Below are 72089 nucleotides of genomic sequence, written 5' to 3'. Positions count from 1 at the left end.
ATAAAAAATAAATAAATAAAAAACACATACAAATATAAAAATGTAATGTTCAACTAGTATTAAAAGCCAGTGCAAAGAGGTGAGTTTTTAGTTGAGATTTAAAAAGTTCAATAGACGCAGCAGTCCGGATATGTGCTGGAGGCTGTTCCACAGTCTGGGAGCTGCAACACTGAAAGCCCTGTCACCTCTGTTTTTTTTCCTGCACCGAGGAACCACCAACATATTCTGCTGAGCTGAGCGCAATGCTCTAGCTGGAGCATGGCGGTGCAACAACTCAGACAGGTAATGTGGTGCCAGTCCATGCAATGATTTAAAAACAACAAGTAAGTACTTGAACTGGATCCTGTAACTGACAGGAAGCCAATGAAGGTCTGCCAAAATGGGTGTGATGTGGTCATAACGTCTCTTCCCAGTAAGAAGGCGTGCAGCCGCATTTTGGACCAGCTGCAGGCGACGGATCAAACAGTTGTCAACACCAATATAGAGGGAGTTACAATAGTCTAAACGACATGTTATAAATAAGTGGATTAGCTGTTCACATTCCTTACTAGGAAGATAGGCTTTTACCTTCCCCAGAAGCCGCAGCTGGAAGAAGCTTGTCTTGACAACTGAGCTTATCTGTTTGTCAAATTTAAAGCAGTTGTCAAAGATGACTCCAAGATTTCTGACAGAGGGACGGCTGTAGGAGGCTAAGGGGCCGAGTACACTATTAAAGCCATCCAGGAGTTCAGACTGTCCAAATATTATAATCTCTGTCTTGTTTTAGTTGAGAGTCAAGAAGTTGATTTCCATCCATGATTTTATGTCTTTCAGACAGCTAAGCAAGGCAATCCTAGATTCCTTATTTGCTTTTATAGGCAGGTATACCTGCAGATCATCTGCAAAGCAATGGTAAGAAATGTTATGCTTTTTAAAAATTGACCCCAGAGGTAGTAAATACAGACTGAACAAAATGGGGCCTAGGATAGAGCCTTGTGGGACCCTATATGCTAGTGGGGCTGCAGCTGAAAAATACTGGCCAAGATGCACAGAAAATGTCCTTTCTGACAGATAGGATTGAAACCATGTTAGAACGTTACCTTTAATACCAACACACAGTTCAAGGCGTGATAAAATAATTTGGTGGTCAATGGTGTCAAAAGCAGCAGACAAATCAAAAAGCACAAGCACAGCAGAATTCCCAGAATCAGCAGTTAAAAGAAGATCATTCAAAACTCTTAGAAGAGCAGTTTCCGTGCTGTGGCGTGATTTAAAACCAGACTGAAACTTCTCTGATATGCAGTTTAAAACAAGGTGTGACTGCAGTTGCGCTAAAACCACTTTCTCTAGGACTTTAGACAGGAAGGGAAGCTTAGAAATAGGTCTAAAGTTGGAGAGAACAGAATGATCAAGGTTCTGTTTTTTGATAAGAGGCTGCACTACAGCGTGTTTAAAAAAGGTTGGAACATAGCCTGAGGTGAGAGAGATATTTATCAAAGTTAAAATATATGACCCAATAGTATTAAAAACGTCTTTCAGTAGTCTGGGAGGAATACTGTCAAAGGGGTATTGTGAAGGTTTCAATTTTTTAACCACATCAGATAACTCGGACAGTGAAACCAGGTCAAACTGCTCGAAGACAGCTGAGCACACAGGAGACACTGCTGGGTCTAAGGTGAGAGGAGGAGGTGAAGATCTGATGGCCCAGACTTTATCATTAAAAAATGAAAGGAACTTTTCACATAGAGTAGGTGATGGCACAACACAGGGAGAGTTACAGGGATTTAAAAGACAATTAAGAGTGGTAAAAAGGAACATGGGCCTATTTCTGTTTGTGGACACAAGATTTGAAATAAAATGAGTTTTTGCACATTTAACAGCCCTCTGATATTCGCTTAAACCGTCTCTTAGAATCCCCAAGGAGACGTGAAGTTTATCCTTCTTCCATCTCCTCTCTGCGCGTCTCAGGGCGCGGGTAGAGTCAGTTAACCACGGTTCAGTCACAGGTTTAGGGTGTCTGGCCGTGAATGGAGCGATCAGGTCCAGAATATCCGTGCAAGTAGAATTAAAAAGGCTGAGAATCTCCTCAGCACTGGCATCACAAGAGTCATTTAACGTGGATAGCACAGAGTCATTAAAGGCAACGGAAAACAGTGACGCTGTCAGAGGATTCAGCGCACGTAGGCGTCGCTCCGGAACGCACGAGTCAACTTGAGAGAGAGCAAGGCAGCATCGTAGTAAATAACACAGGCAAATGGTCCAAAATACCAGTGTCACAAATGTCCCTGTTACATTAAACATGCCAAAATGTGTCGTAAAACTGTGAAGTAACACATTTGTTTGTGTGAAACGCTGAATGAACTACATCTCCGGTCTAGCAGAACAACACACGTCACCAAGATGGCCGTCACTACTGTCTTGTCAACAAAAGGATTGACTACCCTCACTATCACCACAATGAAACACGTCCAGAAGAATGTCATGCAAAGCCAGCCAGCCAGCCAGCACACACACATACATTCTCCTTTTACATTCATACATTTTCATTCTCATATACATATATATTGACATTCATACATTTTGCTGTAATATTATCATATTTCAATGCATACATTTTTCACTCACACATTTATACATTTTGCTCTCGTGCACATTAATTCAATGTTTACATTTAATATTATAAATAATATATGCATGTCTGAAGACAATATATGTATGCAAGAGAATAATGTATGTATGTGGGCAGGGGCGGATCTAGACAAATATTCATGAGGTGGCAAGAGGGTGGCAGGAGAATTTCAGGGGTGGCATCCCCTGGCAGAAGTATATGCTGATTTAATCGCAGTCATATCAATTAATGTTAACTTGGAAAGCCACAATATTGATATTTTAAATGTTCAATAACATTAGGTGACATTATTGTGGCACACCAGTAAAGCCTTACATATAAATATATAAGGTGGCAGACATAATTGAATGCATTTTAACTGAACAATAACTGAATGAGTTTGACTCTTAGACCAGCAGGTGTACCCAGTGGCGACTGGTCATTAGGGGCAGCCCCACCTAGTGTCAGCAGATTACAAATAATGATTACAAAGAAAATAAATTCTTCTAATTAGTGTCTATAGTGTGTGCCTATTGAGCCGTTTTGAGCCATGTGGGTCAAAACCTGATCATGCCCCTCCCTCTCACTGTCTAAGTGAACGGTGACTGTAAAAACTACACTGCGCATGCTCAGAGTATTTTCCTATTTAATGTGTGTGGCAAAAAAATAATGACCATAGGGGCACTGAGCTGCCATCCCCACCATACGTCATCTCACATAATTCAGAGCTGATTGGCTGTAAGTACGTGTGCCGCAAAAAGTGTGTGAAGAGGAGACGAGAGAGGTGCAGTGACGCATCCTAAAACCCGGAAGTAAGCTGCGCATGGGTTGCTTCCACAAAAAAGCAATGAGATTTCTCCATAGGATTTTAGAAAATAGCTCAAAATAAGATCTGTGGGAAACAAACCTGTTAGATAAATGCACGTTTTGTTCAGCCGGATAATATCTACATGTCTACCCTACTTTTAGAATTTTGAATCATAAATCTATCGATTAGATTTATGATAGACTTTTGAAACTACAAGAAGATAAGGAGGACTTTTACAAAAAAGTAATAGAGATTTTTGTCCAGAATGATAGGCAAATGGACTTCATCTTCAAGTCAAGGTAAGACCACCATTTTATTGAAAATGGGATCTTACTAAGAGAGAATAATCCAATATTTAAATGATACAATTACATTTTTTGGGTATCCTTTTGTTGAACTGTCTGTTTAAAAGTAATCGAAGCATCAGACTAAAAAAGCTTTTGAACATTTTGATTTAGGTCAAAATATAATATTTGTAAACCTGAAGAGTCAGTGCCAGTGCCTCATCAGCCATGAACCTCACTGCAGAAGCTTATATATAAACATCTAAGTTTTTTGTGCCCCACCACTTTTGTACATATAAAAACGCCACTGGGGGTACCAAACCTATGCAGACTGCTGCAATAAGTACATTAATTAACTGTCTCGTCTATGTTTGTCTAAATTAATATGATACTATTAACAATCATATTATTCCTATCAGCTGTCAATCACTGTTATGATTCACATATTCAGTGTTATTATTAAATAAACTATATTTTTTGGAGGAGTTAATGATGAATGTTCCTCAAGATGCTTGCTCACCCTCCTTCAAATTTAAAAGACAATTAATTACTATCATAAATCAAAATAATTAGGGATGCTCCGATCGATCGGTCACCGATCGAGATCGGCCGATACTCACTCTCTACCGATCGATCGGTGCTCTCTAAACATGCAGACGCATGACGTAAAATACATGACACTTTTCTCTGTGTGCGGCAAAACAAGCTCGCCAAAATGGCTTCACCGGTCTGGCATTATTTTAAGGTGTCCGAAAAAGACAGTAAAATAACGGAATGCAACGTGTGTGTGAAGCAGAAATCCTGCAGCTCCGCCCGCCGGACCGGTGAGCGGAGCAAAACACACAAGAGTTAGACCTAACACACTTAGCTATTTTATCTACCTCTGGAACAAGCTAAACTAGTTATTATAAATATATTTATTCTTCACTGTCGGGTCACTCATTACTGGATCAGTGAGCTGCATGAGATACTGACAGGCTGTCAGGAGAGGGAGAGGGGGGGAGAGAGAGGGAGAGAGGAAAAGAGAGCGCTTCCGCTCATTTCTCCCGTGTTATTATCCAAAGTGAATGTAAACTTGAATAGTGTACATCATTTGAATGTAATAATTAAGTTGATTGTTGTTTGTGGAAGCTCCAGTGAATGAGCCCCATTAACTGAGTTTTAAACATCACTTTAAAATGGAAGATTTAAAGTTTAAATCTTCCATTTAGGCCCCGCCCACTCGATCGGATCACGATCGGTATGGCTGGGCAGTGTAGTTTTACACACCTCTTATTTTACTTTCTCAGGACTTGAAACAGTTTTTTGGGGGCAGACCCCATCAAAGTTCCACAAAACGCCTCACAAACTTATTAAGATTTAAAGTTTTAGTGCGTTTTGATTCAATGCTGAGTACAGCCAAACTTGACAGTCTCTTCTCTGTCATTGTCGACCGCAAATACCTCATTCCTTCCGTCTGCTTGGATCCGAAATGCTTCTCGTTTGGCGCCGTCCTCCCATTCAAATGACATCGCCGCTGTCAGTACCAGATATGTTCGGGCTACCAGATATGTTCGGGTGTATTTCCGTCGCATCCGTCTTCCGTCATATCCGTCATATACTCACCTCCCTCTGCTCCCAGCGCTCTGCTGCCACACACCGGCCGTCTGCGGAACTGCAGCCGGAGGAACTCGGGACAGCTTGTTATGTGTGGGGTGCTATGGTGGGGTCCCATGTACTTGTGCACATAAATAATGTTTCTAATTATTTACAATTAAAAAATATATATATTCTGCGTTACTTTAGCCAACACTTTTATAAGGCCACTAGATTAGATAATTACGAAATGTGTAGATAGAATACATATATTTCAGGTTGTTATTTTGTCATTATGTTTAATGTTTTATTTACCTTTTAGTATTTTTATATAGTATCTGAACTTTGGAGAGGAGTTGGGAGACACACGACACATCAAATCACATTTACCGATCAAGGCGAAGCGAATGGAAGTACTCCCATACTCCTAGCGTGAAAATGTTTGTGAAAACGTGTGCAAAGTCTCCGAAAATCCTAAAAATAAGCCCATATTTGAATTCATCATAAAAAAACACATCATTCAGTAAAAACAAGGCCCCATTGATCATCTACTCTCTGAGACGATTCCAGGGATGTCTGGCTTGAGTTTCGACCACCAGGGAAAGTGGACAAAAGTGCCCGAGATCAGCCTCTTAATTTACCCAGGGCTTAGTGCTTGGCTTTGGGCATGACAATTCAGGAAAGTCCCCTGAGTATTTTATTATATATCTGAACTTTGGAGAGGAGTTGGGGGACACACGACACATCAAATCAAATCTACAGATCAAGACAAAGCTAGTGGAAGTACTCCTAGCGTGTGAAAATGTTTGTGAAAAACGTGTGCAAAGTCTCCGAAAACGGAGCAGTGGCTGTGAAGCTAGCTTTGCGGCTAGCGGTTAGTTGTTATTGTTTGAAGTTGTTGCTATGGAAACAACATGATGGAGAAAAAATGAATATCTTCTACATATAATAACGGACAAAGTAAAGAATGAAGTGTAGGCTATGCCTGTTTGAAGTTGTTGCTAAGGAAACAACATGACGGAGAAAAAGTATAATCTTCTACATATAATAACGGACAAAGTAAAGAATGAAGTGTCGGCTATGTTTAAATGTTCGGAATTTGACCGTGATGGCCCTCTTGAGTTGCCGTAAAATATGACGAATATGACGGATGACGGATGCGACGGAAATACACCCGAACATATCTGGTAGCCCGAACATATCTGGTACTGACACCGCCAATCATATTTCCAGGCTCGCGCCAGGGCCGGGGGAGGGGTTACAAAACTTGCGTCTTGTGCTGCATTCACTTGCACTCGGACATTAGAGATTTTCTCTCATAAATGTCCGTTGAGCCACAACTTTTCTTTCAAAACAAAGCTGCCAACTGGGGTGGCAGGGCATTTTTCTGAGGTGGCAGCTGCCACCCCGTAGAACCGCCACTGTATGTGGGAGATAAAGTATAGTTATAAGGCAGGTCATTAACGCGCTGTGATTGGCTCAGAAGGTTGAGCGGGGCGGGCTCATGTTCAGAACTTCTTATTCAAATCAACACGATGGAGGGAGATGAATCCGTGTATCTACGGACCATTTGTTTTTCTTTATTAAACAAGCAAACGGAAGAGCGTCTGAGAGGCGTTTTTGCTTTTTGTTTTTTACCTTACTAAATGGTCTAATGGTCATTAGAGCGAGGTGTGGGGCAAAACTCACGGATGTGATTTCAAAACAAAATCACTCGTTTGCTTGGAACTGTGCAAGGGGAAACGAGGTGAATTTAGCGATCACAACGAAAACGGCCAAGACACACATTGAGCCCAGAAAAGGAAAGTTATTAAGGGCTGTAAATATAATAGGCCTATGTCTAAAATGGACAACATTGTTAGGAGATGTAAACTATTCAGCGATTCTGCACTGCGGTCAACTCCGCCGTCACTCGAGTTTGTTTTTTCAAATCAGCAGCTCTTCATTTTTGTCCTGCTATATTTGACGAGTGACCACAAGTTCTTAATAAAACTGACACTGTTGGACTCAGTACTAGTTGACTGCTGCCAGAAATAATATGAAGTACTTTTACTGTGTACTTTTTGAGTAATCCTCTGTCAAAGTCCCCTCCATAGTAGGCCTACGTATAATCAGGGTTGGGTTGTAACGGAATACATGTAACAGCGTTACGTACATGGGCGTAGGAAGCATCCTGAATGTGGGCGGGACGTTTTTAACGGGGGGTGTGGGGGTCGCCCCCCACGAAAAAAAATAGATTTCCTGTATTCTGGTGCATTTTAACAGGTGGTTTGATACTTTTATGTGGCTATGTGTAATTTCATCCAGTAGTAAAGGAAGGAAACATATTTGATTATTAATTCAGAGCCGTCTTTGAATTAATAAAAAGCAGTTTAAATGCCCATTTTTTGTACATTTATATACAACAATAACAATATTGTGCATTGAGAGATATTGTTGTGTAGAGCCATTTATATATAAATCGCAAAATACATTTGTGAATCCTTGTGAGCATTTATTAATATTGAGACTGATCTGACTCCATACAGATGTTAAGTTCACCTAGGAATGGTATCATTGACTTAAATGTTCAAATAAATGTTGCTCTTCTGTCTATATTGGTCATATGATGCCCCTTGACTGAAATGTTTCCTGTTCAATATCCCCACTGATTTCCTTAACATTCTGGGATGAGAGTCCACATCACAATTTACTCTAAACTGTCATTTCCCTTTCACCACTCACCTCAGCAACGGACCTCTCTCCACTGTCCCTGTGTTCTGCCTCTGACTCACTCTCAAGCGCCTAGATGTCAAGAGAGGTGGTGAAGTGATCATTATTTATTGAGCAGTATACTCTTTCACATTGAATCATAACACTGAATGTAAATACAACTGACTCTAAAGTAAGTCCCAGTCTGTGACATTGGACATTTTGAAGAGTCAAAGTCCCAAGCAGTAGGTATAATATTATCTATCTATGTAATGTGCACAGAAAATAAACAGTTAACTGAACACTGGGATGGAAATGGCCTATAAGCACTCAGTAAAACATAAACACACACAAAAAGCTTCTGAATGATAAGAAGTACAATTAAAACATAATGCACATTACCATTTTGAGAGAGAGTACCTAAGAACTCAGAAAATAATCTCTTATCGAACTGAGGCAGTAAAACACACTGACTGCGTCTGACATGTTATGATCATATTGGGGATATGGTGTTTACATGAGCACAGAGAGATCGGGTTATTCATGTTCCCTGTTTACATGATAAATACTAGTAACCTGGCATTTCGATGCCTTTTCTCATCTAAACTATTCAGTATTTGTATCTCTCTATCATGACATAAAGACAAAACTCCTCTCCAGAAGTGAGACGCTGCCGCCGCCATCACTGTTAACTGATTAACTGCTACCGGCTGATGACTTACTTTCCTCTTCTTTTAAAAAAATGTTGTTATGTCCATGTTGTTTGGGGGAGAAAATATATCAAACCAAGAGATCGTCAGCTTTGATTTTCGCTGTATTAACCATTTCCTGAACATTTGGTGTGTGTGCCTTTTACTGCCTTACCTCCGCTACCGGCATCGCTTCACACAACAGATCTGAGCTGTCCAACTATGACAACACTCCTTGAACATGTGCGCTATGGGAGAAACTGCCTTGGTACAAAGTAGCAGTGAAAACATGGTACGGAGTTTCATTGATTTGGGCATTCTCTCAATAAGCAAGTAGAATGGATTTGATAGTGAAGCACTGACACAGCACTCTACAAAGTGCGGCGAGTGGATAGACCGATTCACGGACTTTCCACATGGTAAAAGTGGGGGGGTCTAAACGAATCATTTGAAAAAGTGGGGGGGACTTGTCCCACCCTCATATAATGGCTGCGACGCCCTTGGTTACGTAATCAGAATACTCTCTCTAGAGCAGTGGTCACCAACCTTTTTAAGCCCAAGATCACCAACCTCGGCCTAGGTGAAAGGCGAGATCTACCACTTGCAGAATTGAGTGAAAAAGACGGCCCAGACAGTGCTTCCAATTTGAGGCCTGTTGTATAGGCTAATTGCATCTGAATTACTGTTACAATGAAGGCTCCATAATCTGCTCACGGCATATAGGTAGGGGTAAAGTGCTATTTTTTATGAGTGGGGGCGGACCTCACCTCCTCTAGGGGGGTCCTCACCTTCTCTAGGTCCTCACCTCCTCTAGGGGGGTCCGGGCGGATGCTCCCCAGGGAAGATTTTTTTTTAAATATTGAAGTTGAAAGCATCAATCTGGTGCACTTTGAGAGCTCTCTCAGCACCCATATGAAACAGAACTGTAAACAGATTTTCTTTTTCTTTATGGATATTTTACAAATCATTCCCCTTTTAAACTGTATTCTTGTTTTACTGCCATATAGTATTTCATACCTGTTTTTCATTTATTCTCTTATTGTTTGTATAACTATAATGATCATATGAAGGTGCCGCGGAAATAATCTTTTGAATAATTTGTGACAAAACCGTTCTAAACACTCAGAGAGTCCTTTAGCTCACCTGATCCCCTCAGTCTGACAGGGGAGGACTCTCCTCCAGCTTGTTGTGCAAACAGCTCTTTATGTCCGTTAGTGCAGCTAGCTAATCAGATGCTAACATCACGGTCCCCGCTAGCATCTCTCTCTCTCGCTCTCTCTCTTGCCACACACAGAGCCGAGCTTGAATGACACAAGCACACGTGTATTTCCATGCAACTCTCTGATTGGTCTGGTGACTTGCTTCTGTTGCATTCACTGAACACGGGAAATTGCATTCCTGCCGTCCTCTCTTGTGTCATGATGAGGTTCACGTAAAGCACGGTTAATGTATTATATTATTGAGGTATCTCAAATATACGTCAATCAAGTAGCACCTGCTAACGGGGTGGTGGATGATAGGTTTACATTTAAAAATATATTTTTCAAACATTATTATTTTTATTTATTTTGTTACTTCTTTACTTCTCTTTTTAACGGTCCGCGATCTACCCGCACCACACTCGATCGCGATGAACTGGTTGGCGACCACTGCTCTAGAGAGAGAGAGGCAGCGTGTCTGTGAGGCCCCGCCCCCGCACGCAGATGAGAGAGACATATCTTTTAAAATATATTGAAAGTTAGAAACGGAGATGGTTCGATAAAATGTGCAAGATAACGTTTATGTAGCATTTCTTTATTGTTGAAATTATGACATTCATAACGGGATAAAATAAAAGTGAATGGCCTGCTGCTGCTGAATGCATGGGGCAAGTGACTGGAAAAAGTTGTTTAAGTTATTACACCGTTTCAGATAATAATTATAGTGAATTGTCCGCAGGGCCGCTACCAGTTTGTGCCATTTTGCTGGATTTATTTGTGAATATTTACAGCGTGGCTGCCCACAGTGATAGCCCTATAGTTTAAATCTACTACCCACAAATAAAGATATGGACAGGGGTTACTATTTTTAAAAAAATGGAAATGTATTTGGGAACCTATCCATGGGAACATATTTTAAATGGGGAGTGGACCTCAACTGAGACCCACTGAGATAACTTAGACTAAGTTAACTATCTAAAACCCTCGCACTAGTGGAGCCTCGCAACCGTGCCGCGCCACACTAGCACCGCATAAGCGCATAGGTGAGCCGCTTTTGCGGCTCCGTTGAGGCTCCCTCCGCAAGATGAGGCCCCCTCCGCAAGATGAGGCACCCTCCGCGAGGTGAGGCCCCACGCAGTCTGCGTGATCAGCCTGTAGGGAGGAACGAAATGCTGTGAGACTGGGTTGGACCTAGGCAAGAGTTAGGACAGCTAACTACCTGTAGCAACACCAGTGCTATACGTTGCTTCCCCTGCCTCCCTTTTCAAACGTCAGGATCAGACCAGTCTATGGACCAGACCCAGCATGGATCCAGACAGATGTGAGTGACCTAAAGCACATTGTTCTGCCCCCTTAAGTTAGGGTGACCAGACGTCCCCGTTTGTATTGGCCTGTCCCCGGTTGAAACTGTCCCCGGAAATGTCCCCGTTTTGTACACATAGCAAGGTGAAATAAAACGTTTCATGTCAGGAAACATTGGGTAAACAGACTGTGGTCAAGCCAGCCCCCACTTAGGAAAACACAGTCAAGCCAGCCCGCACGTTGTATTGTGGTGCGCGAATATCATATGCATTACGGTAGAGGCCTGTAAAAACTGCCTTCAAAATAAAAGCGCAAAAAACACACCAAACATATTCATATATACTGGAGCTTAAGTTAAGAAATATGTACTATATAATGTGATCAATAATAATTTAAAACAAACTACGTATAACTACCACATTATAACTGAGTGAATGTAAAATGTAAGTATACAGTTATGAAGACATATATCTGACATTTCCACTGGGTGACTCATTTCAATTGATGTTGACACCATCTCACAACACTCCTAAATAACATTACTTTCTGAAACACAAATTAAAATGTATGCTGTTTAAAATCTCAAATTAGATCTATATTGTCCATCTATATTTTGATTATTATTGAATGGAAACTGTCCATAATCAACGAGTCATTCAAAGTCAATCAAATACTTATTTCACTTCAGGGTGATAGGAGACCCCATCTAGTCACTCCACCCTTTGAAGTCTCATATATGATCTATTGTCCTTCTGTTTGTATCCAACAGTTCAAATGTTCGAATTACATTGAACCAGAATTGTCCACCTTTTTTCTTTAACAGTGAAGAAAATTGGATATGTTAATGATATATTGACCGCAAAACTCAAAATGTCCCCGGTTTTAATTTTGAAAATCTGGTCACCTTACCTTAAGTCATAAGTGTAATGTGTAATGAAGGTTTCACATTGTTCATTGTTGTTATAGGACCTTTATTTTTGATGCTTTAAGTTAAACAGGAAACCGGGTAGGCTACAGGAAGTAGGAGAAAGTGAACTGAATGACATGGCATGGCAGTAGATCTACTCATTTTCCCTATGCAATGCAACCTGAAGAATAAAAGGGTCAAGTCCGTCAGAAAGCAATGACTGTAAGTGTAAGGATTAGTAACATGTATTGTGTGTATTTATGTGATGACATTGGGAGATGTTTAAACACAATGAGAAAATGCGTTAGCATTCGCGCTAGCGTTAGCATACATGGGCCCTTTCTCATTTCATCAAATCCCCCTCCTCGACTCTTCGGTCCTCCGGTAGTGACCCGGAAATGAATTTCAGCGTGCCATGTTGAAGGACATCTCATTTCTCTAAATGCACTTCGAGGACCGAGCATCGAGCATCGAGGAGGCTCTCTGGAGGAGCTCTAACCGAGGATACACTGATGGGTCCTCCACGGCTCCTTCGTGGATGCATTTCCGGCAACAGAGATGTTTCAAAGAGTCGTGACGCACGGCCGGCTTATCTCAGCCAATGACAGCTCTGTATGAAGGTAGATATGGTGCAAAATGCGAGTGTGTAAAACCTGATGTGAGCACTTGCAGAAAAAAAATCTGAGCTTGTGTGCATACATTTACACTTGTATAAAATATCCACGTAACTGTGAACCAAATGTACACTTGTATAAAATATCCACGTAACTGTGAACCAAAATTGAAGTCACAGAAGAAAAAAAATGAACTTAGTGATGAAATGTTCACTTGCAGAAAAATACATATTTTTTAAATATATTTTCCATTACAACTGCAACTTTATTTATTACAACCTCTCAAATCAGTCATTACAACTTGACGAATCTGCTCTGTGGCAGTATAAATCGACGAATCTGCGGTCTTGACTTTTGCTACACTTCTTGCGATAAATGTGTCGCACAAGTAATTTTCACCTGTAGATGTGGGGGGAGGGAGGGGGGTTGGCGTGAAGGGGCGGAGCTATCAGAACAACGAGGCTTGGGTCAGTCACAGTCACAGCCACAGTCAGTCACGTTGAACCGGATGACTGCGGGGCTAACGGTTCGTGTCGCTACCAGTCCGCTGACATGGCGCATCAATCAACGGTAAATGTTGCCCATTACTTGCCCAGTATTACTTTGAATATTATTATTGTGATTGAAGATTAAATCCGCTTTCCGAAATAATGACAAGTTTTATAATTGTCTTGGGCTCCTGCTGTGTTTTCAAAGCCTTTGTAAATTATCCATGCTATTTTCTATTTAGAACGAAGACTTCAGAATCTTAAAATCCCTTAACGTTTGTATGCAATTGTGCTAAATTCAACTCTAGAATCAAGCAAATATTAATATGTTTGCATGACATTAGTTATTTATATTTTGCCATCACTTAATTAGGTTTAATACATTTAAGTCAAGCTAAGGTACATGTGATGGTAGCTAGTTAGTGCTCTTACCTGTGAGGCCTCCTCCAAACAGCATAATAACCAGACTGTATCATTAAAACTAAGTACCAGTTCTAGATCCTTGACTTTAGACAAACAATTCAAAAGACAACATGTATTTAAAGACCAATCTTTATTTGAAGGTGCCTCTTAACCTGAGATATTAGTTATACAGTAATAGTATTGACAATCTAAAAAAACTGAGCAACTCAACAGTCAACTTTATGTTTCTTATTGTCTAAAGCATTTATTATTTTCATTTTCCCCCTCTCATATTCAGTGTGGACGGATTGAGACAGCGTGGTGTCCAGAGAGCTGCAGAGACTTCATGGAGAAACCTCTGTGTGATGGACGTCCTGTCTGTTGGTTTGGAGAGGACTGAGGGTCTTTCCTCTGCGAGGAGGACCAGGCCTGATGGAGGAGCCCATGCTGGGCAAAGCTGATACCAACTGCACAGGCCTAGTCTGTCACTTTATTTGACTAAATGTGTTTACTTATACATTTAATAGGTTTACACCTTCTGTCCATATGTGTTTTTTATTTAAAACATTTGATTCACTTTTGGTTCACATTTCAATAAATTGTATTTGTATTTGCACTCCTTTTGTCCATTATTCTTACTGAAAATGTTAATTACACATTCACATCTGACTGAAGATTGGCCCCATTTATTTGTGACGTTGCAAACTCTGCGGTACAAGGCACAGGTGATGTGAAGCTCATAAAGTGAGGCAAATAGAAATAATCAGCTGATGGAGTGTAGATGTGGAAATAGATGCATCCCATCAGCTGACTATGTTTTTCGCCACACTTTATAAGCCTGACTATAACCACCCTGAGGTGCAGGCAGCGTCACAAACAAATGATGGTCCTGATAAGACTACAAAAATATTCGGTGTGCAGATCTTTTTGTTCACAATAAAAGTAGTTTCTTAGTGAATGTCCTGTACTGGTCTTAAAATCTCATAACATCAGCTTTTAATGTTCCTCTTGGATGTTCTTCTTGACCCTCAGAGAAGGAGAAGATGTCGTGTCTTTCAGGCATGTCCTTCCCGAACAAAAATTACAGGAAACATAAAACATATTATTGCAGAACAAGTATGTTATTTATGAAAGAGGTGTGTTAGTGTTTAGGGGCTGTTGATATAATTATGTTTTAATTGTAATCAGATTATGAATGAACAGTATGAAATTCATCAACATTGAAATATATGTTATCAAAATAATATTGAACTGTTATCAAAACGTAGTGCAGCTGTAGAAGCTTGCTCTGTTGTCTCACTGAAAGAATAACTTTTACCACGTTTTTTACAGACAATATTGAGAGATAAATAGTAGCAGTTCTCACTATGTGTTAAATATCTTTGCCTTCAATACATTAAATTAGAAAGCTGACAAAGTCATATTGCTTGTTAACATCTAAATGTAACCTTTTGCATGGAAAAAAACCTCAACTTCACTGATGTGTAGGTGATCTAGTATTTAGTATTGTTTAATGGAATGTATATCAGTGTATTCAAGTCAATACTTCATTCATTTAAACCAATATATTTCTTGATTATTTGTACAGTATGAAAAAAGAGTCTTTGTACCTGAGCTGAAGTTCACTGCTGTGAGGAGTCCAGTTCTGTCTCTCACTCTCTGGTCCAGCCTGTCTGCATCACCTGGACACCTTAACAAACAGATATATATATATATGTAAAGTACCATGTGTACAAACAATATAACTGATTATCTTCTGTTGAACATGTTGGATTGTGTATTGTCCGAGTCAGGGTCCTTTTTATTTTACTGTAACTTTGGAAATTGTGTTACCAATGCTTACTGTTTATTTGATATCAATTTGGTAATGCAATTAATAAAAACAACAAGGTTTGGGTTCGTTCTTCAGATGACTGTGACGTTAACGTGTAAGCTCGATAATGAACTCCAGCTCAACCAACCATATTGTAATATCTAAGTAATCATCTTGAAATATGACATTAATAATTGTAATATACACACATCTTATTGTGAGGCTGATTTCACATACACTACTTCGACGTTAGCTAAATAGAAAATAGCATGGATAATTTACAAAAGGCTTTAAAACACAGCAGGAGCCCAAGACAATTATAAACTTGTCATTATTTCAGTACAGTTTCAATTGGTTTTATTTTCATAAACGGTTATCAACCGTTTAGTGCCAAAGCAGTAGGCTATAATATATTAATTACTGCTGTAGACTACAACCACTACTTGTTTAGCTAGCATAAACTCAACAAAGCTAGCGTTAGCTGGCTGACTGACGTTATTTTGCCGCTAACTGCACGATATAAACGGTGGTCTTCAAAGCGGATTTAATCCTCAATCACAATAATAATATTCAAAGTAATACTGGGCAAGTAATGGGCAAAATGTACCGTTGATTGATGCGCCATGTCAGCGGACTGGTAGTGACACAAACCGTGAGCCCCGCAGTCTCCAGTCACCCGAGCCTCGTCCTTCTGATAGCTCCGCCCCTTCGCTCCAACCCCCCTCCCTCCCCCACATCTACAGGTGAAAATTACTTGTGCGACACATTTATCGCAAGAAGTGTAGCAAAAGTCAAGACCGCAGATTCGTCGATTTATACTGCCACAGAGCAGATTCGTCAAGTTGTAATGACTGATTTGAGAGGTTGTAATAAATAAAGTTGCAGTTGTAATGGAAAATATATTTTAAAAATATGTATCTTTCTGCAAGTGAACATTTCATAACTAAGTTAATTTTTTTTATACAAGCTACAAAACTTTTTTTTTTCTTCTGTGACTTCAAATTTGGTTCACAGTTACGTGGATATTTTATACAAGTGTACATTTGGTTCACAGTTACGTGGATATTTTATACAAGTGTAAATGTATGCACACAAACTCAGATTTTTTTTCTGCAAGTGCTCACATCAGGTTTTCACGCTCTCGCATTTTGCACCATATATACCTTCATAGCTCTGCATGCATCCCCTGGATATTATTTTATTAACTGCTTTCATCGCAACGCTATGTTTCCAGAGAGAACAGCTGTGAGGTCCGTGCAGAAAGCGTGTATAATATATATCACTCAGTATAACAGGCCTACTCTCTTTATTTGCTGTAGTTTAGTAGATATCTACAAACAAGAGTCCATATTTTTCTAAAACCATTTAGTGCTTCACATAATAAAATACACAACGGCTGTTAGCTGTAGGTGCGTGTGTGTGGTACAGTGTGTGCGTAGATGCAGCGGACAGACAGGTCTCAGTTGGTTTGGTGTCCTCTGCTTACTTTTAATACTTGTAAATAAAACTTTTGGCCCGTAATTTATTTTCCTCATTGTAGTTATACCGCACTGTGAATGAATCAAAGTAAATATATAAGTGGTCATGAACACATCTGTCCATCAGACAGAGGGCTGCTGTGCCTCCTGTCATCATTAATGGACGTCTCTTTAAAATGACCGGAGTTCTCATTTCTCTAACCGCCTGTTGCTTCCCCTCCTCTCTCCTCGGCTCGCATCTCCTGTGGGCGGGACTAAGTCTCGAGGATAGGAGTCGAGGAGGGGAGTTAGAGAAATGAGAAAGGGCCACGGTAGCGTTAGCCATACTAGCCTGTATACATGCTTATTGCACAGCTAGCATTAGCTATATTTACCTTGTTTACACTAAGCAGTCCTATGTGTTAATCTGTGTATGTTACACTTGCATTTATGAGATCATTAAGTGCCTTGTATCTTCTTTTTTTATAGTTTCACTCCGTTTGAATGTCAGTGGACTGCAAATAAGTCAATAAAGGAGTATGGCTGCTCATTCCCTGGCTCTCAAAAGAGTTTGGCTGGCTGTTTAATCTCTGTTCAAAGAGAGAACAGTACACACATATCAGAAAAAACTAAAAAGCATGAACAAACTAGAGTCCACATGGATGATGCTATGCGACTAGCCATGTTTAGGAAAGTAAACACAGCTGTCCAATGAAGGCTACAGGATAGGGATCAGTAAGCATAATAAGGAGGTTGACAAAAACAGGCACTAAAATACTCGAATGTATCAAGTGCTGTGTGCCTTTGAGCTAGCCCTGCGTTGTAATATGACCTTTTTTGAGTTTGTGTATACGTTTGCTTACATTTTGGTAGAGCCCCCCCCTGGAGAAAAATGCACCAGCCACCACTGGTCTTCCCTTTCCTGTAGGTGTTTGGTATAGGTTTCTGTACATGTAAGTGGTCTGCAAAGGCTAAAATCCTCCTTTGTTGACTTCAGCAACATAGTGGCATCACAACGTAACACCTGCACTTCTTTTGGGTTTTGCTCCAACACATTGTGAGTGCTAGGCTAAGAGGTGGGAAATCACTGAGTGGTTGACCAATCACAACAGACCCTGCCAGCTAACCAATCAGAGCAGACTGGGCTCTGGTTTCAGACAGAGGGTGAAAAGAGGTGCTGCAGCACAGGCATTATGAGAAAAATAAAGGGCTTTTGAACATTAAAGCATCGAAACATGTCATAGTAGAGGCACTAAATACTAATATGAACCTGAAACACAATAGGGCCCCTTTAAACAAAGCCCTCCTGAATGCATCATAAATGTGTCACTCCAAACAACATGGTGTGAGTGTTTTCACTTCCACTGTTTCCATGGATCAACATGCAGATGCGAAATGTTAAGGCAGATGATGAATATGCATAGACTGGCCTAACTGTACGCGGTAACACACATCTCATTTATAACATTGGCTCCATCTGAAAGGCCTGCATCAACGAACACCCCCCCCCACCCCCTACACTCACAAGCCCTGCTTAAGACATGTATTAGTCATTATTAAACATAATAATGGCTTTTATAAGTCAGCGTTTGCCTCTTTGGTTACGTGAATTATTCAGCCAAAGAGGGAGAGGGAAGTCAGATGGGCCTCGCACCTGAGATGGCAGGCGACAGATGAGGCATTTTGTCTGAATTATTCACTTGATTCTCTTCAACTTTTTACAACTGCCACATTGTTTTGATTTTTCCACCCTCCTATTTCCACTCCTGTTGTTTCTCCCCTCAACCCCCGCCCCACAAACACACTCTGCAAACCGTCACGTTTATTTCAAACGGCGTTAATTACGGTTGCACAAGCTGTTAAGCTGTCGTCTGACTATTAACAAAGTCAAGCTACAGCCCCGGCACCACCACTTACTTTCCCGCTTGGCAAATGGAGGGGTGGAGCTGAAGTGTGTGCATGTATATGTGAAAAAAACTGCTTTGTGACAGCCATTGTTAACACTAACAGAAGGGTTACAGGATCTTTTTTTATTATTTCATTCTGTTGCAGCAAGTGAACAGACAATATCAATAAACTTAATTTGTGAAATGTCTCCCCTAATTAATTTGAAGAAGGAAAGGGGGGATGTGGTTTGGAAAGGGGTGTGGGTACACGCATGACGGGCAAAGCATTATAAGTTAAATCAACCACATGCTCATGTTTGAGCTGGATTCACACAAAGCGATGTAGAAACGCCCGCGGCGATTTGAACATCGGCTGTCAGCCCTGGTGGGAGATGACGTATTTTGATGTTTGTCCACGTGTGTGTCTCTATCGGAGTTTGTGTGTTTGTTTGTTGCATGGCTGCAGCGCTGACAGGATGCATCTTTACATCAGCACACAACCCCCCTAGAGAATGGTGGACATATACAAACTGTATTAGTATATCCTTTCTTTAATGTCATTGTCAATTAGTGGATGCCGCTGTCAACGCTGTGTGTGCTCAGTCCCGTCTGTCATTAAGTGTGCCAAACTGATTTTGGGTTAAGGGAGAGAAAAATAAATACACTTCCTGTAGTTGCAGCTGACAGTTTCTTTCTACAGTGTTGTGCTTTTGTTGAGGAGAATCAGTCAGTAAGTGTGCTCACGTTGCTACTCTGGGATTTCAAAGTATTTACTGTTCCATAATAATATGGAATGTTTATAATTCAAGGTTTTATTGTTGTGCAGGTATTCAGCTGTCAGCCTTCAACTTGGAGGGGAAAACCTGGGTGGGTGCAGCTGTATGCACGATAGTTAAATTGTAGTTAGCATAGAAAATCTGAAGTCTAAGGTCCCCCCTATAGTGCAACATACAGTATAATGTAGACATTAAGAAAAAAGGAAGTAAAATATTGCATTACGTACTATAAGTTGGTGTAAGAGGTGATTTTTGGTAACAAATGCCGCACACTGGATAGCAGGAAACAGTTTATGATTTAATGACAAAAACCTACATGTACAGAGCGGACCAGGTAATTCATTCAGGTAATGTTAGCAAATAGGTTGAGGCCAGATCGGAAAGCCGGTATATCGCAGCGACAGGTAATCAGGAAACAAGGTTGCAGAAACATCATCTCAGATTCCAACGCAGGCTGGTGGGTTTACCAGGTTACAGCAGATATTGGCAACATTTAACCAGTAAAACCAAATAAAGTACTGGAAAATCTTGCATCAGAATCGTGGGAAAATATGTCAATGAGTAACAGAGCAAGAGAGGCTTATATACTGCTTTGGTTGAAGATGGGAAGCAGCTGGGAGCCCAGGTGAGCTGATGAGGTGGTGAAAAATGACTGAGGTCCAGAAGGCAGGGACAAACAACAATTTAAATGCAGCGATGTATGATTAAGTATTTCCTATTTTCTTATAATGTTTCTCATGATCAATTCTTGTGTACATAGGAACATTTCAGTTTCAGCTCATTCGGGTTAACAGCAATTTTCGGGTTTTGAAAACATTTGAGAACTACTTTATCAGGGAATTCTTTTTTAAACGTACTTGATCTACCCAAGTTTTCCACATTACACAACTCCTCCACAATTTGCACTGGCTGGAGTTGAATCTAAACTAAGTCACGGGTACTTGCCCATCGTCCCATACGCCCTACTACCAAACTGCTACTACATCCCTATCATGGGCGCCCACCTTTGCTGGCTGTTTGTTGTCCTGGCTCCAAAATGGTAAAGCCGAAGAGCAAAGGGCATGGGAGTCATTGAAATTAAATGTGTCATACACTTAATGCTTTAAAGGTCCCATGTCATGGCCATTTCTACTGATCATAATTCCATTGTTGAGGTATACTAAAATAGATTTATATTGTGCAATTTTCCAAACTCACATTGGTTTCTCATACAGCATCTCTGTATTGTGTATTCACTCTGTCCTAAACGGCTTGTTGGAGCTCCTGCCCCCCCCCTCCCTGTGAGCCCAGTGGCCGTCTGCGAGACAGCAAGACACAGCGAAACCCAGCCCGAAACCAGCCCGAGGACACACACACACACACACACACACCCTGGCTGGGAGTTTGTGTGTGTGCTCACACACACCAACTCACAGCCTCGCCGCGTCCCACCGTCTCAGGGAGGAGAAATCGGTGGAGCTGCAGCTGAGAAAAGATTGAGTGTGTGTGTGAGGTACGTAACGGGTTGGTCCATTTGGACCAATGGGTCCATTTGGGTATGGGCACGTCCAGTGGCGGCTGGTGGAAAATATTTTTGGTGGGCTATGGAAATGGCTGTGACCAAACCATACTAGGGCGGTCCGGGGGGATCCTACCTAGTATGAGAAATCACCCCTTAAATTATGACTTCTGGTGATGTTAGAGGGGAAGGGGGAGGACAAATTGAGGCTTAAAAATATGAGATAATCCATAATCTTCAGTGTGGTTAGCTATGAATCTTCCAAAGCTGTGCAACAGTACAGTAGGCCCACACAAACTGCAGAACACTGGTGCTTTGGGAACACTCAAATTATTTAATTCCCATTTAAAATCAGGAGACTAAATACGAACATTTTATGTGTGTGTGTGTCATACTTGCCAACCCTCCCAATTTTCGCGGGAGACTCCCGATTTCATTGCCCTCTCCCGGTTTCCTCCCGGGGTCATATTTCTCCCGCATTTCTGACAAAATCCGATTTGCTCACGGCTGTTTCCACTCGGACTTTAATACAGCTACACCATTGTTTGGTTTCCATAGTAGTGCGTCTCTTTAGCAGCGCGCGCAACTCAAAGTCTGAGAGGGTGAGGAAGATGAAAACTGAACAATAATCGACAACTCGACCCTCTGCTCACTCCTTTCCTGTAAAATATAGGTCCAGCCCACACATATGCTCCATGGTGCTACAGGCATTGCCCTTACAACTACAATAAGCATGTAAATGTTAATCTACAGCTCCGGCGATCCACTAGCACCGGAGTCTCCACCTGCAGACACAGCCATCCTCGACAACTACTGTAGCGTCACCTTGGATACGAGTCCAAACAACTCACAGACACACAGGCCAGGGTGCCCTTTGAGCATCAGATCTGACGACACTGATTGGCTGAAATTATTATTTTCGGCGGCATAGTTTACAGATATCAACAGTCAGCTTGTTGGCTGCTGCTGCTCTGGCTGAGGGCTCCTTTCTACCGCCCGGACGAGAGAGGGTAATGATACACGTTGCGGCCAGGCAGGAAACATGTGACTTATCAGTAACTTTAGACATCGTAAAACAATTTTAAACGAGATTTTATTGTAGATTATACATTTTACTGATATCAACTATATCATATTTACCTTGTTCATTAAAAATAAAAATCATTTAATGACAATCAAACATGTGGGAAGAGGGGGGCGGCGCCCCTAGCGCCCATATGGGCCGGCCGCCACTGGGCACGTCACTGTACCCAGGAAGAAAACAATGGGAAAAGAGAAATCTCCAACGAGGCGTTCTGTGGCAGCATAGACAGATATTTTCTGTGTTAGAGTTTTACTCGCTACAGGGTGTACTTTGAGGGTTTGTGACTCTGCAGACCGTTTACATGCAGAACAACCTTCATAACACACAAGGGGACGGGTAATAACCGGAAAAGCATGACATGGAACCTTTAATATATTAATGCTGAAGCTGCAAAAGTTGACAAGCTTAAGGAGCGCCCAAGTAAGAAGTGTGCAAGGCAAAAAGTGAAACAAATTGAGTGGATAAACAGTCAAGTGAGCTTAAAAATTGTATTAGATACAGTGACAGTCCTGCAAGTCAGCACATATAAAATGGAGAGATGGCTTGGCTGTGACCATAGTCTGGCTTTGATACAAGTCTAACATGCATCCATAACTAAGGGCAAAGGTTAAACAACTCTTTTAGAGTATGTAAGTCTGTATTTTTCACACATGATTTCATTATTTCTTGCTCAAGCATCTCGATTTAATTTCTAATTTTAGATGCTTTTTAAATTCAGCTGTTTTTTTCTTCCCATTCTCATCTGGTGTGTGTGTGTGTGTGTCTGACAACATCATCGCTGGAGATGATGTTCGGAAATGACACGTTTCCTCACGACTCAGTAGCGTTCAGCGGGACCGCCAATCAGGGATCGGCTCTGGGATGAGTTGTTGCGATGCGGTGAGACGTCAAGCAGCCACTCCGGTTTGTCGCCTCGTCTCCCCTCCTTACTGCCACTTTGTAAAATCACATTACCCTAATGAGAATAGGAGTGGAACGGCAGTGACAGAGCAGGGATATGGATGGGCTGTGTGTCAAAGGCACTCAGATTTCATCCCTTGCGCTCTCTTTCTGAACTCAGAGCTGGGCCGGGGGTTGGGCCGCATTCCACTCTGTGACATGTCCCTGTCAAGGCTGTTCTATTTGTTTACAGGCTTGTTGTTGTGTACTTACTTAACTGTATCTTTGCACGAAAGGCTAAGATAGACAGTATGATTGTCAGCTTCATTTCAAGAACATGGTTTTAGCCGTATCAAACATGGTAATAGTTGTATCAATGCCTTTATAAGTCTTTTATTTTTCGTTTTAGGAGTGCCAGTGATACTCATTTGTCCATGAGTTTCAAGGATTATCATACATTAAACACAGCCAAACAGTTCATAATGGTTTTCACGATCGTACCTTAACAATGCCATCCATTCATCTATGTTACAATGCAATTTAACATGAATGTTTGTTGAACAGATCTAAGCTTAAAAACGATGCCACTCTGGGTACACTTCTAGTGTTGGTTTTGGACGTTTCAGGGTTTTTGTTTGTAACATGCATTTCAAGTATTTTCACAATGTACTTCCAAACTAAGGTTACTTTCCAAACTAAAATGCTAGTTTACGTTTAGGACACCAAAGTTATTCTTTAGGCTTTGGGAAAATGTGTGGTTTGGGTTCAACTATGTGTGTGTTGTTTAACTTGCTTAAGTTGAGAACATTGAGTGAGTCACTATGATTTGTTTTCGAGCTGGTTACAAACATCTTTCTCCTCGCTGATTGTCCTGATTTTGTTTGACCCAGCCATTCATCAATCCATCCTTCTTCCCTCCCACATGTTCTTCGTGTCCTTCTCACTTTTCACACTGCGACAGTTGCTATGATATCTAATAATAACACGGATGGCTTCACATTGGAGTAAGTTGAAAGCCTTGTGCTTCTAATCTAGACAAGGATTGCTTGGTATCAGAGACTGGGGGGCACCTACCAAGCTAGGTGTTTTACAAGTTAGGAGAGAGAATCTGATGTAACGGATTGGTGATAATAACATCAGTGTTGATTATTGCAGGACTTTTTCTGATACTTGAACTCATCTGTATTTTTGTCTTTATATTTCATTGTTAGCAAATAGTAGATCCCTCTAGTTTTTGCAACTAGGTGTTTTAAGATAGTTATCTAGACATTTTCCACTCTCCATTGTGAATACATTTTGCCATGACAAAACCTACAATATATCATATTGTCCACTATTTTATCAGAAAAAGTAGAAGGAGGTACCGTATTTTCCGGACTACAAGTCTGAGTATAAGTCGTTCTTGTCAAAAAACTTGTCGTTAAGAGAAAAAAAACATATATAAGTCGCTTCGGTGTATAAGTCGCATTTATCCACTGAAGCCTTCATCTTCTGTGTCGCTGTGAAGGTCTCACTATCACAGAGCTAGCTATCCATCCAGTAAACACTTTCAAAGAAACTACGGCACAGATGTCAGCTTTACTGAAACTGTAAACACAATACAGACATGGCACACTGTTATTAACTGCCCGACTGACGAGCTGAACAAACAAAATAATCCACACAGTGAGCTACGGCACATAATACTGATACGCTAATTAGCCTAGCCGCTAAGTCGCTTAGCCACTCGGAATTCTCACTGTATTTATACAGTCGCTGTTAAACACTATCGCCAACTCCGGTGTAGATGAAGCAGCATGTCCTGCTCTGGGCTGTCCTCAGACTTTCCATCAGAATCAGCTCCGATTAGACCTTTTCTGAATCCCGACAGGATGGTGTCGGTCGTCACTGAAGCCCATGCTGTGTCCATCCATCCCACAACATCCTGGAAAGTTACGTGACGCATCCTCCCAGTTGCCGTTGTCACTGTCACTACCCAATCTGCAGCTCTGCCCGATCTGCAGTGCGCATGTGCGAGATGGTCCGCCATATTGGACAACTCCGGACGGCAACCCAAGTAGGACAACATTGACACAATGGCTTTTGGCAAAGCTCAAAAGGAAAACTCGAGAGAGATGAGTTATTGTTATTACAATGTGACTTCACTATTATTTAACAACTTTTTTTATTGGGTTCTTTTATTTGGGGTTAAGTACATTGTCAGAATAAGTGAGCAATGAATGTAACTTCTGTTAGACAGCTATATGCCATACATTTTTGCACACATTCACAGTAAATATGTATTCAGTATGATAGCTGTCTAACAGAAGTTAAATCCATTTCTCACTTATTCTGACAATGTACTTAACCCCAAATAAAACAACCCAATAAAAAGAGTTGTTAAATAATAGTGAAGTCACGTTGTAATAACAATAACTCATCTCTCTCTCGTTTTATTTTTTAGCTTTGCCAAAAGCCACTGTGTCAATGTTGTCCTACTTGGGTTGCCGTCCGGAGTTGTCCAATATGGCAGACCATCTCGCACATGTGCACTGCAGATCGGGCAGAGCTGCAGATCAGGTAGTGACAACAGCCGTGACTTTTCTCTTCTTCGGTGGTACAGCAGTTTTCAGTTATCAAGATTGTATATTGTGCCACCTATTGGCCGGAGTTTGAACGCAATATATAAGTTGCTTCGGAGTATATGTCGCAGGACCAGCCAGACCGGTGAATGTGACTTATAGTCTGGAAAATACGGTACATTAGACTTCCTCATTGTCTAAACTCAAGAACATACTGTACAGCAATGCATCCTGTGTGTTTTACAGTATACACACGTTTAACACAGCTTCAAACAGTATGATTTGCAGCAGCTTTCAGGAAAAGTGGATTTACTGGATGTAAAGGGAAGGTCAGTGCTAGCTCCTGAAGTGACTTAAGTGGACATCAAGGTCATGATCAACTTCAGTCGTGATACCATGGGCTTCCTATCTGCAGACGCACACACACACACACACACACACACACACACACACACACACACACACACACACACACACACACACACACACACACACACACACACACACCACACACACACACACACACACACGCACCTATGGCCAAGGCCTGATTCTGACTGACAGGACAATTTCTCCCACCTCCTTCATTAGGCCATGGACTTTGTAGTAAAATACGCTGCTCCCTCCCTCAGTCTCCATTACTCTGCTGGTCCGACTCACAGCGAACACACACACACACACACACGGCACTATCAAACACATTGACTCAGACAAACACATGTTGATGCCAAAACATCATATGCAGGAGGGTAAATACACTTTGGAACAAGCAGACAAGCCGATAACACACACACGTAAGCAGCCGGACTTACGACACACACACACACACACACACACACACACACACACACACACACACACACACACAGTAAAACAGATGGAGGTCCTGGAAGGTGAAAGTTTATGTGACTCACTAGGCTTATTAGAGGGACGGAAATCTAAAAGTAATTGGCTCCTTTTACTTCCTCCTTCCTGTGGATTTACGAGCTTCTCTGCGAATGACTGGCAGCTTCTTTACTACGGTCAAACACTGAAGGATAAACTCACCCTGCCAAGAGTGTGTGAGAGCATTAGTAAGCGTTGTGTGTGTGTGTGTGTGCTGGATGCTAATGTGTGGATGGAGACGCGTGGGGTGACTCGCTGAGACTGAAATCAACCTTACAAATGTGACGTGAAGCTTGAGTACATTTGAGGCTGATTTAGAGTGCCAGCGCTGTGTGCCGAGTGGCTTCTTCTACAGACTCCCAGAATGCTCGGGGTGTGTGTGCGTTGGACAGTTCCTCCATCAAGTTTTCTGCCTGGGAAAACACTGCTTAGCCTATTAGCACTCCCTGTAATGCCCCCTCTTTCGCCCCTAATCTGCACAACATGGCTGTCTAAAACAAAGCGAGACGACTTTGTGGACACTTCGCTTCTCGCGATTTAGAGTGGCGAACGAAACATAAGCATTACCATCCTCCAGTCAATTATTCATTGATAACCTATTTATTTTGTACCTTTAGTGTCAGTCAGAACGGTCGGAATGTGCATTAATTCATCTTTAATTAATCTGCGCACACAAAGGTGCCACAACACACACATCTAGTTCTGGTAACTAATGTATTATGTTTATAAGGCGGCAGATATGTATTATTCAGCGCTGATGTGGGTGGAGATGGGGCCCCATCATTGGATATTACTGTGTCACATTACTGTCAAATGCAGAGGGACTTAAAGGGGCCAGCAAGCTTCATTAGAGGTGGCGGCAGGCGGGAAAAAGGGAACAGTCAGGCGACGAGATGGGAATAGACTGACCGCAGAAGTAGAAACATCTACTGGAGCCCCTACGGCAGGCGAGGCTGAAGGGATTATGGGCGATGTTCAGGGCGACTGCAAAGCCACCGATTCTCCTGGATTTGACGTGTCATAGAGGATAAGAAGAGACATCAAAGTGGAAAGGGTAAAAGCATAGCCGCGGACTCAGCTTAATGCTGGACTGGAAGGTCACTCATGAAATATACAACATGGTCACAACACCACGAAGCGAACCGCAAAATTAAAACTGTAGATTGAAGGATGTACTTAATATGACAACTGCCTGACGTTAATGGCACATTAAATGCAGCACTGTGTTTCCTACTAACGGTGCTACAAAGCAAACCTTAACAGCTTTCTTGGAGCTGGTGAGGATCATCTCTGAAAAGGGAAGCACACTTTAGAGTCATAAAGGCCATGCTATTTATGGACACATTATAAACAAGGTACTTTACTCTGAAATGCATTTAATCTGGACCATTATTTACCCTTTGTCATATATCTGTGTTTATCATATCTTACCTATTTTATGTTAAGACTAAAGAAATACATGTTTTCGACCATTTAGTAGTTAAGGTAAGATTAGGTTACTTTTTTTAAGGTATTTGGTAAGTGTTCGGTGAGTTAGGGTAGGTTTTATTTTTGTTTGCAAATGTTTCTGTATTAATACATAAAATATCTCCAATTCTACATATGAGATGTATCTGAAATACTTGTTTTCCATTGGATTTTTGAATATTGCAGACAATAACGTCTGTGGTCAACACATTTTTATGATACTTACCACGTTGTGAGGATCCACAGTGCCGCCTTCCTCTTTTTCCTGTGTTTTTGTCTGTCTGTCTTCCTGGCTGGGCGTGGCTGACCTACATTTGGATTTTCGTCTCCACACCGCTCCTGCTGTTGTTCATCTCACTGATTGCCACTACTCACCTGCACCTGTTTAAAACCTTGGTTCTCATCCTCAGTCTTCGCCAGTTCTTCGTTTATTCTTCAGTGGTAAACTAACATCCAGGCCTACTCAGCATTTTTGCCTAGTAACTTGTTGATGCTCCTAGTGAGAGGATTTACCTTACTAACCCTGCTTCTTTCCCGTTCCAGATCCACACACCTGCCGCTCCGCCTGCCACGTCCAGCCACCTCCCTGGTGTCCTGCTCTTCGTCTCCACTCTCTGAGCTCCTCGTCCCGGTCTGAACCTCGATTCCAGGAATCTCCTTCAGCGTCCTCTCCAACTCAAAGACTGTGCCTTGGTCTAAAATAAAGCCCATTTTTGACACTTCACCACTGTTTCAGTCTTAGTGCTTGCATAGCAGGTTCTCATCTCCAGTCATTCCACGTGAAGCCTAACAGAAGAACTGGCCAAGAATGAACCCCGCAGGCACTGGATCGGATCCCGCCACAGTCCATCATGCCCTGTCTAGTCAGGGTTCCCTTCTGGGTCAACACGACCAGCTCATTCGGGCGTTAGTCGAGAGTAATCAATCCATGGCTTATCATGTCTCAGAATTAGCTTGCCAGATCTCTGCTCTTACTACCTCGGCTGCTGCTTCTCATGCCACTCCCAATCCTGCTCCTGTTTCAACTCCACGCCAGGATTTCCCCATCACCGACCCTGAGTCATTCCACGGAGAAGTGGAGAAATGCAGAGAATTTCTTTTTCAGTGCAACAAAGTTTTTCGCCAGCATCCTGTTTCGTTTGCAGCTGATGTCACCAGGATTAATTTAGTGGGAATGCTGTTAACAGCATTCCAACTATATGTTATTTTACGGACGAAAAGTTTATTATTATTATTCCGCCGGTATTTTGCACCTCTTCTCCTCCCGCATTGAACATCGCAGAAACATCAAAACGTTCAGCTCGGTCGGGAATCGATGGCTATTACTTTTCTCATTCATAACTTTCATAATTCCAGAGATACATCCATTACATTACATTGCATTTAGCTGATGCTTTTATCCAAAGCGACTTACAGTAAGTACATTCGACCAGGAAGACACAACCTTGAAGAAAACAGAATCATATAAGTACATCAGGTTTCATAGAGCCAAACATTTCAAGTGCTACTCAACTGGCTTTAGGTAAGCCAGTCCTTTATTAGTATAAAAGTGCTTCGTTAATAGTTCTATCGCTCGAAGTGGAGTCGAAAGAGATGAGTTTTCAGTTTGCGCCGGAAGATGTGCAAGCTATCTGCCTTCCTGATGTCAATGGGGAGCATCCCATAATTCATCACATTTTTAATGGCGACCGAAGGTTAGCTTGTGGTTCAGTCTGTGGACAGTTAAGCTAGCCCGGCTACTGATATTTTTGAGATGTGCTCCGAAGCGAGAAGAGGTGTTTGAATGACGCTGCGACGTAGCGCAAGCTACTTAAAGGGTGGGTGGATTCCCTGACGTAGTCGTCAAGATTACCAGCCAATCAGGATTGGCGTAATGAGATTGATGCTTCTGATGCATACGCGTTGAGGCGCATCCCATAGTGAGTGTTATAAATGAGAACTTCAAATTTGCCTTCATATATTTTTTTAAAACTGCCATAATTCCCAAACCCTACAGTACATTCCTGAGACATCATTTTCATGACAAACGTAGGAAAACATCTCGTAGCTTGAAAAATGACAGATATTTAAGCAAAAATAATTCAACAAAATGCCTCTTGAGGGCATGAAGTGACAACAACTTTCAACATGCCTCCATTAAAGCCCATTGTAATTTCAGGCTGATATTTCCTCACGGCAGCAGCCGCACACCTTTAGTTAAACTGCCAAAAAGGCCACATTATTAACCCGAAACTACACAAAAATTACACTTCAGATACTCAACTTCCTTGACATGCTTCCCGTTTTGAAATTTCACAGATATCTGTTACGGTTCTTCCACAAAACGTTCACATGTAGGAGGTTTATCTCTCATTCAGAACAATGGAAACCTTTGATCTCTGCACACCTCGTTAGCTCAACTATAAACACCTGTGTCATGGAACACGATGATGTCATCACTCCAACTGACATGCTCAGAGCAGCAGACTTCAGATAGCAGTGTGCTAACAGTCCAGCCGTGAAGACATCTACGGGACAGTTTTGAGAGTTGCCGTTGCCATGGCAACACATTGCTCGCCTTGAAACACGGTTTTCTCATAACTTCAGTGAATATACTCCAAACAGCCCAGAACTTCACAGGTATGGTAACGATGCAGCCATCAACGCATCTAAGCGTAGTATGGGGTGTCATCAAATGTTGTTGCCATGGCGACAGACCACTCACCATGAAACAGGATGTGGCTGTAAGTCCAATCGACACGGTCCAATCGTCCCCCAATCTTCACTTGTATATCACCGGTCCATGCCTCAACAGCTCGACGCCAAATCTGAGATCTCACCATATGCCGTTTCTATGGAAACGCATCCCTCGCTATAACTCCTATGCAAATGTTCAAAAAGTGCTCAAACTTCACCTGTGTGCTAACAGTCCGGCCGTGAACACATCTACGGGACAGTTTTGAGATTTCTTCAAATGCCGTTGCCATGGCAACACAATGCTCACCATGAAACACGGTTTTCTCATAACTTCAGTGAAAATGCTCCAAACGTCCCACAATTTCACAGGTTTGGTAACGATGCAGCCATCAACGCATCTAAGCGTATTATGGGATGTCATCAAATGCCGTTGGCATGGAGACAGATCATTCCCCATCAAGTTAGTTCAAAAGTTTGCAGTTCAAATATTCTGCTGCTTTTCCAAGCCTTTTTAGTTTATTTTCTTCTCTTATCACACATTCAAGCCCCCTGTGTTCATGTATCATTTCAATCTAAATTATTCACTTTCTTCTGACACATTACATTTCAGCATAGCAGTTTAGCGTCAGATTTTCAGCATAAAGCATTCCCACTAGCAATTTCTTCAGGAATTACATTCTCTAGTTATGTTCTGAGTTTGCTCCGTGGCAAGGCTTTAACCTGGGCAGGGGCTTTGAGCTCATCGGTGGATTATGACTCTCTGCGTTTTGAGTGTTTCTCAAATCAGTTTTCTGCCGTTTTTGATCATCCCAATTATTCTGGCTCCGCCGCTAATCAGCTGTTCAGTTTTCCTGATGCTGCCCACTCCAAGGTCCTACAGTGGGTCCACAGTTCCCGGTTCTCCATCCATCCAGGAGTTAACCGCACGCGCTCCCTCCTTAAGAGGCACTTCTGGTGGCCAACTGTCAACAAGGACACTCAGGAGTTTGTTTCTTCCTGTCCCACGTGTGCTAGGAGCAAGTCCTCCCACCAAACACCTGCAGGGTTGCTCCAGCCTCTACCCATCCCTAACCGCCCCTGGTCACATATCGCCTTGGACTTTGTTACCGGCCTGCCTCCCTCCCAGGGTAACACCACTATTCTCACCATTGTTGACCGGTTTTCTAAATCTGCCCATTTTGTATCCCTGTCGAAGCTTCCTTCTGCCCATGAGACCTCCCAACTCCTCACTGAACACGTTTTCCGTCTGCATGGAATCCCTTCTGACATAGTCTCTGACTCAATTCACCTCTCGGGTTTGGAAAGAGTTCTGTCAATCTCTTGGTGCATCTGTCAGTTTAACATCCGGTTATCATCCCCAGTCAAACGGCCAAATTGAGCGAACCAACCAGGGCCTGGAATCAGCCCTCCGCTGCATCGTTGACCGTAACCAGAGATGGGGTCGTTACTAAAAAAAGTAATATATTACATATTACTTTTTTAAAAAGTAATATATTACACTACTTCGTTACTCTCTACATAAAGTAACTCGTTACTTTACTCGTTACTTTACTCGCAGGGCCGGCCCGCCCGCCCTTACCTACAGGCAGATCACGCAGACTGCGGCGCACCTACAGTGTGCGCGCCACAGTTTTGCCTCTGCGAAACTCCACTTGCACCCCCAATTACTATTGCATTAAGGAAGACATAACACAAGTCTTTCTTTTTATATGCTCTAAAATAGGCTACCAGCCACACAACAAGCTAACAGTCAAGACACTAATGAATTAAACCAGTTCAAGACGCATTATTCTTATCATTCTTTATGAGCGCAGTAACGGTAAGGTATATAATTACTTATTTATTTAGTATTCCATAACTTAGTAACAGAGATGGTCAAACTAAAGTGGTAGAGACATGGCAGAATTCCTACAATGAAGCGGGACATTGAACTGTTCACCCGTGAGAGGGCGATCAACAAAAGAGAGCGAGCGCCCTGTTGAGGGAGTTTACAGATGAAAAGACTCAGCCATGTTTATGCAGCACTGCACGTGGAGATGTGGTCTCGCAGATTACATAGGCCTACATGTATATAAACCATAGACTGTAAACCTGCGGCGGAAACCCCTCTTGTCTGTCAGTGAGTGTGATTATTTTATAAAAGTAACGAAGTAACGCGTGGCGGGGCAATGTTAGTAACTGTAGTGTAATTACTAAATTATAAAAGTAACGCGCTATACTACTCGTTACCGGCAAAAGTAACCCCTCAACCTGGAGCTCACATCTTCCCTGGGTTGAGTACTCTCATAACGCTTTAACCTGTTCTGCTACTGGTCTCTCCCCGTTTGAAGCCTCTTTAGGGTACCAACCGCCCCTGTTCCCTGAAGAGGAGAGAGAGCTAGCAGTTCCTTCGGTCCAGCAGCATGTTCGTCGTTGCCAGAAGATCTGAAAAGACACTCGCTTTGCTCTCCTCCTGACTTCTGCCCGGAACCAACAGTCAGCCAACCGCCACTTCAGTTCGGGAGAGCGGAAGTCGACCTGTTCGCCAGCCGGCGCAACAGCCACTGTGCCCTGTGGTTCTCCATGGCTCTGAGCGACGATCCGCCCTTGGGGGTGGACGCGTTCGCACAATGGCCAAGCAAGCTGCTCTATGCCTTTCCACCGCTGTGTCACATTCTCCCTCTCCTGGGGAGAGTGAGGCGAGAACGTCTGTCAATCATCCTAGTAGCACCGGACCGCGTCTGGGCACCGTGGTACTCAGAGATGACACAGATGAAGGTGGGCCAGCCCTGGGCAATTCCCCTGTTCTGGGGGGCGATGTCTCAAGAGGCAGGTGCAATCGGGGTGTTACCCACTCTGGGCCAACCTCTCCAGGCTTGTCTCCTGAGAGGGACAGGCTAAGACAGGGTGGATTGTCTGACAGTGTTATTCAGTCTATCCAGGCAGCTAGCGCTGAGTCGGATGCCCACTGTGGGTCAGTGGGCATCCGACCCCCTCCCCGGGCGTAATGCGCTTACGTTTCCCCGGGCCCGGGAGAAACATGGCGCGCACTGGGCCCTTAAGGGGCTGGAGGACTCTTTCCCCCTGCTTTAGGGCAGGAGGGGGGAGCCCTCCACGTCATAGTTCATACACGCTCTTCACGAGGTAAGCGTGTCTGAGTGTGGGACATGGGGCACTTGCGCTCTCCCCGTGCTCCTTAGGGACTCGGGAGAGGTGGTGCATAGTGAGCCCATACAGGGCTGAGGGCTCAGGTAGGCCCGCCCCGGGGCCGGCTACGGTAATAGAAGTCTCAGTGGATGAATGCTTGCATGATATGATCAAGTGGTAGTACCCATAGAGTCCAGTAGAGGGCTCCGCCTGTGCTTATATAAAAAGGGTTACCATACGTAACCCCTCGTTTTAGGAATCATTACTGCACCACACTATTGTTCTTATATTTGTTATCTATCAGTTGTCATGACTTGTGGTTGCCAAACCTTGCCAATCTGCAACAATACCTTACCATATATCCTACATTCGTTGTGAATTCCGCTGTGCAGTGCAGCGTCTTGAAGTTTCATATCAGTTATTCATACCGGGGCAGAGGGGTACTCAGGATGGCCTTTTGCTAAAATGCCACAGGATGTTAACCTATATATCTACACAGTGACGAGTGGAGCTTCAGCGTTCCAATAAAATAATGGAAAAGGCAGAAATCCATTAAAAAGGCAAATGTTACCTTTGCATGAGAATGGTGATCTGATTGCTCCAGCTCCTTGAAATGTGAGTTATGGTTGTACTGCAGGCTGCTGCTCTCTTGTAGAGATCCATCTATACATCTTGCAAAGTGTGTAACATCTTGCCTGTGTCAAAAAGGATCTGTGTTTGTGAATGAGTAGCACATTTAATGTGCGTTTTAACCTTTATTTATGCAGATTTTGCTCTTCATGCTCTTTTCCACCATCGTCCTACCTCAAAACCTTTACTTAATATACAAATATACACATTTTAGAGACATTAAGCAGGGGAAAAATAGTTGTGTTGCAAGAATTCCTGTTAGGAAATCACCTTGCAATGCATCATAGTTTACCTGTTGTCTGGTATTTTCCTATATATTTAGTCTGTAATCCTTGTGCGTTGTTAATTCTTTGTAAGTTTCCATATTGTTTTTTATTTTCCCTATTTTATGCACACATTTTTTAAATAACTTCACCCTCTGCTGCTCAAAATATTGAAGTATTTAGTAAAAGTAGTAGGTTTCCTCTGCTTACTTATTCAGGGGCTGCTGGGTAACAGAGGGCAGCGACCTTGAGACAGATCTCCTTACTCCGGCTAAACGATGGAAACAGAGCAGAAAAGAGCCTGTGCTATTCCTGAGGAGTCTCTATACAACACGCACACACACACACACACACACACACACACACACACACACACACACACACACACACACACACACACACACACACAACACCACACACACACACACCACACACACACACACACACACACACACACACACACACACACACACACACAACACACACACACACACACACACACACACACACACACACACACACACACACACACACTGCCCCGGGCTGTTGTCACAGACATGCTCCCAGGCACAAACACATGCAGGCTTTCTCTCTTAGAAACTCACACAGAGTACAGCTTTTTTTCATGCATAGTGCTGTTAGGGTTAAACAACATTCTGGTACACAAATTATTCATGATGACGACTATCTTTTTAAAGTTTTGATAACATATTAGATCATTTTACCTATCTAAATAAAACCTCAAACAGTTATTCCACCGGTTTCATCTTTAGAGATGCATTATGATGTCACAGGGGTGAGGACATTATGGACCTACTGTACAGTATATGCAGAATCAAAGAGGGGAGGCATGTAAAGGTATAATCAAAAAGCAAACTTTATTAAAATAAAGCTGGTACAAAGAAGCTGAACACTTAAAGTTAAGGAAAGGTAAAACAAAAGGAAAGCAAAACAAAACAGGTAACAAACCTGGATACTTGGAAAACATAGGAGGGAGGTAAATCTAGAATACAGACAGGAAACCAGGAACTGTGGGAGACTGAACCAAACTGGGGAAACATTGATGAGGAACAGAGGCCTGTTCTACGAAGCCGGATTTTCGCTTAGCGAGCTAACTTCAGGGAAAACTCGGGGTTTATGGTCCTACGGCGCTGGTTCACTTCTTACCGGGCTAGATCTCCATGGTAACTTATGCTGAACGGCAAACCTGCTCCGGAGCAGAGATCAACTCAGTGAAAGCACTGCCTGCTGACCAATCAGAGCTCAGTGTGCGGAGTTTAAAGCCATCAAGTCATATTACAGGATAAAGGAAATACAGAAAAACTGCCGTTGCAGGAAAGACCGACTGTGTGAACATGGAAATGAATAGAATATCACCTCCCATCTTCAGAGCAATCTGACTATTATAACATTAGCGTTAAGAAAGCTTAATTAAATATCTGCCACAACATGTAACCGGATCAGAGTAACATTACGTACAGTACAGTCTGCGGCACTGTCAGTCGATGTGTCCCATTATCATTCATATCACTTCATAATGTATCATATATCTCCTTATCTGAGTCAGCTGAGCCGTATCTGGCCGTGCAACACTTAGAGTGTCACATACTGTATGCAGAAGTATTATTTTAAGCAACACATTAAGTTGAGGAAACACTCGAGTCAAATGTAATGAAAGTCAGATGGTGTCTTAGACGGGGCAGTGATATCATAAAGCTGTTAATGTACGCATTCAAACACTTTTTCTGTTACCAGCTGTATTCACCTTGCAGGTGCAGCTATGTGGCTTTGATCCTGGATAAAGTGTTTAAGTCATGGATGTTTAAAGTTTAACGTCTTCATATTTGACTAATATTATAGTTCACTTTTCATTCAGGAAGTATGACGCTGCGCTTTCAGTAAGCTTCTCCATGTTTGTGATTGGTCAAATGTTGCTAACCCCGCCCCTTTTATGTGAACGCACACAGCCGGACAGAGAACCCCTGGCTTGAGTTACCGAGTTGATAACGAGCGTCGTAGGACCGCTTAGCGAGAGCGCGTTTGTTTTGGATTAGGTAAGCCGGGTAACTCAAACATGTCCAGGGTATGTTGAACTGGATTCGTAGTACAGTATAATGAGCTAAAGAGAAGACAGATATATACACACACAAGACTAATCACAAAAACAAGACACAGCTGGGGAGGGCAGGCAAAAAGACAGGAAGTAAAACAAGACAAGACACAAGGAAAAAAGGCTTTTCAAAATAAAACAGGAACACAAATATAATGACATAACTAACGTTTATCAACCTTTTTTTGTTAAAGTGTGTTTGTGTTCATGTGCCGCCAACGTGTTTTTTAAAAACAAAATCTTAAAATAAAAAGTAACTAAGGCTGTAACTTAGATGTACTGTGGTAAACCCTGTGAACCCTTTGGATTCTCCACACATAGCGTTGTGTGTTCCTTCCAAACAACTCAACTTTGGTTTCATCTGTCCACAGAATATGTTGCCAGTAGTGCTGTGGAACATCCAGGTGCTCTTTTGCAAACTTCAAACGTGCAGCAATGTTTTTTCTGGACAGCAGTGGCTTCCTCCGTGGTGTCCTCCCATGAACTCCATTCTTGTTCAGTGTTTTACGTATCGTAGATTCGTCAACAGAGATGTTAGCATGTGCCAGAGATTTCTTTAAGTCTCTAGCTGACACTCTAGGATTCTTCTTCACCTCATTGAGCATTCTGCGCTGTGCTCTTGCAGTCATCTTTACAGGACGGCCACTCCTAGGGAGAGTAGCAACAGTGCTGAACTTTCTCCATTTATAGACAACTTGTCTTACCGTGGACTGATGAACATCAAGGCTTTCAGAGATACTTTTGTAACCCTTTCCAGCTTTATGCAAGTCAACAATTCTTAATGGTAGGTCTTCTGAGAGCTCTTTTGTGCGAGGCATGGTTCACATCTGGCAATGCTTCTTAAGAATAGCAAATTCAAAACTGGTGTGTATTTTTGATAGGGCAGGGCAGCTTTAACCAACACCTCCAATCTCGTCTCATTGATTGGACTCCAGGTTGGCTGACTCCTGACTCCAATTAGCTCTTGAAGAAGTCTTTAGCCTAGGGGTTCACATACTTTTCCCACCCTGCACTGTGAATGTTTACATGGTGTGTTCAATAAAAACATGAAAACATAGAATTGTTTGTGTGGTATTAGTTTAAGCAGACTGTGTTTGTCTATTGTTGTGACTTAGATGAAGATCAGAACACATTTTATGACCAACTTATGCAGAAATCCAGGTCATTCCAAAGGGTTCACATGCTTTTTCTTGCAACTGTATATCATTTCCATTTAAATGGGGAGGAGTAGCAGTATAAAGTAGCATTTAATGGAAGACAAGTTCAAGTTCTTACAATTTGTTCAGTACTTTAGTAAATGTTTAGTTACTTTTCACTACTGTTCTCCACCAATATGAAGATACTTGAATGAAAATAAACTGAATATGTGGACAGTCAGTCATGGAGAGTTTCCTTTTATTTCCCTTTCCTTTTCTCTTTCTCCACTCCTCCAGCTTTTATTCCCCTCCCTTCTCCATCACTACCACTCTGACTTTATCAGCGTATCTGTAAGTCTCCTTAATTCAAGGCCAAGCTGTGCTGTCACCCTGGGGTCCCTGTGTCACCATCACTTTCAGACAGACACATGTTAGAGGACACTGGGAAGTGTCCACCACAGAGGGAGAGATAGAGGGGCTTATCAGTGCAACCTCACTGGTGAATTAGCAGACCCTTGAGTGATAAGGAGAGGCAGGCCGGCAGACACACTGAGAGAAAGGGAAGGAGATAGGAGGAGGAAGTGAGGCGGTGACAGCTGCTGGAGGGATGTCACATGTCAGTCTCTCTCTCTGTCCCTCCAAAGGTGAGACCAAAGCAGATGTTTTACCTTGCACAAATACAGGAGGGTTTGTTGCAGATTTTTTTAACATGTTTTTTCGTTAGATGCCAAAAATAAGGTCTGTGGTAAAGAAAAAGCTTACTTACTTATTATTAGATTATTACGGTTTGTTCAATGACATGAAATATGGGGAAATATCCCACTTACCCCACATAACATCATCACACTGAACAAGAGTATGCCTTTTGGTTAGCGTTGGTGAGGCGCAGCCATGTGACCGTGATGTGGTTTGTTTATAGCCTAACGTTAGCTTCTAATTGCTGCCGATTGCAGTTACGCTTCAAAATCAAAAATGTTCTGTTGACGTGTAGAATATCCTACTGAACAAAACGGGTATGTATAATAAATGTGTATTTGCCACTGGTCTTATTTCCTGAATTACTGTAAAATCAAATTAGCTGTATCTCGAGAGCACCCCTCTATTGCTAACTGATGTGTCATGAAAAGCGTAGTTAATGCACCACTTTGTTTGTTCTCCTTCCAGGAAGGTCAGAGATTATCTCCATATTTCTCACATACCTTTGCCATTCTTATTCCCACCTTGAACCATGGTGATTGTTCTGTAACTGGAGAGTACTTTTGTTGAATTACAGCACGTGCCCACACACAGCGTAAGTAAGTGTGTCCTCCTTTTGAGACTCCTGGTAATGGAATAAGATAATTTCAGCAGGTCAACTCCTGCTGACATGTTTTAGCATCCCCAGTTCACATTTGTGTGATCGTGCATTGAGTTTCGGTGATATTCAGCACAAAAAGACACGTAAGCCTGAATTTACATTAAGCTTATTTTCAACTGATTGCGGCTGATCTTTCTTGTTGTTGACAAGCTACAATTGTCCAAACTAGCTTTTAAAGATTCTTCAAAGCGTTATTTTTCAAACTACACTTGATTTAAATCTCCCTTATTATTAGGGCAGGAAAGTCTACACGACTCTCTTGCCCATACTTTTGTGACATCATGGCGTTCCAAGCAGCACATTAACGTTAATAATGCAACAAAAAAATGAATTAAAGAAATCTACGCATTGTGCAACGTTTGTGTAAACTCTGACCTCTTTTGTTATTTACGATTAAGCCTAAAGATCCTTCTGCCCAAACGTTTCATTTGGGACTACGTCAAATGTTTCTCCTGCCATGTCTTTAACAAGGCTCTCAAGAATATTTTTGATTGCCAAGGGCCTCCTCTTCATTTTGACTGAACCTAGGCTCATCACATGATACCAATCATGAAGTACAGTATGACACAGACCTAACTATCTTTTGAGCTGATAAAAAGTGTAAAAAGGAAGAAATTGATTAAGTGATGAGAGATAAAAATAAATCTAATATGTAATGAGTGATTCTATCTGAATATTCCATACAATAAAATGTAATAAAAACAGCATAAAGTCACATTTAAAGCTCTTTTCCAGCTACTGTTTGTAAAAAATACGCCCTAAAATATCGTGCTAATGTCACTAAACAATTCATTTATTTCAGTGTACTTTGTCAAAATGCGGACAACTACATTCCTCATCATTAACTGTGTGGTATTTCAGCTCCATGGTGTCCATTTATATCCCTTTTGTAAATTTCCCCCAACCATCAGAGCAGAAATTACCCCCTATCTTCTGTGTGGCATGAGATATCAAACATCAGAGCTCTTCCTTTCCATTTCCCATCTCATCCCCATCACCCAGACTGCATAACATCATCCCGTCTTCATCATAAACTGCCAAGCATCCGTCTCCCAGCCCCCCCACAACACTTGTGTGATGCACATTGGGATGGATATCCACTTTTGGCGGGGAGAGGCGGGGAGAGGCGTGGAGTCAGCTCCGATTGACCCGGCTGTGGATGAAGCTCTTGACGTGAATCAGCCCTGTCAGCTCCTGTGAAGGCTGCCTGTCTCATCGGCCCGTCTCCCCCCCCGCTGACATGATATGATGGGAGATGATACCGAACAACGGCACGTGGGCTCTCAGATGTTAGCGGGAGGCCCCAGGGCGTCATAGACCCTGACAGACGGCACTTTATAGCTTTAATCCCGAGGTGTTAACTTAAAACGACACTTGACACAAATTGAGGTTGCCTTTTCTGTTGCAGAGGAAGGAAGGAAATTAGAGGGGGAAATATAACAAGGAGAGTTTTTATTCAAAGCACTTTAAGTTGAGTGTTAGCTTCTAATGGCCCGTCCACACACAGGCATGAAAGAACATCTTGAAAAATCTTGATGCTGGGCGTGTCTGAAGCTTGGCGATTTTTTGCGAGCAACTCAACCAACAACCAATCACATTAATCTCCCGCCCCCGACATACAAAGCAATAGCAATGTTAAAACGAAGTAAACTGGATATAAAATCCCCAAACAGGCGAAAACCTACCAGTTTCACCCACTGTCTCTGTCACCTCCCTCCATGCCTGGTTCCTCCGGTTTGTATCCCGGTAAATAGTTCTGGTCGTAAAGAACCGGGTGATTTGCTACCGTAATTTCTCGTTTGGAATATGAGGAAATGAACTCTCCCAGCTTGCACGCGGTTTGATTGGCTAGCGCTTGTGGCGGGATTTGCATAAACGGGATTTGATTGGCTGATGCCAGCTTCGAAAGCATCGGGAGCATCAAAAGTTGAACATTGCTCAACTTTTGATGCTCACGATGCTTGCAAAGCCATGCTCCGCTCCCCACAATGCAGTTTGGCGAAGATTCAAAATCTTCTACGTCACCCCATTCAAGTGAATGGGCGAAGCTTTGAAAGATTTTTTTCATGTGTGTGGACGGGCCGTAAGCTAGAGGTGGCATTAACGCAGGAATGGCAGCTGACTGCAGTAGATAGGAGATCAGGATGATTGGCTGTTGGAGATTGAGGCAAAATGTAGTTCATTAACAATGGACACCCTTAATAAGCTGATGAGATGCAGCTGAGGAGTGAAGGAATTTAAAGCTATTGCATACCAATATACAAATATTTAAACAGCAACAGGAAGTAAATGTCAACCTCCTGTATGTCTTTTTGCGAAAACCATTGTTCTTGCAAATCTTTGGACATGAACCATAAACCTCAGCAAAGACAACTGGAACCGACACAGCTTTTGTCCCTGGTTCATTACCGCTCTGACAAATTCTGTTGCACTTGACCAACATGTGTCTTCTTGGGTTCCGTTTCCGGAACAGGGGTGTTGAAGGTGAGGGTGAAACGATTACCATCAGGCCTACACATCCAAAAAATCTAGAAAAAAATACCAGCCGAGTCATAAATCTACAATTTAACACTTAATAACCTTAATAACAACAAACAAGGGCTAAAATCAAATTTCAAACGCATTATTATATCTGTCGATTGCAATATAAATATTCTTAATTTCCATTAAGAGTGCTTGGAATGGGCGATGTAAGTTTAAGTAATTACATTGAACCTTCATTACTTTGAAGACAGCTTTTGTAGAAATCGTAAGGATTATGATAAATTGTGTTTATTAAAGACAAAAATGGGTTTATGTACGAGTGGAGAGGAATGAAAAAAGCAGGGAAAATAAGATGTATTGATGAGCAAATAGTATTTGTGTACCAGAAAATACACGGTCTAATGATCTAAAGTCCCCTCTGGATTGTGTCAAGACCAGTGCTGGAATGTAACTACATTTACTTAAGTACCATTTTGTCATACTTTTACGTTGAATGACTCACTAGTACTTGCAACTTTTTACATTTAAAAATACATCAAATATTTGATATATCATGCAGTTCTGTACCCCTTATATACCGAGTATTTAAATGAAATCTAAAATCGGCTAAACTTTGACAAACTTCAACATTTTAAAGCTCTTACATTTATTTCCAAGCAATTATAACTCAATAATATAATATTGTATAAGAATACATTACTTTCAAAAGAGACATTTTGCATATGAGTACTTTTACTTTTGAAAATGTGAGTATATTTTGTAGAAAACAATTCTTCTACTATAGGTAACATTTTGAATTCAGGACCTTTACTTGTAATGGAGTATTGTTGTGCACCGACAGAAATGCTAGAGAGGTTCATGTTGTTTATGTTTGCTTTCTCTCATTCCAGGCTTCTTGATTGTTTGCACCTGTCATCCATCTGTGACTCCTGTGCTCATCAGTGTCAGCCCCGCCCCTGATTGGTCCCACCTGTGTCTTGTCACCATGTGCTTAAATTCCCCTGTCTCCCAGTGTTCTTTGTCAGTTCGTATTGTCTTATGCTATGGTCAGGTCGATGTTTCTTGTGCTCGTGAAAAGTTTAATTCCTCACTACGTGAGCGCTTTCATTTTTTGTTCGCTATTTTTGTCATCTCGGCTAGAGATTGATAGTTACCCTTTTTGTTGTTCACTGCTGTATTGGAAAATAAAGTATCTTACAAATACTTGACCTCTGTCTCCCGGGTCGTGCAATTGGGTCCTACCAGAGCCATATAATAGAAGAGTTATGACATCTCCGTTCACTCCAATGGACCACTTTTTTACAGCAATGGCGAATCGTGGAGCCTCTCAATCGTTCCCCGGAAGTTAGCGCCAAGGTTAGCAGAGCTGTGGAGTTGCAGCATAATAGACCGTTCGTGACGGACTTTTAAAGGTAAGAAGAAGTTTAAAGATTTATATTGCGGATATTATCAGTACATCTGATTCAATTGAACATGTGTATTAAAGGATGTCAGTGGATTATCCCTAAATTAGTAGATTTAGGGAACGTTTACAGATAACAGATCAAGCTAGGATACCGAAGCAAGTTAGCAACAGACGTTGAACAGCCTTTTAATTGTAAATTCCGTTCTCTTAATGTCTATTTGGTCCAACGTTGTTGAATTAGAGAAGAGGGGCTTCTAAACGGGATTGTATGCGGGGGTGGAGGGAGTTAAATATTAGATAAATATAACTTTGGTGCGTGTAAGAGTGAGTGTTTTTAGCAGAGCCATATTGTGTCCTTGTGATTATGTTGATTATTACCTGTGTATAATGTTGCAGCTCAGCTGATTTTGGATTGATGGCAAAGGGAGAGGAACTTAAGTGAGTGTGAAAACACAAGGTAAGTTTAATACTACTGTTTTATATAAGTAAGCATACTAAACATGTATTCTATCACTGTATTATATAAGTAATCTTGTTAGTAACCGACTGTATGGCAGGTGGAGGGGCCGTGATGTTACAGGTGGAGGAGCAAAACTGCAAGACTGCAAACTCACAAGACAGAGAAATCAAAGTTTGTTCTCCAGAGATGAGGTTGATTTCACTTCAATGTTTTCATATTTTCTAAAGATGTGGAAATGGCACAAAAAAAAACTTGAGAGCTGTAACCAAGACAACTGTAACAACATGAGTAGACAGCCACCAAGGTTTTTCAAGTCCCTCTCTTACTCCATTTTGCCAACCCAAACTTCCAGGTACATGACGGGACACCTTGCTTGTTTTTGTTGTTTGCGCTCCTCTGGCAGGTGGAGGGCAGTGATCCCTTCCCTTCTTCCCTCAATCTTTGAGACTAATGTAAGTAGAAGACATGGCACTGTAAATGTTCGAACATTTAAAATATTATACCACTTAAAAATAAGAAATATTACTTTTGTTACTAAGAGTTCATACTTATTATACCTGTATCACCTTTCACACTATCGCTGTGATCATGAGCTATGGGCTTTGTAGATACAGGTCCCGGGGTGAATCGTGGTGCAGGGGCCCTTCTCTTTTTGACCACAGGGCGATGCACGAAGATGGTGGGTATAGCCTCTGCTCTCAGCCTAGTCTTGCCCTTTTTTGTCTTGACAAACTGGTCTGCATCAAAATGTGCCTGCGGAGTGACTTGAGGTTACTTCACACACAGAACAACTCAGTTTTGTCTGCCCACATACATATTCCATAGTGGTTGAATACACAGTATTAGGAAACACTTTATACTTACTGGACATGTTATACTCATTACATACTGTATATACAATATGACCAAGAATGTGAGACAACTTTATAGAAATTCATATCACATATGTTACTGATGCCATTTGTCATACTTTGTTAAACTCACAAATAATAAAGTTCCATAACTTCAGTTGGGAACAAAGACCACACCTTATCTCCCCAAGGCAATTTCCCATCCAATAGGTGTGCTATATTGGTGTGTGTATAACCCTTTCTCCTGTCTGTTTATCCCTCTTTCAGCACAAGAACCAGAGGGGGATTCAATGGAGCCTGAATACCTGCACTGAGACCCTCACCCTGCACCCTGAGTCTCAACTCTGTGTTTTTCAAGCCTTTCCCTGTTTTTTGTATTAAACAAAACATTAAGCTTTCCCAATGGTGTGGTTTTCATTTTGTGAAAAAGTGCAAATGCAGTGTTTGTATATAAATCACATATTTGTTTGCTGTTGGTCGTGAAATTGCTCCTGCTTCCTCCGCTCTGTGTCAGTGGGGAAGCTGTACATTCGTACTCCTTTCTCTGAGCGATTGGAGCATCCCCAGGCAGCACAGCAAACCATGGTGGCGACTAGGAGGCAGCACAGCAAACCAGGACAACACGGAGGAAAAGGCACAGACAAAGTGCATGATATGCTATTCAATGTTTATTGAATTCCATGTATTTGCAATGGATGTTCCTAAAACAACACATTTAACATCATCATCATCATGCTGCTGCTGCTGCTAGTCCTTTGATAGTCACATGTCGGTCTCCTGTCCTTTCTGAAAGCCATAAAGATGACATTAGTCATTTAGATAACTTGTGTCCTCAATTACCATGGTTACTGAAACTACCATGAATTTAAGAAAATGGTAGACATTAATCTAATCTGAATTTTAAAGCATTACTTTAGATCCCCTCACTCTAAATATATCAATAAACATTAGAAAGTGATGCTCCTGACTACCATACAAGTTTAAGAAGATAATATTGGTTTTAAAGAATTCAAAGCTATAAATAAACAGCAACAGGCTCTTTAACCAAGGCACTGTTAGCCTAACATGTAAACTAGTTCACACTAATCCTAATATTATCATTTAATTTTTTTAAACATGGATGTAAATACATACACATATCGATTTGTTGTATAAATATTGCAAATCAAAACCTTTATTCACTAATAATTACCAAAAATCGTAGTTCTATCTCCTGTTATCAATGCATTCACATTGCCCGCCATGAACTTCCGGGGAACGATCCTCGTCTACATGAACCACGTGACGATAACCGTTTTTGGACTTCCGTTGTCATAACTCTTCTATTATATGGCTCTGCGTCCTACATCCTAAGTGTCTGACTTCGTAACAAGTATCTGAATTCTTGTTCCACCTCTGCTCTGTTGGCTCAACACAATGTTTAGAAATGTTTGACATTAACATAACATTTCACACTACATGTTATTTACTGCCAATTTGATCCAAAATGACTTGCATGCACTTTAATACCGTTGAAATGCCTATGGAAGCAATTTAAGGTTCAGTATCTTGGCCAAAGACACTTTGACATGTTGACTTCAGTGGCTTGGTATCGAACCACTGACCCTCTGGTTAGAAGTGGCCCATCTACCTCCTAAACCAAATGTGATAGGTCTAACTTTTAACATTTTAAATATTTCAAGTCACTAGAGGGATTTCCGCTGCAGGTTTATATTTTCGTAACATTTGTGCGACTTGTCCACATGCAGCTGTCACAGGGGTTGAGCTGCGGACTGAGACAGAGACACGGAGGAGTAAACAGTAATCTTTTGAGGGGTGGAGGTATGCCCATTATTTTACATTTGTCAGAAGAAAGGACAGGAATGTGACGGTAAGGTGCTCTGCTGCAAAGACAACAACATCAAACCTCTCCAAGCACCTGCAGAGGCAACATGCTAACACGAAGCTAGTAGCTAAAGACCCCCGAACCCAGAGTGATGATGTTGAGTGTGTGCCGCAGAAACTAGAATTTCCCCCGTTATTAACTTGTGTTATGTCTTCCTTATTGCACTAGTAATTGTTATGTGTGCACATGTAGGCCTACGTTTTGGCAATAGGCTGTTTCTGAGTAACGCAAAAGTAACGAGTAAAGTAACGAAAAACGAAAGTAAAGTAATATTTTACTTTTATTACTTTTTTTAATGTAATATGTAATACATTACTTTTTTTGAGTAACGACCCCATCTCTGCATAGGATAACCCTAACCCTACAACCTGAAGAGAAATACTGTACTTTGAGGTCTAAACATTTTTGAAATACATGATTTTTGGTGAAGAAAAATATAAAATGACTCCTGTGGAGAGCGTTGGCATACATCAGCCCACACCCAACATCAGTCACTGCCTCTCACCCTGTACTATATCTGTGGTGATGTTGAAAGTGATACTTCAGTGTTTCGTAAAAGGCCTTCTCACAGATGGCCAATAAAAATGATTGATGTCTGGAAGGGGTTTCACAGTGGGGTGGGAGGAGCACACACGTTTCCAGAGGGGTTTTCTGTGTGTGCTTCCAAATGTGATTTCTATAGGGAAAGCATGTGAGATTTCTTGAATTGTATGCCTCAAGCTGCAAATGATTAGCGGATTCATATATTAATCAATCAACAGTAAGTTCAAAGGTAACAGTTGTGTTAATCACTTAATTGTTGGAGGTTTTTCATCCAAGAACTATAGCTTTGTTTTGGACAAAAACAATACATTTGTATTCTCTACCATAACCCAATTTTTACGTGACAATATAATTTACCTAAAAGCACTACTGTGCAATAGTTAAGGCTCTACTTTAGTCTCTCAATTGGTTTCATGAGATGCAGAAAACATGGACTCAAACCTGTCCAATTGATACAAAAACAACTGATACAAAGTTTCCAGTCTAGCTACTAGAGTAGGCTAAGGTGTGTGTGTGTTTTCTTTTTTTAAATGTAGTCATTTTGTGTCTATTTATGGTCATTTTGAGTCTTTTTATAGTTGCTTCATGTCTCTTTGTACTCATTCTTTGTGGTTGTGTTGCCCTTCATCATAGTCGTGACTCTCTGGGAGTTCAAACTCATGCTTGTTTCCAGATGGTATTTCCAGAGCACTTTAGGGTTGAAAAACTGGACATATAAAGAAACAGCTGATGTGTGTAGCGTACACAACAAAAGCAGTACACAATTTAACGTACCTAAACATACATTTGCACACAGGTCCACTATTTAATATTCCGGTAAATTTTATCCATGTACCCTCCCTGTTATTCACTTGTGAATTTCACCTTAGTTTGCATGAGGTGTGTGTTGGGGGATTATTAAGTAGATATCGATTGTGATTTGATTAAACTCTTGCTAATTTGCTGCAAACCAGCGAGACATTTAATCAAATAAAAATCAATAGCGTCTTAAGAGCCCTTCGTACATCGCAGAAATGGGAGACTACAGTGAAGAGGTTATAAATTACTGGTGGGAGTGATCCGGCCGATAGGATAATGTTGGAGGAGAGAGGAATGGACAGAGACGGAGAGGGGAGGGTTCCAGGGGATATGTCACCCGTACATCGTGCGGGGAGGATGGATTTGTGTTCAGTGGGGAACAATTGGCCTTGGTGTTTCAATTTCAGCGTGAGGAATTAACCTCTGCTGAGGAGTGGATAGAGAATTATTATTTTCTGTTGTTTTATTACCTGTATTATTTTATTCGATAAAAAACAGCAAGTGAAACATTTGTAGACAACTAGGGTTAGTCAACAATCTGTGCTTTACTGGACATTCAATGTATTATATGTACGCATGTTCTACCATCTAAATCTCAGAGCACAACACATCTTGTGACTGAATTGTAAAAGGGGAATAAATGGTCATGGGGATTTGAAACAGGTGACAGTTTACGGACTCTTGTTCGTACAGTTTGTCCCTATCGCTCAGTTAGAAGATATATACACTCCTAATTATAAATATGTAAAGTTCTCCTTAGAAAATTATACTTGTCTATACAGTATGTCTTGCATCTCCTCTGCATGGAAGAAACAACAGCTTTAATACAGTAGATCTCGTGGTTAGGGACGCATGGGAAAGTTACTCGAGCTCAGTGGGCATTTACAAATGTTCAGAAACCCAAAGAGACAGGAAAAAGTCACAAGACTAATTAAGGATTTGAGATTTACTAACTTGATTTTTGGGGTGGTACATTTATATATAAAAAACATTAACAATATAACGACTTATACAAACTATCAATTTCAAGAGTTGTTAATCTGAAATACTGTGCATGGTCAAAGCCAAGTTACATTTCTTGAATTCTTGCTGACACAAAATATGCTTGCCTTCTTATGCGCTCGGACGCTTTTGACGTTTTAGTTATAAAATAGCTGCTGCCATGTTGGATAACAGCATTTATTCTACACACCAAGTGTATTATTGTAGGCTTCTTTTAAGGACAGGTTAACAGATTAAGGGTGGCCTTATTTTTCTTTTAAACTTTTTTTGTATTTGGAAATGTTGCTTTTAGATTCCAGGATCATATGTGTGTGTCTCGTGTTTCTCTCTACAATATGTTAGTTGTCGCTTTTTTACTAAACCAAATTATCCTTGTATCCTGTACATTCTTGTTTTGTTTTTTTGTCTGATAATCCTGAAATAAAATCATAGGATCAGTAATGCAAAGTAAAATCAGTATTGCGACAAGGACCACCAGAGGGACAATACACCTGTACTTTTAACATATAGTTACTAAAGATGTCAAGTGTTTTATTCTCATTAGAATTCAATGATATTCATACACTGCACAGTTTATTCTCAGTTTGTCTATTTTTTGTTTAGGTTAATTCCTCTTATGTGTTTGTGTGCATTGTATACACCAAAGCAAACCTATAAAGCAGATCTGATTCTGATATCATACATTATATTTTAAGTTTGTACAGAGTCCTATATAGTGCTCTAGCGGCAGTGGGGAGAGATGGGGATGTTTGCATTTGTATGTGCTTTGGTATCATTGAGGGCAAAGTTGTGTATTGGAGACATATTGTCCCACATTTTGTTTCTATCTGGTATTTTTTACATTACAAACATTACTATTATGATTATTATTATAACTCATGTTAATAATTCATATATTATCAAACATATCAGGATTTCATGTGAGGCATAGAACAATAGCTGCTGCTATGTGGTCCAACAGCCTCTTGCTATACATATGAGAGGGTCTTATAGAAGTCAGGTTAGGGCCATTCTGTGGGACAGGTTCACCGATTTATGGTTTAATATTCAATGCCATTGTTGATTTACCTGTCATTGTTTTTTTTTCTTTCCTTGGGACTGATATTTTGTGGTGATATTCTTATGACCTACAGGGTTGTTTATTGTAATGTTTTCTTTTGTTGACCATGTTGGAATTATGTTGTCAATTTTCTCGTTATTTTTCTAATAATAAATTAAATAAAGTCAATCAATCAAAGGGTCAACAATGTAAAGACACATTTCCATCCATTTGATGAAAAGCAGTAGAGAACCACTTAATTCTACTCTAAGGTATTGAATAGCAGTGTTCACAAAGCATCTACAGCCTGGTGTGTGTATGCTGCAGCCTGCCAGTAACCTGCAGTCACGGGGTCATTCAGTGACCCTGCTGCCCTGTCTGAAAGCACCTGCCTGCTTTTTTGTCCATTTTCCTTTCTTTATCTTACTTTAATTTCTGTTGTTCTAGTTTTCTTACTGTGAAATTATAAAGGTGCCCTTTAGTACATCTCTTTGCCCAAGCTTAGTCTCAAATAAGGAAACGCCTTGCATTCAGGCAAATGTGTCTTCTATACATTTCATTACAAATACACTATAGACACATACAAATACAGAACAAATAAACTTGTGTTGAATATAGCAAAGGTACAATGAGGTCCTTTTTAAAAGAAAACATGTTTTCATACAAAATGCACATTATCATATTTGCTTCTGTAGGTCTGTGTGTGTTGGACTGGTTTATTTACATTGGGTTTTAATAGTAATCTTAATACATTATATGATATATATATATATATATATACATTATATATATAATATATATATATATATTTATTATTATTATATATATCATGTTCATGCCTTTTGTTTCATAACCTGGAGTCCTAAACAGTGCTATAGCAGCAATGTTCAGAAATGGGTGATCTAATTGCAGTGCTCACAAAGCATCTCTCTCCCGGTGTGTTTATGCTTCGGCCTGCTGGTAACCTGCGAGTCACAGGGTCACCGTGCACATTAGATGTCAATTATACCTCCTCCATATGTCCCGCTCCACTCCGATTTATCTTCATCCATCCTGGTTCACAGCGTGACCTCCCTACAGGCTCAGCAGGGACAAACACATCAGGCCTTTGTGTAGCACGCACACAACACACACCTCTTGACTTTTAATAATGCTTTGTCCCATGCCAACACTTCTGCTCTGTCCGTCATAGTTGATCATAGATATGCTTTTGGGAAATCATTTAGCCCAGGGGACTCAATTACTCTAAGTTTGTATGATGTTGCTGTTAATGTTTTGCATTTACTCACTGATTCACTTCATGTATCTGCATACAGTCACATGACAATTATAGTACAGTTTAATATTTTTCATCCGATTGAAGTGAAATCGCAAAAAATAAATCACATCAATAATTTATATATGTCTCATAAATATGCTGCAAGATAAATGAGTCTCTTATCCATACATCCATACATCTAAATGTGTCATTGGACTGCATGCATGTTTCAAATAATAGAGCAGGAACTGGTGGCTGAGAGCCCTAATTAAGAAATTCCATAAAGGACATCAAACAAAATGTAGCGTATTGCTCACAGAGGCCCGCTTTCCCATCTGGCCAAAATGGCTATTGTGGCTCATTGTCTAAAAATAGGGATGGAGACAAATTATTATCATTTGCCAAAGCCCATGACAATAATGATGAATGAACACGTTTTTTCTCTTTTCTGCTATGCCCTCTGAAGTCATTGCTTAAGGCCTTTTTCTCTATTTCCCCTCAGTTCCCTCTCCTCTTCATATCTCACCTTTCCCAGCACCAACCATATGGTCTAAAAAAGATCTATTGAGGAACCTTCATCAGTACACTCTGAGATCATCCTTCCATTTTTTTTCTTTCACCTGTAAAAATCCAAAATAGTTCACTCTCCATTTCCAATTATCCTGCTCTACTATTTATTTATGCATGGGTAATGCGATGAGTACGGATACAGTATACATACACAAACTAAAAACAATGATTTAATGCAGGAATCATAGTGTTTATAGCGGATGAAACACGTCTCTAGACGGCCTATTTGACAGTTTTATTGCTAGATTAACCAGGATTTAGTAGCATTGTTAAAAGTGGCAGGTTAGGGTTTGCAGAACATTTCAATGGTTCAGGTTTCAAGTTTGTGGATTGTGTTCGTTTTCACGTAAAATGTTTGAAAAAGTCATTTTTAGATGTTTTGTAGAATTGAACCTTACAATTACCAGCAAGCTGCAGTTGTGTCATCTCTTGCTTCATTTGCAGAAAGGCTGAGGAGCAAGGCCATTTTTATGTTTTGTTACATTTAACAGTTTTACATGATGAAAATCTATGAAGTTTCCAAAACCTAAGAAAATATGAAGTGTTGTATTAACCAAAAATGAAGCCTCGATGGCACCTTACTTGTTTGTTATGCCCACTGTAAAGACACTAAGGATTGTGTCATTGTTATTTATTACTATACATAAGCATGACAATGGGTTTAATATTCATCAAATGGCACTTGGGTGAAATAATGGTGATTTAATTGCAGTGTTCAGAAAGCGTCTACAGCCCGGTGTGTTTATGTTGTGGCCTGCTGGTAACCTACGGGTCACTGGGTCATTCAGTAACCCTTCTGCCTGTTTTCTTTTTTTACTTACATACACTATGTGGAAACATTTGGTAAAACTTTTTTGCAAATATGTTTTGAAACATATTGTGTTTGTTAAATACAGAGTTACATCCCAGGTCAAATGTACATTATAGGGTCTTGAACACGTCGTTTTTTTCAGTGATTGTAATTGTTAAATGTCTGTACCCTTGTAAAAAAGTTCAGACTTGATCAGACAACAAAGTTTTATCGTATCGTAGTTTTGTATAAATATGCACATTGTCATATATCTTTGCTTCTGCAGGTGTGTGTGTGTGTGTGTGTGTGTGTGTGTGTGTGTGTGTGTGTGTGTGTGTGTGTGTGTGTGTGTGTGTGTGTGTGTGTGTGTGTGTGTGTGTGTGTGTGTGTGTGTAGGGAGTGGATGGAGAGAGGGAGCCGGGTTCAGAGGCAGTTCAACCGCACACGGGTTGACAAATTATTTGTGGAATTGTTGCATTCGCAGTCACTTAAATAGGAATCTGTCAGAGTGGAGGAGAGGGGCCGGCCTCACGGCTACAGCAAGACCCCGACCGGCTCCACTGTGCCCCCCCCTCCCCTCCAACCGCCAGGCACTCCTCCTCCCTCCCTTTTCACCTTCTTCTCCTCTGTGTCTCTCCCTATCTGCCCCCTCCTCCCTCCCTCCCTCTCACCCACCCTATGATGATGGATTGAGCCTAATGCAAATTTACAACCATTTTATATGTCGATGCCTCCCCCCCGGCCGGCTGCGGGAACATAGCTCAACATCATGCTTCCAAAATGTCCGCCTTGAAACAGCCGGCATCATCGGCCTCCTCTCAATCTCCAGGCTTCACAAATCTCAGCTGGATGGAGATTAATGCCGATGTGGGGCCCCTGATGGCCATGGTTGTGTATATGTGTGAGTGTGTGTGTGTGTCGCCATGTTTGTTTATGGCTATGTACATGGCAGTACGAATCCTCGATGGATACCGCGCTGAAGGAAGTCCCCACTTCTCCCATTTGACCCATTCTTTGTATCGTGATTGGCTTTCGTGTTGCAGGACGTTTCACGGTCTGGAGAGATGTATCCCCCCCAACATTGTTGTATATCGTCCTCCCTGATGGAGGGATAGAAAAAAAAGAAGAAGAAGAAAGGGGCCAGTTTTTCACCCTATCAGCTTGGAAAGGCAATGTTGTGCCCTTGTAATTGAGTAGGTACCTCATCTATCAACAGTGCCACCCCTTGATAATAAATATAGAGTACACAGACAGCTCCCCGGAGATTTAAAGAGAGGGTGTGTGAAGGAGTATGTGTGGGATTGTTTGTGCACGTCAGTATGTATGTGTGTTGAGAAGAAAAACTAGAACAGGTGCCTTCGGCCTGATGAACTACCTTCTGTGTTCTTGAATGAGTTCACGCACTGATCTCGTGAAACCCTCAAACACTTGTGTAAAATGCACCTTGATGGTCAGTGTGCGCACAGCAAGCCATGACCTTATTGGCGTTTTATGTCTTGTTCAAGACTTGTTTTGACATTTTGACATGTTTGACTCAGTTAACCAAATAAAGCAAGGTTTATTTTCTCACAAACAAACTTCCTGTTTGCTAACTCTGACAACCACAATGTTACTAAGCGCCAGTTGAAAATACCGGTCTACAGTGTCAACGTTTATTTCCGTCCTTGTAAATGAAGCTCCATGATCACTTACTAACAGAAAAGCTAGCAAATTGATTTTGGGATCTTACTTCTGGAACACTTGTCTTGCCTTTGGTGGAAGAACAACTTTCAATTTGCTTCATAATTGTGAACAGGGCATCATTTTATAACCTGTCCCCTTGCAAAATACTCCCATTATGAAAGTGCGGCTGGGAATCTAGATAGGTTCCTTTTTTGGGGTAAGCAGCATAGGCAGTTTGACATTTGCGCTTGGGGGGGCAAACCTTTTTTACTGACGTCAGTACACAGTCCCAACTATTGTGTGGGGTGTTATGGATACAGAAGCAATAAAACCAGCGTTCACCGCACTGAGTATGACTTTTCCACATACGAACACAACTCGTCTCGTCATGCACGCCTCATGCCCGCCTCATGCCCGCCTCATGCCCGCCTCATGCCCGCCTCATGCCCGCCGTACACACACACTCATATGGAAGGGGCGGTCTCTCCCCCCAACAACAGTGCATTATATCTGTAAAACTTATCATAACTGTGCACATCTTATACTTATTTGATAACTACTATATCCCTTGGTTACTTGAACACGCTACAATAATATTAACCAGTGTCCTACTCAGTGCAGAAGTAGACGCCTTAAACGTCCCAGAAATTGGACGTTTTAAAAATCGCCGCATATCTTATTGTAATACAATAGCTGAATCACTTGTATGTAAAAAAAGCGAGGGAACTTGTGTTCTTAACCTCATACGTCACAAAAAAATAAATAAAATAAGTGGCTGAAATATGTTACAGCATTACTACTTCTAAAACTGTTCCAATACAAATATTTCATATATCAATATTTTAATAGATGTAATATAATGATTGTTACAATACAAATCTGAATAATATCATGTTTTGTTTGAAATAATTTCATTTTTGAGCAGTCACATGTTGTGACGTGTGTGTGTGTAGCGTAATTATGCTGGTTACTGCTGCTGCTGCTGCTGCTGCTGCTGCTGCTGCCACTGTTAGGCGGAGTGTCCAGTCCCAGATCCTTACTAGGGAGCGTCCCTGCACTCTGCTTGGGCGTCTCTGCTATTGGGTACGGGAACACCAGAGACGGATCAATGCACCCTGACGCGGCTGTGTCGAGGTCTTGCAGGTAGCTGCTGTTTAGCCTCCATGCTCTGGTGGGCTCCGGGCAGAACACCTTCCCCAGCTTGGCTGCGGTGGAGAAGCCGCTCCACATGCAGTCCTGGATGATGAGAGATTTAAGGAAGGTCTGGGAGTAGTTGACCACGTCGTCGCCCAGACACTCGGTCACCATTTCCAGCTGATCCGCCGTGGAGGGAAAGAGGCTTGACAGGGACGGGCTCGGGGAGAGGGGAGGGGTCGGCTGGAGCTGCTGAGGGTAGAAATCCTCCTCCTCGTTGTCATAGTAGAAATACGGTTGAAGAGAGTCGTAGTCATCGTTTTTACTCGCCAAACTTGATTTCAGCGGCATTTTGAATTTGTTGTATTTTTCCTTATCGTGAAGCTGATTGAAAGAAATAGAAATAAAGGTTGATTAGATGTTGATTCTAAAAAGGTCTGCAGGTTCAATGCAGCTGCTTGGCACTGATCCTGCTCTGCAACATTAAGTGCAACAACATCACATGGTCACTCCCAGGGCCTCCCTCCCTACAGGCCGATCATGCAGGCTGCATGGGGCCTCACATTGCGCAGCGGGTCTCGGTTTATGAGCTCGGCTTGTGCACAGTTCTCCGCGCACCCCCCGCTGACACGCGAGAGTGCGAGTGAGAGGTGACAAGGGGAGCACCTCTGTAACCCGACACCGGTGCAATGAATCGACATCTGACCAATCACAGCTTTGATACGGCCGTGCAGGTGAAGAGATGTCGGTGAAAAGAAAGTTTCAGTTCGAGATGCAGTTATTTCCAGCATTCTTTATTTAACATTCATTCAAGTATGTGATGCCTTTAGCAGGATTTGGATAGTGTTCGGGTTTGATAGCATTTTGTATTGTATCTGATCCATATCAATCCATATGTTTGAATTGTTTATTGAAACTATTGAGGATTTGGGTGAAACAGCAGATAGCCTTCAATGGGCGCTATTATTAAACCAGTATTGAACTAATCCCTGCAGGGCCCAGGAGAACATGTCATGTTGAGTCTGTAAAGGTGCACTTGTTACACCTTGGCACGGCAAAAGTTACTTTATGGAGCAGCAAGCCAAAAAAGAGCAACAGCATAACTGACACAGCAACAACATGGGAATGACGAACCTGGGGAACCCTGCAACACGTTTAGATGAGGACCCGGTTTTTGGGATGACGGACAACCTTGTGTGGGCGCAGTATGTGTCATCTAGTTGAGATTAGATGCTGCCCTTTGTCCGGGAAAGAGTCTATTTGTTACATAGTCTATTTGGTTTAGTGCCAGGACATGGCCTGAAATACAATGCAGTCGAGAAGCTGGTTTTTCATTTGCTGAATACCACCCAAACACAACCTTGGATGTTATTGTGGTTTCACACCAGCTGAGACAGAAAAGTCATCAAACACCCACTCTCTTGCCTTGAACGCAAAGGGCATTAAGTAGCTCTATCAAGCCATGGGCTGAATCGGACATAACACAACCTTGGTACTAGAGAGCTGAAGTGTGTTTAAATCCACTCCAAATGACAAAATAATGTCAGGGTTGCAGTGCATGTGTGAAACGTGGAAGCATCTTATGGCCTCCTATGTAATATGATCCTCCTTAAGCATTGAAAAACTGCCACCAATCAGGTGAAATCTACACAAACAGTAGTAACTCTATAGGTTTCTTCAGGTGATCGGAATAGTCATTCGATAAGTTGCAATGGTTTAATTGGGTATCCGAAAAGATGTTAGCAAAATATTTCATTTGACTATCCTTAGAAACATGTATTCCCCCATGATGTTACTGGTAAAGCTGTGAACTGCGCAAAAGAGGTGTTTATGCTGGGAATCCTTCACATTTAAAGACATGACTCCCATTGGGTGGAACCAGATGTGCTAAATGCCATGCCAATGAACAGAGAGCTGGTGGTAGATGTGTTGGAAGTATATGGTCGTTTTCTAGGGGGGTGTATGCTAGTCTTAATTGCGGCTAGAAAATGGCGTGTCAAACGCTTTGTGTGTGTGCGTTGGAGGAGGGGTCAGAGGGTGTCATACTTGTGTTTACACTGCTCGCGAAAAGCTTCACTCCTAAAATGTTAGCGTGCCTCTTCATTACCGGGATTAGGCTAATTAGCATCAACTCACAATGTGTGCGTGGGCACGTGTGTGTGCGTTTACTTGTATTTTCTGTATGTCACGACTTGTTATGGATGCAATGCAGGAGCTGTCAGGCAGCCTGTAGTCAAACATGAAGGCTGGCAGTTGACAAAAAGCACATCCTGTCACAGTGATACATGCTCCTTCTCTCTCCATGTCTCTGGCTAATTGGGCCCTCTGGATACCTCCACTCCCGCGGATGTGTTTGTATACAAGCATATACAGTGATGTATGGCAGGGTCGGGAGCATACAGACTATTGTGTACACTGTTGTCAAAGCCTGCTTGGGAACCCTTCACTTTATGAGGCGATCTTACAGTGCTACTCCATATCTGAATTCACTTGGCTACAGCTCTTACTTGTACAATCATTTGCTACTGAAACTTCCAAACCACTTACAACAACAGTACCAGTTAAAGCAATCGCTAAGGAAATGATTAGACATATACTTAAGTGTCATTAGCTTATAGGAACTCTGGTTTTCTTGTTCTCTTGATTTTTGATAATATTTGTTACTTATGTGATAAAAACTATTTTCCTCATTTAAAGGGGCCATATTATGCTCATGTTCATGTTCATATTAGTATTTTCTGCCTCTATTGTGAAATGTCTCCATGCTTTAATGTTCAAAAAGCTCTTTATTTTCCTCATACTGCGTGTGTCATGATTGGTCAACCGCTAAGAGATGTCCCGCCCTTTAGCGTAACACGTACATTAGAGGCTTCTCAATACTCAAATTTCCCCTCCTCGACTCCCCTCCTCGGTTCCCCTCCTCGAGACTTAGACCCGCCCACAGGAGATGCGAGCGGAGGACCGAGGAGGGGAACCGAGGAGAGAGGAGGGGAAGCATCAGACGTTTAAAGAAATGAGAACTCCTCTCCTCTGAGCGGTCATTTTAAAGAGACGTCCGTTCATTATTACGTGGCAACAGCTGCATCAGCTGTCGAGTGTTTTGTCATAGCGCTGTATCTCTGTTAGATCAGCTGAACATTGTTCCCCCACATATTTACTTTGAATTCATTGAGAGTGCGGTATAATGAGACAATAACAGGCTACAGATGCGGACACACACACACAAATATATTTATATAAATATATACAATTTAAAGTATGAGAGCACTCTCATAATAACGTAACACAATCAGAGACTGGATATATCCCCCCCTCTCTCTGGTCGCTGAAATGGGGAATTTAAATTACTGGCCAAAAGTTGTATTTACAAGTATTAAAAGTAAGCAGAGGAAACCAAACCAACTGAGACCCGTCTGTCCGCCGCATTTACGCACTGTACAACACACACCTACACACTGTACAACACACACCTACACACTGTACAACACACACCTACACACTGTACCACACACACCTACACACTGTACCACACACACCTACAGCTCCTAAAGCATAAGCCGTTGTGTATTTTATTATGTGAAGCAATGGTCTTAGAAAAATATCGACTCTTTGTTTGTAGATATCTACTAAACTAAAGCAAATAAAGAGAGTAGGCCTGTTATACTGAGTGATATATATTATACACACTGCTCTGCTTTCTGCATGGACCGTACAGCTGTTCTCTCTGGAAACATCGCGACGCGATGAAAGCAGTTTCTAAAATAATATCCAGGGGATGCATGCATAGCTGTCATTGGCTGAGATAAGTCCGGCCGTGCGTCACGCCTCCACCGTTCCCGGAAATGCATCCGTGGAGGAGCCGTGGAGGAACCATCAGTGTATCCTCGGTTATAGCTCCTCCAGAGAGCCTCCTCGACGCTCGATGCTCGGTCCTCGGTGTGCATTTAGAGAAATGAGACGTTCTTCAAAATGGCGCGCTGAAATTCATTTCCGGGTCACTACCCGAGGACCGAGGAGTCGAGGAGGGGAAATTTGAGTATTGAGAAGCCTCTATTGTGTCAGAGCGTAACCCAATAGAAGCGTAGTGATGTCATTATGTGACCGAAGTAAACAAAGGAGTCCAATGGACACGTTTCAGGCAGGGGGGGGGAGTGTGTCGGAGAGAAACTCCCTCTGAAGGCAACTTTGGGAATTTAGTCTTTGCAGACCCTTTACATGCACTAAAATGTATTACATGACATGTCACTTGTTAGACGCTTTTATCCAAAGCGACTTACATACTCAATACTGTGGGCAATCCCCACAGGAGCAATGTGGGGTGAAGTGTCTTGCCCAGGGACACAACGACATGCTGACTGCAGTGGGATTCGAACTTGCTATCCTCTGATTCGAAGATCAGCGCACTAGACCACTGAGCCACAGCCTCCCATATAACAAACTATAGTAAATGGAAACCCCCACAAGTATTATTAGGGCCCTTTTTAAGCTACAATTTGAGAAGTTTGACTCATTCCAAAGGGACAGCCATGTAAATACCCAGGGGGCATAACGAGATGGACGACAGGGGAAGAAAAAAGAAAAAAATAATAATTGTAAATACTGTGTCACTAAAAACGTCTTCCCCCTCTCGCTCTTTCTGTCACCCCCATCTTTATTTTTTAGCTTCGTCTATGAAAAAAAAGTATTAATTTATTAAATTTCCTCTCCATTTAACGACCCCATTTGGAGAATTTGCGTTTGATCCTCACCGGCTCGGCGAGGCATGCAGTTGGCAGTACGGGAGAGGGAGGAGATGGATCCGTCAGCATGTCACATAAATATCTTATTAGCCAGTGATCTTATCATCATAAAGCAGCCCATTTATACAGTTAGGCATGTCATGTTGGTCAATTGCACAAAAAAGGAAAAAAAAATCAACTGCATGCAATATTAAACCCTCAAATCTCATGCCAACACCATTAGGGGAGTCTGGGAGACTCTCCTCAGTCTGTCTACCCTCTCTCTTCTTCTCCTGGATGTGTCTGTGTCATAAATCCCCAGCTTCTGGAATTCTTTTCATCCAACTGCAGAAGAATTTATTTTTGAGTGGGGTTAATGGCAGTTAGTCAATCAGCAGAGGTGACAGGCCTTCTGCTGCTAACGCTTAACACACATGCACACACCACACCAAGGAGAAGATGTTTTTATAATTACTAGGGCTGTCAAGTTAACACGTTAATAACGCGTTAACGCAAACAAAAATTAACGCCACTAATTATTTTAACGCGATTAACGCATGTGTATTTTTTGTCCTCTGCCGCCCCGTAGTTTCAGAGCGCATCGAGTTTAAAATACCATCTACAAGCTGATGCTGACAGCCCCGCTCCTGCCGCCCGCTTGTGGCAGACCACACTTCCACGCTCACCGGCAGGCACCGACTGGCTGTTGGGAGGACCGGGAGGGGGTGTGTATGTGTGGCCCGAGCGAGCGAGAGAGAGACCTTACGTGCATTGTTGTTGTTAGCATCTGGTGCTAGCTAGCTGCGCTAACGGATATAAGGAGCTGTTTAAATGAAAACAGAGGAGCGACATTTCGCCACAACTGCGCCGAGCACTTGATTTTATGCAGGAAGCCAGACAGTGGGACATTGTACGAAAAGTCAGCACACTCAGCACGGATAGTGCGCAACATGATTGCAGCGTCCAGGCAGCTCCCGTTCGAGCATATGCCTTGAGTTGCACATAGCTCCAACGATCCATCACACACACTAGGGGTTTCACAACTACCAATATTTACTAGTCGACGCGTTTTTCAAAATAGCAGTCGAATAGTCGTTACGTCATAATAAAGACACACAAAGAGAGGTGTACAACTGTATTTTATATTGGAACTCATACAGTTACATTAAACACTGCATTGCAATTTGTGTTACATGGCTGAGTAAATAACAAACAGTAACTGGACTTAGTAAATAACAAACAGTAACTGGACTTAGTAAATAACAAACAGTAACTGGACTCACCAAAATCGACAGCAAAAAACTCTGTTTACTGAAATGCCACGTACATCCAGTGCGCAACAGCGCATTGCGCAACACTTTACTCGCTGTCCTCCACGATAACGTCCACCTTTCCAGATTTTTGGTTTGCGTTGAGGAACACCAACGCATCGACATGTGAGGGAAGGAGGCTTGACCGCTTTCGGGTGACAGCGTTGCCTGCCAGGGAAAAAACCCTCTCACTCGGGGTGCCTGTGGCTGGAATAGCTCCTCGAAAGCTTGGCTAAACGGGGGACGCGGTGCACGTTTTCTGCCCACCACTCCAGTGGGTTATCCATTGTGGGGATATGCGGTGTCCGCTGGCAGTAAACCCTAGCTCATCATCCGCATCACTGTAGACCCGTTTTTTCTTGCTGCTCGTCTGCCTCTGTCCTGTGCTGACGCCGGTCCGTTGCTCACTGGTGCTAGCATTACTGCTGGTGCTAGCTGTCGGCAGCGGGTGTCTCATCTTCAGATGGTTGCGCATAGCAGATGTATTTTTGTTGTACTTCAGTACAGCTGTACACAACTGACACTTCACTGTGGAGTTGGTTACATCTTTGTTGAAGTACTGCCATACATAAGAATGTCGGACGTGTTTTGAAGCATTTTGCAGCACCTCGTTTACCTCAATTTTTCACACGACTAGTTGACTAGGGCCTACAGCGCCGACTAGTGGTAAAGGTAGTCGACTAGTCGATTAGTTGGTGAAACCCCTAACACACACACACACACACACACACACACACACACACACACACACACACACACACACACACACACACACACACACACACACACACACACACACACACACACACACACACACACACACACACACACACACACACACACACACACACACACACACCATTTGTATTGTATTATTGTATGAGAGAGGTTGCAGTTTGAATTGAGGCGAATATTTGTAATGTTCAGAGGTTGTTGTGTTTAATATTCATGAGAATATTTGTCATTGTTTAAATGATAATAAACATTAGCATAAAGCATATTTGTCCACTCATATGTTGATAAAAAACTTGAAAAATATTCCTCTAAGGTACATTTAGAACAGATACAAAATGTGCGATTAATTTGCGATTAATTGCGATTAACTATGTACAATCATGCGATTAATCGCGATTAAATATTTTAATCGACTGACAGCCCTAATAATTACATTTAATCTCATTTGTATTTATGTCCAGATTTCACCAATTTATACAATTGTACATTTTCACATTAAGTTACACACTAAATGTCTCTTGATTATCAATCTGCTAACTTTGGTCTTAATAACAATTGTGTGCATGAATGATTTACAAAATATTAACATTTAGATTTACAGAAAATGTTAATAAAATATTCTTTTTTTAAATGTTGATGCAATTTCAATGAAAGTAAATGACTAATTATGAACAGGCCTACAGAACATTATCCATGATTAAGCAACAAGTAAAACACTGTACTAATAGATGGATTTGAAGTGTACAAATTAAAGAAGACCACCATGCTGTTATTCTGTTGCCCCTGACCAAACCCCAATAGTCTGAAAAATGTTACATTGGCTCTGTTCTGGCTCCGCCAATTATTTTGTGTGTTATTGTGACTCCTTTTGGTGACTTCCCGTACTGCATGAAGCAGTTATTTTTAGTTCCCATGTGACAGGAAGTTAGCCTGAGACATTTCAGAATAGCATGTGTGCTCCTGCTAAGGTGGCGTCTGTTCATCCTGTGCCATCCGTCATTCATAGCCCTTGAGAAGGCATTTCCTGTAAGTTTTTATGTTTCTACATTATATATCTTTACCTTGAGTGCATTATTGTGATATTTGATCCCAGCTGACATTTTGTAGTTGCTGTATATGCAATATAGCTTAAACATTGCATCTGTACTTTGGCACTGACCTAATTTCATGCCGTCTTGGATATATATCTATGTATACGTAATTATTATGTCATGTAGTTGATATTTACAATTGCTCCTGTTTCTGTATTCCTTCAGTTTCACACTGCTTGCTTAGTAAAGCTTCAAAACATCACCTCGTGGTCCTGAGTTTTACTTTGTGAGAGTGTTTATCTTGCTGGTTAACCGAGAAGGAGATTTCGGCGAGGCCAGTATAGGCTCTATAGCCATTATGTCCGACAGCCAGTTACCTTAACCTGTTTAGCCCTGAGCCTGTTTTTCAGGTCTCAGGCTCGAAAATGACATGTGTCAGATCTTTTTTTGGGTCTCTGGGTAGAATATCCTTCAACCAAGGTATTCTACATCCTTGATCGAATGTCCTGGCCGTTGCACTGAATGAGAGCGTACGTTTGGACTGACTGTTTAATCAACCAATCATATATTGATTTGTAGCCAATGGGCGTATTCTTTCAGAGTTTCCCTCGGTTCAAGGGTACTCTCGAAGGCCCGCTAGTTAACTGGCTCGAGGCAGAGGATCTAGATGAATGCGCAACCCAGTCTCACGGCATTTCGTGTTATAGTCACGACATGTAATCTATTGATTCGTGTTCACCAACATGATTTTCCCCTTTTTTTCGTGTCACACAGAACGATTTTAAAAGCAATGTATTTCTATTGGTAGTATGTTTCGTGCCTGCAGCACGTCTTTTTGTCCGGTCGGCTCTTGGAAGACCGGAAGCTGTGTGGTTCATAAAAACATGTTCTTACTCAATATCAAGCCACGATTATTGTTTTTATTTTAAATCGTATAATTTCGGACTTTTTTTGTCGTCTGTGTGGAAAAGAAATGGGGCTCAGAGCCTCAGAATACTGAAATCTGTATTTTTTAAAAATCTTTTTTTCCTTCTAATTTGTTATTATTTTCTAAATAACACACTGTTATTTACTCACCAATAACACACAATTATCCTTGTTTTTATTTATTTGTTTAATTCCATAATCTCGGGCTTTTTTGGCGTCCGTCAGGAACTGAATTTCAAAATAAAAATAACCGGAAACAGACGTAGGCCTATAAGGGACATTTCGAGCATCATTGCGATACACAGCCACTGAACTGATTACCCAAGATCCTCAGCTATGGTTTAATCTTGCTGATTGGATGTTTTAGCCGCAATGCATGTAAGGATATGGTGTTAATGCGATATGAAATCCGAAAAACATTTCAGAGTTTAGGATGGCCGAAGACACTACACTACCCATAATCCCCAGCTATCGTTTAGGACTACTGTCCCCGTGATTAATCTTCAAGCTCTGGGATTGGATGTTGGAGTGGCAGTGCGCCAAGGTTACGCCGAGCGTCAAACAGCTGTTTGAAATGGAACGAAACCACGCCAGACTATCCAAAACTGGAATCGAACGCCCCCCCAGAACTACACATGCTGGCTATTGTGTTGTGCAAAATGTTCTATGGGACGTCTCTACTGAACGTTTTTGTTTTTCCCAAAATTAGAAGTTGCCAGTATTAAACATATTGATGTTATCAAATGTAAAACATATAATTAATAAATGGGTGGAAATCGCTTGTGTCCATAATGCGCAGCATTAATACCCACATGACAGCTCATTGTTACTTTGTAATTCTACTCCACTACAATTCAGAGGTTAAGCTGGTATTTTTACTCCACTACACTTATTTGAGTTACTTTGCAGATTCTGATTAATGATGTGAAATATAAACAACCCTTAAATCAGACTTTAGTTACACCTGAGTAAAATTCAGGGAAGGTGATTGTCAAGTGCCAACAATCAGGAGAGATATTTGATAGTTGGTGCTTGAGAAGACTAAACATTTATCTGCAATTGACATGAATGGAAATGAGTAATAAAGTATATTCATTACTCGTTATTCTCTACTAATAGTTCATTAAAGACTGTATATTATGGCTATTTTGCACATCCCTTTCAAGATTTCAAGATTTTCTAAGGTTCATTGACATATCATATACACAACTATGGTGTAGTTATGCAATGAATGAAAAACTTGGGTCGCAGCTGAGGTTCCTCAACAGTGCATTGCAAGACATCTATCAATATGTGGGTATACCTCCACCATTAACCTGTCATATTCTGCACATTTCTTATACTTTCTACATACATAAGAGTATAATTCATATGTATAATATCAGTTAAAATAAGTGCTTAAACATAGTTAACATGGCAGGATAGCAATATATTAGACGTTAAGTACTTTGCCAGGTTTAATATTTATCTTTTGATACCCCCAAAGCTTTTTTCTTATTTAAAAGAAGACCTTAATCTAAAGTATTATTTAATGTTTAAATAAAGGTTAATTCGTTTTTCTGTTTTGCACCTCCTCCTATTAATATCTGTGTACATCCGGCACTAAACTGTTTTATTGTAGAGATCACTTATAGTATCTTTTAGATTTTTGATATTCTATATTTCTATCACAGACCTTCTACTTTCCCCCTATGAAAGTATGCACTCTTAATATTTTTTTCATCAAATATAACACACAAGGTACACACAGCCATAATAACTTTGTATTATTAGTGTAGGACACTTATGTATGTACAACATCTGAAGATGTGTAGTTTTATTCATGTTTTCACATAATTTTACAGCATATTGCTATATTATTTCAGACTCAGTGTTTACATTCTTATATTCAAAGAAAATCAGTAATATCTTTAAAAACTACAAGTCCTTTTATATCAGCTGTGCACCGTTATGGTGTAAAAGTCGGCCGAATTAGTGTTGATACTGCAAGGAGACGTATTGTGTGAAGATAAATTGAAGATGTTGTTTAATTGTTGATATATTTATGATCCACGTCAGGTATTCAGTTTCGGCGGCATTTCTTCCAGTTTTTCCAAAGGTCTTCTCATCAGGGCTCTATATATAAAGAACTACGGCAGATCAGTAATATGTAATGCAGCCAAACCGTGTATTACAATGCCGTTATGTGATGACTTTCAAAGAGAAAACCAAGAACACTCGGAATAAAGTATTATTTTCTTTAAAAAAAAAAGTTTTTCGGATTTCATATCTTAACACCATATCCCTACATGCATTGCGGCTAAAACATCCAATCAGCGAGCTTAAACCATGGCTGAGGATCTTGGGTAATCAGTTCAGTGGCTGTGTATCTCAATGATGCTCGGAATGTCCCGGTGGGGGGTGTGTGTGTGTCTACAGAAGGTCCAGTTGTGATAGACACGGTTCGCCACTGTGAAAACTACCCTTGTGTGATGGTAAGGTAGACTAAAAGCTTTAGGAATCCAAAGTATACCATATAATAAGTACCCTGTATCAAGATTGATGCAAAACAAGTGACTTTTGACCTTTTTAGAGAGGTTTAGCAACAAAAACTCCACCTCTGAGGTGATTTGGGTGGAAATGGGGGTTTTACCGTTTCTCTGGAACCCATTGGTCGATTTTGGTGATTGACATCTCTTTCTGACCGATAGAGCCAATAGAATCGAAGGGGGATTTCCCCACACACACACATGGTACAAAAAAAAGATGGGGGCTTTGCGCATACAGGTTTGCATCAGAGTGAAAATATCTCTAGCTCTGACATCTGGAAACGGAAAAGCAGGTTTATTGCTTATGGATTATCAGAAATAATTTCAAAAGGGACACAGACACATTGGATTAACCTATGGATTAACTTCAGCAGCGGTTTAATCGTTTTAATGCCATTGAAGACCACTTTTGACCAGACAACGACACAGGTAAGCCATGTTAGCGTTTTTAGCTACCTAGCGCCACATGTTTTGATGTCTGTTTTTGTTTATGAAGTCGCGAGTTCTTATCTTACATAGATAATGTTTGTACCCATCGATTCTGTGTCATCTCACGATGCAAATTGATGTGTTGGATGTGCAGAAATGATTAATAATAAGGTTTTATGAGTAAGTTTCGGTGCAGTAATCTGTTAGCATTTTTTGCTTGTTGCTAATTCAGAGGCTCAGCGTTAGCATTGTGGGTTTTTTAAAATAAATTAAAAAAAAAAAATCAGTTAGATGAGTTTCTTCCCGTTACATGGATATAAAACATTCATAGTTTATTAAATGTTAAGATGCCCTCAGACACTGTTTCCTGCAAGATGTTGCGGGAGGGCCCCGGTACCGGGGTCTCTCGGGCTTAACAGATTAAAAACACCCTCACGCCTTTTTCTTGCACAAAATGAAAAAGTTGGTATACTCATGTCGTCCAAGGCGCAAATGTGTCTCTTAGCATCATCACATTGACTTTGCGATTGCTGTGAACAAAAAATAATGTAACATTTCTTCTGAAGACATGACAGTATAATTTTACACAACACCTTTAATTGGCATTTTAATGTTAACGTTAGTTTAGATGGTTTTTGCACAGAGCTAGCGAAACACGGGGGAATGATGCAGTTAGGACAGAACAGAGAGGGGGAACAGTAGTCATTGGAGTTATAAATAGAAGGAACAGGGTGAGATATTTTGGGTGGATGTGACGAAGTCATGAAGCAGAGCAGAACTACAGTGCCTGGACAACACCAGCATGGCCATCCCCACAAACAACACGATACTGGAGCACCGGCTACGTAAGCAGCATATTGTTCCATCTGATGGATCAGGCAGGATCTGCCACAAATTAAACTCCAGGATAGAACAATCAGAAGATGTAGAAGGAAGGAAATGAGAGCGCAGAGAGCAGCAGACTGACTTGGAGGATTATTATTCAGTTATCAGAGCTCTGTGGAGCAGAACTGACATGGACAGGAGCAGATTTCCTGCTTCTCATACTTCCATCTGCCACTTCACCATGCGGAGGATCCATACACACCAGGGCCGGCCCTAGACTTTTGGGGGCCCTAAGCGAGCTTTGGCTTGGGGGCCCCCCTCACTCTAGCGCGTTCTCACTTCACACAACACGGAACCAACTTTTGTCTTATGATGTTAGCATAAGCACACATATTGTATAAATAAGCATGTAAACACCGTGGACCTAACATCCTCTAGGGGGCATGCTCCCTTAAATATTGAAGTTAAAACCATCAATCTGGTGCACTTTGAGAGCAAAATTAAGAGATCTATGGATACATCTCTCAACACCCATATGAAACAGAACTGTAAACAGATTTTTCTTTATGGATATTTTACAAATCACTTAAACTGTATTCTTGTTGTCATATAGTATTTCATAACTGTTTTTCATTTATTCTCTCTGGCTGTCCATCTCATAATGTTCACATAAAAACTAGCGGTCAATAGGAATATCATTCAGAATAATTATAATTTATTGCAAAAATCTGTCACAAAAAGAGGTTGCACATTTACATTCAGGTGTTGTTATGGCAACGTCAGTGGCCAAACAGCCACATTTACTGCTGCAAATACGTTCAAACATGCTGTCGATACGTAAAGCAGTGGCAACTATGCCGCCATTTCAGCTGACTTTTTCTCAGAAATATCCATATATTTCAGTGCTAGGTTGATGTTTAGCTAAGCTAACTATGAAACCCTTTAACTGACAGGACTCAGGATCAACTGTGCACTGTAAGGTAGCTTCTAGCTTCATGTCGAACAGTAAGTCAACATTTCCCAGAGAGCTTTCTTTGAAATCACCAGGTAACGCTAAAAAACATTACATTTAGATTGTATGACAAAGTGTTTAATAGATCTCGCTAGCTATAGCTACTTGCTAACGGTTTAGCTTACCCCCGCGATTCAAAGTAACGTCAACGTAGCTGTAATTTCTCTTGGCTCAAGTGCTGGCTCTGGGGTTATTGTGTGAACCACCACTTGAGAATTGTCGTCTTTTTTAAGAACAAATGTTCTTATGTCCATCTTCAAAAACTCTGAGTCTGAGACTGACAGTTTATTTTAAACATTGACACAGCTCACAGGATAGGTACCTGTCAGCCAATAAGACAGATGTTTATTTCCATTCAACTCTCTGGTTGGTCTGGTGCCTTGCCTCTGTTGCATTCACTGAACACGGGAAATTACAATCCTGCCGTCCTCTCTAGTGTCATGATGAGGTTCAGCTAAAGCACGGTTAATGTATTATATGATTGACTCAATAATATAATACATGACTTTGAGAGTAGGCAATCTAGGCATATTAACAACATTAATTAATCTTTTTTTTTTTGTTGCTAGGGGGCCCTTAGTGGCTGCGGGGCCCTAAGCGGCCGCTTATGTCGCTTAATGGGTCGGGCCGGCTCTGATACACACACTCAAACCCGTCTACACACACAGGAAAGTGCACACTCAAAGGCAACACAGATAGGCAGAAGCAGTAACTAGCAGGCTGGAAGGTCAAATTAAAGCATGTGTCCTCCTTATACTGCATTTTTCACATATATAGGCCAACAGGTGCAACAGCGGTACCACGGCCCAAAACACTAACATTAGGAGAAACACGCTGCACTTTCAAAAACAGTGTAAATATAAAAACACAAATGTAGCAAATCAAATGAAGAATTATCTTCACCGAATTGACTACACTAGGGCAGCATTTAGAAAACAGGCGCATCGTTTTTTAAGAGCGCTGCAAAAACAAAATGCTGCAAATAATAAAACAAGTTTTATTGGGCTGTTTTAACAACGTGATCACATGATTCATTCAGATATTATTACAGATCTGCTGTAAACTAGCTAGCTACCATATCTAGCCTACTAATTTCAAATATAGTGACACACACTTACAATTTTGAAACTGACTAACTCTGTCAACAGTAACAGTTAGGAAACGTTATAATCCCTGAACGCCAAAAAGCGCTCCAGTCCCAGCTGTGTGCGTCACATTTACCGTATTCTCCGGACTATAAATCGCGTTTTTTTACATGTCTGACTGGTCCTGCGATTTATACTCCTAAACGATTTATATATTGAATTTTGTCTGACTGCATTCAAACTCCGGCCAATAGATGGCACTGTATACAATCGTGACAACTGAAAACTTGGCTGAGAACAAGAAGAAAAAAGTCCCGGCAACTGGGAGGATGCGTCACGTAACTTTCCAGGATGTTGTGGGATGGATGGACACAGCATGGGCTTCAGTGACGACCGACACCATCCTGTCGGGATTCAGAAAGGTCTAATCGGAGCTGATTTTGATGGAGAGTCTGAGGCAGTGGTGCCTTTCTCGTGTTGACTTTCTCGCTAAATTCGGCGACTTTCCAAACCCTCCGGCTACTTATTTTTGTCAAAAGCGACTAACGACTAATCTAGCGACTTGTAATGGTGTTATTAGAGACTTTTCTGGTGTTTGGAGACTCAAGTATTGTTCTGCAGTTACCGAGCCGCGGATGCTGCCGTGAGCCCCTCTGCCGTCCCATAGTACTCAAAGGTGCTCAGACTCACAGTTGCCTCCCGCAGCAGCTCAGCTACACTCAGAGCAGAGAGGAGACCCACACTCTACGCGTCCAGACCTGGTCCAGACTGAATATGAATTGCGCATGCGAAAAGCCACGGCTGATCCCGCCCTGGCTTGCAGAGTGTCTCTTTTGGGTCACTTTGCCAGTCCCAAGCCCATATAAAGAAGGAAGGTAGCAATTCCATCCCACATAACCATTTTTTTAATTAAATGTGACTAATTCTTTAACAATACTGGACAAAATGTATGTATGTAATGTTGGTCTAGAGTCGAGACCAGGAGTTGTGTGAGTGTGGGAAGGTGAGCCTCCCCTCAGAGAACATAAGAACAGCCGCGCCCCCCCTCCCAATTATTATTGCTATTATTATTATTATTGTTGTTGTTGCTATAATGCAGGGGTATTCAATTGCATTTCAAAGAGGTCCAGTATGAGAAAATGTAATTTAAATGCTCTGTTTTCGCTGTCTACCTTTCTCTCTTTTGAGCACACCATTTGAAATTACTCACTGCTGTTTCTCTCGTCTCTGTGTGTGTGTTTGAATCTATCGTGCTGACTCACTGTCTGCACCGATTTGATTGGCTGAGTAGCGTCACCTCCTTAAAACATTAAGCAATCACTTTTTAAAAGCTTTGTTATGTTTTAAACATTTTTAACATTTTCGTTGACAACCGGCCGTTCTGTGATTCTCCAGAACACACAGATGGCCAGTCCGCCCCTGGGTGGAGGTGAAGGGAATGAGCACTTTTACAGCCTTTTTGCCGAGGTGGGGGAACTCGGTCTCCACAGACAGCCAAAAGTGTGCAAGTGACATTTTACACGTCTTTTTCTCGTTATTTTTTTCTCACGCTGCGCCTCCCCTGAAGCTCTCTGGCACCCCCAGGGGAGGCGCACCTCACACTTTAAAAACCGCTGGTCTAGACAAAGCATTAAAGTCATCAAGTGATGGCCAAACATTTAAAAAAAATAAGAATCACCAGAAGGAAGTACATTTGTAGTTCTAAACACATTAAGGGTGTTTTTTTCCTCACTTTTTGTCTCCTTTGGCGTCCATTACAACTACGTGCAAATGGCTAAATATGCAAATGGGCGATGACGTAATTTAGCGACTTCTAGCTACTTTTAGGTCAGCCAATAGCTACTTTCCTTACTATTGAGTTGGCAACACTGGTCTGAGGACAGCCCAGAGCAGGACATGCTGCTTCATCCACACCGGAGTTGGCGGAAGTGTTTAACAGCGTCTAAATACAGTGAGAATTCCGAGTGGCTAGGCTAATTAGCGTATCAGTATTATGTGCCGTAGCTCACTGTGTGGATTATTTTTGTTTATTCAGCTCGTCAGTCGGGCAGTTAATAACAGTGTGCCAATTGCGGAAGTTTATGAAGAGTATTATGCGGAAGATGTGATGCAGCATATTTTTGGTATATTCATTTTAATCTCACCAATATATAAGAGGTGTATTGCATCATGTTATCCCTAAATATATGTGTGGGTATATACATTCCTGTGTATTAATAGTTGAAGGAACAAAATACATTTTTCCTCTTAAATATAGAGAGGTTTTTTATAGATTCCTGAAACAATGTTCCCTGTTTCTTTAAAGTAGATTAGCGCAATAGTCTTTTTCTTTCACTTTTACCCTTTTCATCAAAAGGGTGCTTTAGGCTATTTTTGAGGGGTAAAATGCAGAATTACTTGTGAGTTCTGTTTTGAGTGAAAAGATTACCCTTTTGAGTGTTTTTCTTGGTTAACCATT

At 41.5% G+C, this 72089-nt stretch overlaps 1 protein-coding gene across 1 annotated transcript; it reads right to left on the bottom strand.

The window, feature by feature from the left end:
* Positions 1 to 27669: 27669 nt before the first annotated feature.
* On the bottom strand, positions 27670 to 55382 carry LOC117534628 (transcriptional regulator Myc-like). Its single transcript, XM_034198872.1, has 3 exons — positions 54869 to 55382; positions 28375 to 28547; positions 27670 to 27675 (listed from the first exon to the last, which is right to left on the bottom strand). Exons 1-3 carry the CDS (start codon positions 55380 to 55382, stop codon positions 27670 to 27672), a joined length of 693 nt encoding a protein of 230 aa, XP_034054763.1.
* Positions 55383 to 72089: the final 16707 nt, after the last annotated feature.

This window comes from Gymnodraco acuticeps, unplaced genomic scaffold (assembly GCF_902827175.1).
Source record: "Gymnodraco acuticeps unplaced genomic scaffold, fGymAcu1.1, whole genome shotgun sequence".
NCBI lineage: Eukaryota > Metazoa > Chordata > Actinopteri > Perciformes > Bathydraconidae > Gymnodraco > Gymnodraco acuticeps.
Note: the sequence above shows the minus strand (reverse complement) of the source record. Positions and strands in the feature narration are given on the sequence as shown.

What these genes read in the sequence shown, in the direction of transcription:
- LOC117534628 (XM_034198872.1), bottom strand. Translation starts at nt 55,382, where the DNA reads ATGCCGCTGAAATCAAGTTTGGCGAGTAAAAACGATGACTACGACTCT. An exon ending in CAGCAGCAGCAGCAGCAGCA is followed by an intron (nt 28,548 to 54,868) that starts GTAACCAGCATA and finishes GCTTTATTTTAG; the next exon opens with ACCAAGGCACAGTCTTTGAG.